The sequence below is a fragment of the Danio aesculapii genome, chromosome 3 (genome assembly GCF_903798145.1).
Source record: "Danio aesculapii chromosome 3, fDanAes4.1, whole genome shotgun sequence".
Taxonomy (NCBI): domain Eukaryota; kingdom Metazoa; phylum Chordata; class Actinopteri; order Cypriniformes; family Danionidae; genus Danio; species Danio aesculapii.
The window spans coordinates 30,562,895-30,634,983 of NC_079437.1; the positions used below are offsets into that span (position 1 = coordinate 30,562,895).

The 72,089-nt window shown below is 35.7% G+C and overlaps 1 protein-coding gene across 1 annotated transcript; it reads left to right on the top strand.

The window, feature by feature from the left end:
* Positions 1-5,416: 5,416 nt before the first annotated feature.
* On the top strand, positions 5,417-43,157 carry LOC130221243 (C1q-related factor). Its single transcript, XM_056453631.1, has 2 exons — positions 5,417-6,255; positions 39,594-43,157. Exons 1-2 carry the CDS (start codon positions 5,644-5,646, stop codon positions 39,771-39,773), a joined length of 792 nt encoding a protein of 263 aa, XP_056309606.1. The 5' UTR covers positions 5,417-5,643; the 3' UTR covers positions 39,774-43,157.
* The last annotated feature ends 28,932 nt before the right edge of the window (positions 43,158-72,089 follow it).

The following is a 72,089-nucleotide window of genomic DNA, read 5'->3' on the forward strand; positions in this document are numbered from 1 at the left end:
AATACTTTTATTCACCAAGCTTGAATTTAGCTGATAAAATCGACAGTTTATATAGATATAATTCAAAAGATTTCAGATAAATGCTGTTCACTGAAATATATTTCTTGAGCAAAGCAGCAAAACTTTTTCAGCACCAATAGTCTTGAGCACATTAAATACAAGAATGACCTCTGAAAGATCAGGTGACATTGAAGATTGAAAAAAATACTGAAAATTCAGCTTTGACATCACAGGTACAATTCATATTCTAAAATATATTCAAATAGGAAACAGTGTTTGGTTATTGGTTGAGCTGCTACAATACACTCACCGGCCACTTTATTAGGTACACATTACTAGTACCGGGTTGGACCCGCTTTTGCCTTCAGAACTGCCTTAATCTCTTTATGTATAGATTCAACAAGATACTGGAAATATTCCTCAGAGATTCTGGTCCATGTTGACATGACAGCATCACGCAGTTGCTGCAGATTTGTCGGCTGCACATCCATGATGTGAATCTCCTGTTTCACCACATTCCGAAAGTGCTCTATTGAATTCAAATCTGGTGACTGTGGAGGCCATTTGAGTACAGTGAACTCATTGTCATGTGCAAGAAACCTGTCTGAGATGATTCAAGCATTGACACGATGCTCAATTGGTACTAATGGGTCCAAAGGCATTTGCGCACACAGAACTACCGCTCACTGGATATTTTTTTTTTGTACCATTTTTCTGTAAACCCTAGAGATGGTTGTGCGTGAAAATCCCAGTAGATCAGCAGTTTCTGAAATACTCAGACCAGCCTGTCTGGCCTCAACCATGCCACGTTCAAAGTCACTTAAATCACCATTCTGATGCTCGGTTAGAACTGCAGCAGATCATCTTGACCACGTCTACATGCCTAAATGCATTGAGTTTCTGCCAGGTGAGTGGCTGATTAAAAATCTGTTAATTAGCAGTTGGACAGGTGTACCTAATAAAGTGGCTGGTGAGTGTATGTTGACTTTTAAATAAATTAGTATAGCAAGTTAATTAGTAGTACTGTATATATTCTCTAATGTTTAACCCTTTCCTTATAAGACTCGCTTATGCTTTCTGGATAAAATAATATGTAAATGCTAATATGCCATATAAATAAACGCAGAATACAATTTCTGGACAAAAATGTGACCTTGGACCACAAAACTGGGTTCAGTGTCAGTATTTTGAAATTGAGATTTATACAACACATGAAAGAATGGACAACTCATTGAGAATCTGGAATCATTCATTCATTCATTTTCTTTTCGGCGTATTCCCTTTATTAATCAGGGGTCGCCACAGTGGAATGAACCGCCAACTTATCCAGCATATGTTATTACGCAGCGGATGCCCTTCCAGCCGCAACCCAGCACTGGGAAACACTCATACACTGCTGCATTCACACACATACACTACGACCAATTTAGCTCATTCAGTTTACCTGTACTGCACGTCTTTGGATTGTGGGGGAAACAGGAGCACACGAAGGAAACCCACGCGAACATGGGGAAAACATGCAAACTCCACACAGAATGCCAACTGACCAAGCCGGGGCTCGAATCAGCGAACTTCTTGCTGTGAGGCAACAGTACTACCCACTGAGCTACCGTGCCACCCTAATCTGGAATATGAGGGTTCAAAAAGTAATTAAAAATGCCTTTAAATTTATTTAAATTACCTTTGTAGCTATGCATTTTATAAATCAGAAATTAAGTTTGATATTCTTACGGAAATTTATACAGTTTATTTATGGACTATTAATGACTTTTGGCATTAAATTAAAATTTATAATTTTGAAGAGACAGTTTCTTTGTCTTTCATTGATTTCTGTGTTGCATAATCAGGATTCAATAAACAGAGTGATTATTTGATCTCATTAATAGCTTTTTTGTTAGATTAAAAACATGTATTTACGAAAAAATATATATATATTTAGGATTAAAACCATGGTTTTTAATAATCTAGTTACTGGAAGAATAGGAAGATTGGACATAGGTGTCCAGTGAACTCCTGGAAAAGATCAATATGTGAAACTGAGCAGCACAAATGCTCACAGTTCCCTACCAATAAATGTCACCACACCTTCTTCTCTTCAATCACACTTCTTTTACTGAACCCATCAATGGCAATGAAAACATCATCAAGTCATATATTACCACAGTGCTTAGACCAGTGAGCATACAGTATCATCACTGCCTCCCTTTCTTGCCTTTCAGTAGCTTTTTCTATCTATTGACATCTCTATCTTTCATTGCTTCTTTATCGCTCGCTTCCTCTCGCTGTTTTCTCTCATAGCCTGAACGAGTCTATCTTCGGATAAAATAGTGAACGAATCAAAACACAGATGTTTCTTTCAAGATGATCAGATCAAAACACTTGGGAATCCTAACAAAACCTCATCTTTATCCACATCACACTCCTGTTGTAATTTAAGATCATACAATATGTCCAGAAACCTTCAGTTCTCTTTCCAGCTAGTAGCACTCTGGATAGAAATGTCAGCTGTCTAGTATGAGCCACAGAGATGGATTTCTTTTCCACACAGGACCCTTAATTCAATCAAAAGACCAGATCAATAGACACCATGCTCAAAAACGCAACAGGCCAATAACAAACCATTTCTGAGCAAGAGGAGGAGGAGGGAACTTTATTGGCACCCAAGGAAAAAAAGTAAGTGAAATACAATAAGACTCTATATGACAAACTCAAAGTCGAAGGCACATGCAATAAGGAATAGCAAGTGAGTTTGTACTTAAACGATCCTCTTATTATAATGCTATTAAAAATAATTACTACAGCATGACAGTTCAATAACAGCATGTCGATGTGTGCATGTGATTGGGTTTTCACTCCAAAATGAACAAGAAGGGTTTATTTTTTTCAAATATTCTATGTTTGCATTTCTATTAAATGGGTCACTATTACTATTACTACTACTACCAATAATAATAATAATAATAATAATAATAATAATAATAATAATAATAATAATAATAATAATAATAATAATAATAATTGTTATTATTATTATTATTATTATTATTGTTATTATTATTATTATTGTGCATCTTTTCTAAACTTATTAATATTAAATTATATTATATTGAATTATATTCAGCTGGCAGCAAGCTTTCTGCAACTCTCACATGGTCACCCATTGAAGCTAAGCAGGGCTGTGCCTGGTCAGTATCTGGATGGGAGACCACACGGGAAAGCTAGGTTGCTGCAGGAAGGGGTGTTAGTGAGGCCAGCAGGGGCACTCAACCTGTGGTCTGTGTGGGTCCTAACACCCCAATATAGGCCCCAGTGTCGAAAAAAGAGTCGGGGTTTAACCCCGACATCCTGGCCTAATTTTCCCACTAGCCTTCATCCATCATGGCCTCCTAACAATCCCCATATCATAAATCACTCTGTCTCCTCTCCACTAATCAGCTGCAGTGTGGTGTGCGGTCTGGTGCAATATGGCTGCCGTCGCATCATCCAGGTGGATGCCGCACACTGGTGGTGGATGAGGAGATTCCCCCCAATGGGTAAAGTGCTTTGAGTGTCTAGAAAAAGCGCTGTATAAATATAAGGAATTATTAGTATATTGATTGTGCCATGAATATGAATGTGACCGGTTCCTTCTTTAAATGTTCAGCATAAGGATTTGCAGAGCTGCACTAGCTGCTACACCCATCCAGCAAGGGCATAAGGTTTGATCTTATAATTCAACACAATGTTAATGGCAATTTGTGACTTTTCTACATTTTTGCAAACTGGTGGCTAATTCATATGAATTTGAAGCATCTCATTTGGGTTGAACAATCTGCTTATGCTCCAGTAATGGTTATGTTTCGAGCTGAGGTAGACCTTCATAATAACTGTGTCCGGAACATTTGTTTTGTACAAGCAAAATGGGTTTGTGTATTTGTGTGTGTGTGTATATATATATATATATATATATATATATATATATATATATATATATATATATATATATATATATATATATATATATATATATATATATATATATATATATATATATATATATATATATATATATATATATATATATTTGTATGTATATATATATATATATATTTGTATGTATATATATATATATATATATATATATATATGTATATGTATATATATATATATATATATATATATATATATATATATATATATATATATATATATATATATATATATATATATATATATATATATATATATATATATATATATGTATATGTATATATGTATATGTATATATATATATGTATATATTTTTTCCCCAATTTCTGTTTAACCGAAAGAAGATTTACTCAACACATTTCTAAACATAATAGTTTTAATAACTCATCTCTAATAACTGATTCATTTTATCTTTGCCATGATGACAGTAAATAATATTTGACCAGATATTTTTCAAATCACTTCTATACAGCTTAAAGTGACATTTAAAGGCTTAACTAGGTTAATTAGGTTAACTGGGCAAGTTAGAGCAATTAGGCAAGTTATTGTATAACGATGGTTTGTTCTGTAGACTATCGAAGAAAAATATTGGTTAAAGGGGGTAATAATTTTGACCTTAAAATGGGTTTTAAAAAATTAAAAGCTGCTTTTATTCTAGCCTAAATAAAACAAATAAGACTTTCTCCAGAACAAAAAATATTATCAGACATACTGTGAAAATTTCTTTGCCCTGTTAAACATCATTTGGGAAATATTTAAAAAAGAAAAACAATTTCAAATGGGGCTAATAATTTTGACTTCAATTGTATAAACACTATAGAAATAAATTAGTTTTTATTTAGGGGTCTTTTTAATAAAGCTTGCCAGACAGCAAATCAATGTTTACTTTGGACTTTTTTTGTGATGTATTTTATCTGTATCCTACTGTATTGTTTGCACCCATTTAAATGTTCCTGTTTCCTTCACTCCTCTTGGTTACTTTTTTCCCTTCCCCTGGCTGTATCACTGTGACACAGAGAGGGGGAGGAGAGGAGGAGGGGGCTCAGTATAAAACCCTCAGTCTGAGAAAACGCCTCTGCAAACATACCCTGTCTCTCCTCTATATCTGTACTCTCTCTCTTTCTCTTGCGTGCATGCTGTCCTTCACTCCCATGCACACACTTGCTCTCTTCATCCTCTCTTCCTTTTTGCTGCCTCTGCCATCCCTCATTCTCTTCATTACCGAGTGCAACTCTGTGCACCAGACAATGGGATTGACTTTTTGGGAGAGTGTGTGAGCGCGTCTGCATGCATGCGCTTGTGTGTGTGTGAGTGCGTATGTGTGTGAGTGAGTGAGAGTGAGATCGAGCGGATGTGGGATCTGTATGAAAGCTCTTTCCTGCCAGCCCAACGAATCCAGTGAATCAGCTTAGAAAAGCAGGCAAGTGTGGGTGAGCGTGTACATGTGGGTCTCTTTCACCCTCACACGCTCCTCCACAAGCTTGGGCTCCTAGGGCTTGGCGCCTGTCCCTCCTCGGGACCCCCTCACCCCTCTGTCTCTCTTTCTCTCTTTCTGCGGTCTCTTCTTCTCCAGCAGTCACCATTTCGGCTCCCGGCAGACCCACGCTGGCTGCCCAGCCACTCCCGCGCCTCAGCCTGGGCAGGAAGACCCTGGTGGCGGCTGCTGTAGGGGTCATGCTGGTGCTGGTGCTGGTGGTGCTTATCCCCGTGCTGGTCAGCTCCGTGAGCAATGACAACAGCCACTACGAGATGCTGGGCACCTGTCGAATGGTGTGCGATCCATACCAGAACAAGGGCACCACCACGGGCATCGCCAGCACCGGCTCTTCTGTACAGGCCGAGGCCGAGGCTCTGGCCGACCACAGCAACATGCCTCCACCCTCTACGCTCCTCCAGGGGCCACCGGGGAAGCCGGGCCGACCAGGCAAACCCGGACCTCCGGGGCCTCCAGGGGAGCCAGGGCCCCCGGGTCCAATGGGGCCCCCGGGGGACCGGGGGGACAGGGGCCGAAACGGGGTTTTGAGTCTGGGCAATGATGGAGCTATCAGCACAGTTACATACAACACGCATCCACGGGTGGCTTTCTACGCTGGACTCAAAAACCCACACGAGGGCTATGAGATCCTCAAGTTCGACGATGTGGTCACCAACCTCGGCAACAACTATGATGGCACTTCGGGCAAGTTCATCTGCAGCGTGCCGGGCACATACTTCTTTATCTACCACGTTTTGATGAGGGGAGGCGACGGAACCAGCATGTGGGCTGACCTGTGCAAGAACGGACAGGTGTGTTTCAAATTATTTCATTATTTCTACTGAACAAGAGTTGTTTGTGAACTCTACTGAAAGTGTATGTTTGCGTGTGTTTGCGTGTGTGTGTGTATATATATATATATATATATATATATATATATATATATATATATATATATATATATATATATATATATATATATATATATATATATATATATATATATATATATATATATTCTCAGTATGTTCGGTTGTGTACTTTGAGTGTACTTTTTCTAAGTTTTGATTTTTGCAAAGTGCATTTCTTCATCTTGTGTGCTGGCAGTATAGGTTTGAACTGGTATTCGCAAGGCAGATCTAAAATTAATTGAGCTGTTAATAATGACCCCGCAGAGGACAAACAAGACTGTCGTTTCTCTCTCCTCTGCTTTTTTTCTGCGTGAGACTGGTGGGAGACGCTGTAACATCTGCTGTGAGTTCCTCGTCCCCCCAGAGCATGCGGGTGAAGTTCGCACAGCTGCGGCGCCACATACCCGGCGACAAGACACGCGCAGAATGCGCTTAATGCGCGCTGACATTGTGCGTGTCCCCGTTAACAGAGGACAGAGATTCTCACTCCCTCTCTCTCTCTTCTGGAATTTGTACGACACTTGAAAGTCTGCCTATTCAAACTTTTATGAAAGTGTGCAATTCAATTAAAGCGTATAAAGTCCAGTTATTTAGGATGCTATTGGTAATATTTTGAATCTTGGGATCATATTTTATGTTGATGGAAGTATATAGCTTATAAACAGCAATGCAAACGTTACAATGGATGTTATTTTTTAATCATTTCATTGACATGATTACCAATTAAAAAGGCTGTTGCTCGAATCTGTTTACACAATAACATACTCGTTTACAGGATCTGAAGAAATGCTTCACCACAATGGTGGCTATTTTGTCCGTAAATACAGGATCTGTTGTTGTAAGGCTGGTTAATTAGGGGTCGTGAACGAAAATGCTACAGCATGACAAAATTCGCTAGAGCGTGCCAAATCGTCCAACTTCTTGAACATGTAATCACTGCCAAGAAGACAAGATTCAGCCACAATCATACCTTATTATCTCAGCTTGTCTCGGGAAACGACCATTTAATGGCCATTTACTCGCTTTTACTGTCCTTTACTTTGTGTTTGCATGGATGCTTTTTCCTCCGTTCGAAGCTTTAGTTTTTTGCGATTTTTAAATAAAAGGTTATGCGACTGTGCATGAAATATAGTGATATGTCAAAGCGCAGTCGTGAATAGACAGAAGTGGAACGTTCTTGAAAGATCTGAGACGCTTGGGAGTGTTATTAAAGTTTTCTTACCACAGTTGTAATTCTTGATGCAGTATTTATTATCAGACAGTTTTATATTTATTCTGAGCCGTTGGAGTCGTTTGGCACGCGAGACTAACTTTTAGGTGGGAGAAAAGCGCACGTGCAGCGTCATCCACAGAGTTTTGCCGCACGCGCGCAACAGGGGAGCTCGTGACAGATGGAATAGAATTATACAGTAGACTTTAGAGTCTCTTCGGGATCTGGTGAATTAGAACTAACATTTTCATATTCTAAATATTATATATATTTTCTGCCATTTAGGAAAAGTCCATAAGACCGAACTGACTTTCAAAATTAGCTTCTGCAAACAAAAGTACAAAAGTAATGCATTTGAAACACCTTCGGATGTGTAGCTATTACACTTACATGTTGCATATTAGTATCTGAAAGGTACTAGGCTAATATAGTGTCTAGTCTAATGAAGAGCTCATGTTGGTACTCAAATAATACATTTTATAATCCTTTATAGAGAGAAAACTTCTGCGATTTTTTGGATAGATTGTTTAGATCTGTTTCTGTAGCCCAATCACACACAGGCAGCATGCTTCACGCATTCAATCACTCATATAAATGTAAGCGCATTTGGGGTAGGGTATGCAGTGGGTATACTCCATGTGGGCGTATTTTATTAAACCTATACAAATCTTTTAATTAATAAAAGTTTGTCTGACGTTTTTGATGTACAATCTGCGTGTCCACATTCACAATCATTCAAGTGGGCAAATGATGTTTTTCAAATCTTTGTAGGCGCATGGCATGTGTCTGCAGTTAATATAGTGCATAAGCAACTTAAATGTCTCCAATTTGCCTCGGTAACACAGACAAAGCGACCTATAAAGTATATTTGTCAACATTTATTTTTAACCCTTCGCTAGAGTTGCACCTGCAATTGAAAACGGGGTGAGGAGAGCAGCACCTGGTGGGCGAGTGTGTTTTTAGTCTCTCCGTGGCCTGCAGGTCGGCGCGCGCGCAGGTCACAGTGTTACCGCAGCAACCGGAGCTTTCGCGACACCGCCAATATTTCAGTCAGATAAATACAATTACCGAGGGTTATCCGCCTGCCGCCTCTCGTGGAGGAAACGGTTCAACTCCCATAAAGAAATTGTGACATAGGAAAGACCACCAGACGTTTCAAAGATAGCCCAGAGGGTAAGCGGAAGAAATGAAAGATATAATAAAAGGAACTTAAACGGTCACTGTAATATCTGAAACTGAAATATGCTTTTCTTGTCCCTAACATGCCTCTCTCTCTATCCCTCCCTCCCTCCTTCTCTGCTCACGTTTCACTACCCCTCCTTTTTCTATCTCTTTCTAAACCTTATTTAAAGTTAATCATGTTTTTTATTAGATCAAACCAGGCAGCTAGCAGAAACAGAGTCCTTAAGCGCTGCCTGTCTTTTTATACTCCAGTTGCCATATTAATTTAACTCGTCTGGTCCCATGGTGCCATAACAATGTAGGCAGATCTCTTTCTCTTAATTGAGACGAACACTGCTTCTGTTACAAACACGTCTTTGATTTGATTAATCTCATCTTACTCCGAATCCAGTCCTACTAATCAACTACTCGAAAAGTCTATCAAACGCGGGAGACGTATTGCTAAACTTTGCTTGAAAAAAGTTAGTCTGCTAACTTGCAATCTTCCCAAGTGCTGTTTTAAGGTTTCTTTGTTTTGCCCGTGCCCTAACTAGATTGCCTAAGCAAAACCATAAAAGAAGTACACTAATGGCAAAGGCGAAAAACTGCTGGGAGCACAGTACAGCATTTATGGAGTGTGTGGAGGAAGAGCATTGGGGAACGAAGCATATGTTGTCGTAAAGCACCGTCTGTTGAACACAATGGGTCTTGATCTCCAGAGACCCTCCTCACAGACACTTTAGGCAGACATGGGCTATGAGTCTTCCTCCTGAGAGCAAGCTAATCTTTATAAAGTGGTTACCGCCTCACTAATTAAACCGCTATTCCAGATCAGAGAAATTGCAGCAGTGTGTGTGTGGGCAAAGAGGACCGCAGGCGAGCTGCTGTTGGATGTGCTGATTTTGGAGTCTCACATTGTTTAAAGGAAATTTTCACTATTTCACTTTGTTGTAAGCATCTTACATGTGAACGTATGCGAGCGCAGCGTTGTGTTTCTCAGTGGCAGTGATGGAGTGCTAACAGACTTTCAGCTAGTCTGCTGGATCCCTGTGGACTTGCTCTATTCTTCAAGCGGCCACTGACCATACCGCCACACAAACCCACACAGCTGCTGTGCAGGATGTATACAGTACGTGAGTGAATAAGGAAGAACATTTTCGTTTTGCAATCTGTGTGGGAAAACATTAGCACTGCCACACTTTTGTCTGTGTTTAATGGGTTTTATTCACAGGACGCATTTCTTTTCATCCATTTCCACTCCACTCCTTCTGTTTATTCCTTGCCATCTTGACTTTCTTTTCTTAATTTGCCAAATATTTTCTGGAAAAAAAACTCCAGTTTTGCCAGATGGACTTGTACAGATGCCTGTGCGTTCCTTTTTGAAACTCCATCGGCTTTACAAGGAATTCCACTTCAAATGTGATAAAGGAGGGGGGGACTGAAAGGCGGTGAAAAGAAAAAGCGTTTGCCGTGTGCCAGAGAGTCTTTTTAATCGTAATTAAAAACTTTGAACTGCATCCAGGATGCGCTGGCACCTGTCCTCGTGTTCCTTCTGTTGGTATTGTCATTAATCCACCCAAACCCATTCTGACTTCATTATAAGCAAATGCATCCAGGCACTCTTTGTGTTCCTCAAGAGGCTGCTTCGAGATAATCTTGCTGTCTCAGACCGCACTCACAAACACACTTACACATGCGCAGACTGTCTCGAATGGTCATCTGAAAATCACCTGTTTGGGTTTACAGCTGATCATTCACAATGTTTCGCAATGTGTTGCATTGATATATTTACCCTCCCCAAAAATCTAATTCAGTCATCATTTAATCACCCTTGTGCGTCTGTTTGACTATGTCTTTCACAAGAGAAGATATTAATCAACTGTTTTTGTCCATTTTACGAATGTCAGTAGGATCCACAAATGAGACACACTGACTTTAAATACACAGAATGAACAAACATATAAAGATCCCTCATTTGTATTGATTGTTCCATGATAAACCTTTTCACTGCTCCACCAAGAAAAATAATTGGATTGCATTTTCTTAACTCCTAATGTCGCTAGCTAACACAATCAATGCATTTTTTTTCAACACATCACATAATTTCTAAAATATCAACCTCTACCAAATGATTGATATGTCGGTTTATGGTAAAAGTCCCGGAATTAATACATACACTATGAAAAATCTGAAAGGAATATTAAGTGTAAGACCAATTTATTTAAAAACAATCAAAATAAAACATTTTTGAAAACTAATTCATCTTTACTTTTGAAGTATGCCATGAAATATTTCAGATTCTCATTTAACATTTTTTTTACAATAAAACAAAAATAAAGTGTAATAGTGCAATAGGATTATGATTGTATGATTTGTTTTGTAAACCAACAATGCTGTGTGTGTAAACCATTATTTAAAATAGTCAAATATGTTCAACCATTTGGTAGAGCATCAACCTTTCCACAAAAGTTTCTGCACATACTCATAAAAGTGTAAACATGTTCTTTAGATGATTAAAATATTCTTCCTTCTTAAAAACTGTTGATTTAAAGAAAAGGTTATTCTACATTAAGTGATAATTCTATGGCATTTTGCCCCCCAAAATGTTAAATTATTAAAATGTTTTTTACACAAAGAATAAAATGGTCTGGGGAACCAAAAGGGTTTTGGCATCACTGTAAAAACAGTGAATCTTTTGTTGGAATCTTCCTTTTTAAAGTCCTGAAGAAATCAAAACAAACAATATGATTTTGTTAGCTCACATTGCTAGTTTGGTGGTGATTTATCTGTGTCGTAAAAAAAATAGTTTGCCCTTCTGATCTTTAAATGAAATCTGTAAAAGTACTTCCTGTTTGTTTTCAATTTTATTCTCAGATTGCATGATTTTGAGGTAATGGGCATGGCTAATATACTTAACCCCACCGGTTCAACTGTCAGTTTTGACAACAAACAAAAGTGATGAGCAGGAGGAGTCTGTTAGGTTGTAATAACTCCTCTTAAACACCTTTCTCGATCTTTCAGAATGAAATGTGTTGTGCCGGGAGGCGCACCCCTGCCGTAAAATGCACCCCCTCTGAAATGTACATTTATTAACTGAAATTGATAAAACAAATACTTAATAATAAAGTTAGGATACAAACGAGAGTGACTGAGGTGAGTTTTATGAATGGAACCCTTTCCTTGCCGAAAATATATAAATAATAAATTAAATAGATTGACTTTAAATACAATACCGATGAGATTAAGTAAATTGTTTGATGTGTGGTTTTGTTTAAAACAGCAACAACAATTTTATGTGCTCCATGTAGCCTAAATGTCTGTTTAAAACCCACCAAAAAGTCAAATTTTAGGCTACACTACAGTCTATATTATTACTTTACATTTAATTGTAAATCTAGTGCGTTTTAAAATGCCTTTCACTTCTTGTCCTTGCTTTATCCATCAAAAAAATAATAACTTTGCGCTTTAATCAATTATGGCCTCTGATTTTTGTTTTAAATGTACAGTTAAAGTCAGAATTTTTAGCCCCCCTGTTTATTTTTCCCCTAATTTCTGTTTAACGGAGAGAATATGTTTTCACCACATTTCTAAACATAATAGTTTTAATAACTAATTTCTAATAACTGATTTATTTTATCTTTGCCATGATGACGGTAAATAATATTTGACTGGATATTTTTCAAGACAGCTTAGTGACATTTAAAGGCTTAACTAGGTTAATTAGGTTAACTAGGCAGGTTAGGGTAATTAGGCAAGTTATTGTATAAAAATGGTTTGTTCTGTAGACTATCGAAAAATAGTTTTTTAATGAAACTTTAAACATTAAATGAAAAACAATTAATAGAATGATAAAGAGAACCTATGCACTGATATGACTTTTTAATGATAAAATCAATATGGGGTTTAAAGGACAGTTCAGTATCGAGCCAAAGGCCTAGATATTTATATTTGCTCATTTAAAATTCTGTTTCTCTACGTCACAATACGGAAAAAGTAACCATCGCAGCTTCCAGTTTATCTGGACTTTAAGAGTACACAGCAAAATATGAATAATAATAATAATTGAAAAAAAATTAAGAATGCACTGCAACATGAGTACGAGAACACTGACCGCTTACTTGTCCACTTCCCTTGCGTTTTTATTGACTCACTCCACTTTAATGTCTTTGGACATACTGCATGCTTTAGGGCAATTGTGTTAACATGTATAACATTTGCAAATATAATTAATATGACTAAGCGCAATGTGTTCAATATAATAGACGTGTACAGTATGTGTGTGTATGGAGGGGGGGGGGGAGAACACCACCATCTGGAACAGCAAAAAAAAACATGTTTTTAATTACAGAGTTATTAGAGTCAAACAAATTACTCATGTTTAATTACACGCCGTACATAAATGCAAGTGTTGTTCAATGGTTTTTGGGCGAGGAGAGAGACAAGCAACACACTTCCACAGCGAAAACATCCCCCGGATCAATACTGTTTTTGCAGGAAACAAGAGAAAGGAACATACAGTATAGCGTGTGCGATCATTATTTCAGTTAAAGCATTCAAAATCTTTCACTTGTCTTTCTAGTCACCAAACTAACTTGTTATCCTAGAAATAATCTCCTGAAAACAAAAGAAAAAACAAAACTCCAGTATCTTTTAACAAGTCCAATAAGCGGTCCTCTTCAATAACAGCTTGTTAATTTGCATCAGTGTCGGTGGTGTACTTGTGATATAGTCAACACTCTTATCTTGCTCTCCACTCTTCTAATCAGCTGTTGAGGCGCAGGGGCGGCGCCTTTGCCCCTGATGTGATGTCTAATTGGACACTAAATTTGCCACCCAGTGGAGCAGAACATTAAAACCAGTCTAATTGGGTGCTGTAGGGTTATTAGCACTGGATTTGCCTGCGCACCAAAGAAATGCCACACGTGTCAGATGTGTCTGGGTGAGATGGAACAAAAGCTGCGGAGGAATCCATCATTTATTTATAGGCGACGGAACTACACTTTTAAAGCTGCATCCTTTCTGCACCTCAGCCCTATCAGTCAAATATCCAGCCCGGAGAGACTTCAGTGATAGTGTTGGGAGCGCGATTGTTGAATGCATGCACTAAAATAGCTGCGCCTCCTTGTGTGAGTGACTGTGGCCGGGATGGTGACTCAGGAGGGGGACCCTCTTTCTCTTTTAATGAGCACAAGTCAACACTGATACCCAAAGCCCTTCTCCATACACACACACAGTCATGCTCTCTCGGGGAATAACAACTTGCCCCTCGGCAAAGATCCTCTGTAAACATCTAGATGATGCTTTCAAACGACTCGTCTATGCACTCCCTCACTCTGCCCACTTACTCGGTCGAATTAGTCAGCGCCGTATATGTGCGTGTTTAACACCTCGATCACCTCGAAAAATAAACAACGGCTACTGTAAGATAACAGCTCTCCGCCCGCCGCCAAATGATGAATAGGGCAATTCATGAAAAATGTATGCTGCAGCAGAAATCATGCGTTTCTCCCTCACTCCCTCTCCTCATCTTTCTCTCCCTTCGCTCTCCCCCAAGACCAGAATTACTGCACTCTCCTCATTATAGAACTGAGAGGAGGTGAGGATACTCTATCAGCTGATATAATGCTTTATAATGCAGTGAGATGTTTCATTATGCAGTTGCGCTCTTCTTTGCGTAGAGGTCAGGTCACCGTGTCGCTTCAGAGGGCACTTCATCTTTAGAGGGATCCGCCAGCAGTGCTTTATGGGAAATTGGAAATATGGGAATAATTACTGGTTTAAGTGGGAGGCCACTATAGTTAGAGAATGATGTTTTTTTTTTTTAATAAGCCAATTAAAATGTATGTGTTTGTCAGTTATATCATAACTTTTAGTTTATGGCTTGTGTTTAGATGACTGTTTTCTAAAGAAAAGGAGTGCTCTCAATCAATCTTTTTTTGAGTATTCATTTTTTTAATTGGTAGAAATTTAGTTGAGAAGAGCTAAGTACTAAGTTTTCATACATGATGTGTAATAGTACAGTTGAAGTCAGAATTATTAGTCTCCCTTTGAATTTATTTATTTTTTTTTCATAATTTCCAAATGATGTTTAACAGAGTAAGGAAATGTTAACAGTATGCCTGATAATATTTTTCTTCTGGTGAAAGTCTTATTTGTTTTATTTCGGCTAGAATAAAAGCAGTTTGAAATTTAAATACCATTTTAAGGTCAAAATTATTAGCCCCTTTAAGCTATATATATTTTTTGATAGTCTACAGAACAAACCATCGTTATACAATAACTTGCCTAATTACCCTAACCTGCCTAGTTAACCTAACCTAGTTAAGCCTTTAAATGTCACTTTAAGCTGTTTAGACGCGTCTTGAAAAATATTTAGTAAAATATTATGTACTGTCATCATGGCAAAGATAAAATAAATCAGTTATTAGAAATTAACTATTACTATTATGTTTAGAAATGTGTTGAAAAAATCTTCTCTCCGTTAAATAGAAATTGGGGGAAAAAATAAACAGCGGGGCTAATAATTCAGGGGGTTTCATAATTTTGACTTCAACTGTAGGTAAATATTTGCACATATAGTAGACCATTTATAATATGTTAAAATAGTAATATGGGTTAAATAAGTGTCTAATTAAAATAATTTGTACAGTCATTGCAATCTAAAGGATCAAATATGTTGTATTACAAATATGTTGCTTCATTTTTTGCTCCATTTTATTTATTTGAAGACCAGCTTTTTATCGTTAACACCACGTAAACACACCAAACAACCTTTTGGTGTCAATCAATAATTTTTGACAAAAAAAAAAAAATCATTTATTTGCTTATTATTATTATTATTATTTATTTATTTTATTTTTTTATTATTAATTAATTTATTTTTTCTGATTTGGATTCATCAGAATGGCACAAAAAGACATGGACATATCTTGAAAGAAAAAAAGGGTCCTGAGAAAAAAAAAAGTAAACACGTGTGTTGACTGTGGTCAAAAATGATCATACAAATGGAAAATAATTTCAGTAGAAATGTTTGGAGCTCTAGCCAAACAAAATCTCATGGAAAACAAATAATTTGAGATATCATCCTCAAATTTGAAACAAAACGTTTAGATATATAGCTTTAATTTAAGTTTTCACAGTTTAGAGTAAAACAACTGATAGAAATTACGCTTGCTAAATTTGAAAAAAAGCGTTTTTTTTTATATTCTTTATAAAAAAAAAAAACCCAGACAATCCTTCTACAACATTTTTGATTAAACTTTTTTTTTTACCTTAGCAGCAATCTGCAAAGTATTTACTTTAAAGTACTTAAGATTTACTTTTTTAGGACAAATGATTAAAAGGTCATAAATTGATTATAACTAGAAAAACGTAGGTTAGTCCCAATAATTAGGAAGCAAAAAAAAAAATGTAATACTGTAATCTCAATAAAAGGTAAATTGTCTATAGAATTTTTCTATAGAAAAATTATGTTTTAAAAGAGAGAACGTATGGTGTAATTAAAATTTTTAAAATAATTTTTAATTAAATGACACTCTGTAAGTGATCTATATAAATTAAATTTATAGAGTACTACTCTAACTAAAATACTTAATGACAGTTTATCAACACTGCATTGTTTCCTGTTTAAGGCTCCAGTGTCATCCTACCTTCTTTAGCGACATTAGACGTTTGCTATACCCAGGAGTAAAACTAAACATCAAGAACTCTCCTTCATTCCTCATGCTCTAAAATTGTTGCATAGAAAACATATAACTTATAGTGCTTGATGTTTTTTAATTATTGTTTTCACTTTGTTTGTTTATCATGTTATATACAGGTATTTTTATATACAGGTATTTTTTATTAGTGAAATGCTGTTTTGAGTATGTTAGGCGCATTTCAGGGAATTGTGCTGCAATACCCTGTCCTGTCAAATTTTAAATAAACTAAAGTAATCTGTGACACATTTTGGTGCAACAGACACAACAAAAAAATCCTAAACGGAGTCTAAGATCACCAAAGCTTCACAGAGATTGACAATGGATGGGCTTATAATAGGCTACAAAAACATAGTTTAGTCCCAAAAATAGAAAGCACAAAAGATGTAATACTGAAATCTCAAAAACAAACTATTAATTTTCTACAGATCACGTACAGAAACCCATTTAAATAAAAATGAGTTTTTTTCTTTAATCTGTTACACATTTTGGTGCAACTGACACCGCAAAAACAGGTAACCCTTTTATTTGAACCATCCATTTGAGTATTAGTAGAATATCTGCTTAATATCTGTTGATATGCTCTTTCAACAGACATTTAACTGACTATAAGAAACGTTGCCAGTACATACAGTATAAACTAACGCTAACTCTAAACCCAACCCAAGTCTACTAACAATCTAATGAGAATTAGTTGGCATGCACTGTGGATGTAATGTAACCTAAATTCAACAAACGGACCATCAAAATAAAGTGTGACCCCCCAAAAAAAACCCCTAAAAAGAGTCTAAAATCACTAAAACTTAGAGAGACCCATAATAGATGGGCTTATACATGATAGGCTACTTCCTGGCTGTTTTGGCAAAGACTTTTATTACAAAAAATGATGCACAAATGTCTTATCCGAGCAGTTTAAAATTCTCAGAAAATCGTTTTTTTTCCCCCAGAAGTGTTTATGTTTTTGCGGGGGCTAGTTTGTCAACTGTCTCCCTCGACTTCGTCTACTTGAACTGTGCATGAATCAGCCTGCTTAAATTTCTTAGAGATGCATAAGTGTGAGTAACTGATGGAAAGCTGCTCTGGCATTAGCTGATGGCTGCTGGCATCCTCTTTTCTAGCCAGCTGGCCCTCGTCTATCATCATGGCCATCAGCAGACCACATTATTATTTAAACTTCTTCTCGGTAATAACTTAATTAGCAGCACTTCAGAAGTTCCCTCAAAATACTTCTCCCCCACCTTTACGTATCGTTCATTCTCAACAGCCCCAAATAAAACACCTCTGTCCCTTCTCCTCAAACAGTTTTAATCGTCATTTAAACATTATATTTGTGTTATTTAACTATTCCTGGAGTTCGCTGACAAGACAAAGAGCAGCTGGGCAGATTAATCTCTGCGACAGATGGAAATGAAAGTGTGGCACCTTCACTTTGTACTCCACAACTTATCTCCTCCTTAATCAGGTTTGCTTTGCTAATAAACCCAAGTGAAAAAGGAGCACACGGAGGTCTCTAATGTCCTCAGGAATTTCGCACGAGCGGAGAGCATCTGGCTGGCTTTCATCCACAGGGGGGATTTTTTTTTTTATCTGAGCTCCGTATCAAGTGCTTCTCTAAGCCTCAATCAGAAATGCAGCTCACGGTCCACCTTTTAGGTATAATTAGAGACAGGCGCTTGCTTTAATTCAACCACACTACCAATAACCCACTAAGAGCCTGTAATGGGGCTACAGAAGTCAACTGGTGTCAGTCACTACTCAAAAAAAAAAAGATAAAAAGCAAGAAAGATGGAAGGGACGAGGGGACATGGAGACGGCAGGATGTGTCCATCAGGATTAAGGTCACTTTTCATAGATGAAATGTTTGGTATCGTTCAGAGACAGATCAGTCTCCGGCTGGGAGACACTGCTGACATCTGTAAGAATATCCACTGGCTACTACTGCGTTTCAGTCATGGCGCGCTTAATCTCTCCATTGACTGTATTAAGAAACTGAGCCCGGAATTTCAAAGGACGATGTGTTGCCGTGGTTTGTTGCTGAAATATAAGGCTGTACTGTATGTTGGTTTTAAGGTTACTAACATTTTATAGTCAAACTATACAGAAGCATTGCGGTTCAGCTGGATTTAGCTTTATTGCTCAAATAACAATCTGGAGTTTGAGGACTATTAAAATAAAGTTGTATTGATGTGTTTTAGCACATATGTTTGATTTAAGGTTTAAATGTTGAACCGTGGAATCGTTATGTTTACTCACCCTTCACTTGTAACAAACCTGTTTGAGTTTCTTTTTTTTGTTGAGCACAAAAGACGCCATTTAGAGAAATGTTGGGAACCTGTAACCATTGACTTCCATAGTAGTTTGAGGGAGAGTAAATAGTGAAAAAATTTCGATTTAAAAAAAAATACTATATGATTAGCTTTAGGGATAGGTTTGGTATAAGTTGAGTTTCATGGAATGTTTTATATTATAATTTAAGTATATTATGCATAGATTACTATTATTACTACAAAACTATAAATGCATTTGTGAATACTGTAGTTGTAAATAAAAAATAGATATGTATTTAAATAATTGAAATATCTTAATATCACCCAGAATGCAGAATCTTAATTATTTAAATGGGGGAACAAACTCAATGTTACTTTGTCTTATAATTAGGGCCAGACATAATCTGCGGATATTTTTTAGCTATTTCTGCGCAGAATTTTGTTAAAAATCATGTTTATGTAAAAGGATTTTGGGAGTACCATTAAAAATAAATAAATAAATAAATAAAAAAATATATATAAACAATACCTTTTTAACTTTAATGTTTACAATGGAAATCCAATTAGATCCACTTATTTGGTAAGCAAAGCAAGTTTCTAATATATCAACCACAAAACAGAAAATATGACTTTATAAACTATTGTGAATAAATCATATGAACATTTTCATATTAGTAAGTAATATTACTGAAATTAATAAAAAAACGAATAAATATACAGTCACACACATTTAATTTTATTAAATAAATAGACTTGGATAGAATAGGCGTGCACACATTCTGTGTGGGCCTACTTATTATGTAGTATCTACATGTTTAGCATTTAGGTCAGTGATTAGTCACATACATCGTACAGATTTCAGAGAGAGAGGTCACGGTTTGAAAGTCACAAATCTCCTCCTTGATGAAGTTTATAAACACATGACATGTATGTGCTCTGAGCACACACCGACTGTTTTCCAAACAGGGACAAACAGATGTGTGTCAGAGCAGGGCCGGCGGTTTCTGTCTGTTTGAAATGCTAAATGCAGGCTGTTTGTCCCCCTAACCCAGCCCTACAGCCCAGCGATGTCTTTGGACTTACATTCTTTGACTTTGCCCAAGTTTACCGCCTCCCTCCCTCATCTGTTTCCCACAGACCTGTTTTCCAGCTATTTCACTCCATGTTGGAGGGATATTCTGGGTTAAATATTTTGTGTGTACTGTATATGATAGTATATGTGTTGTTATGCTGATTACCACAAAATCATTTACTCAGTCTGATAAATAATTATTGATATATATATAAATATATATATATATATATATATATATATATATATATATATATATATATATATATATATATATATATATATATATATATATATATATTTTTTTTTTATTTTTTTTTTTATTAAATGTTTAAAATGGCAGTAAATAAGATAATAAATATTTATTATATAATAAAGATTTTCTTAGTATTGTTGATTCAAAGTACAAAAATTAAATACTTGGTTAAAGGGATAGTTCACCCAAAAATGAATATTCTGCCATCATTTACTCATCTTTGATCAGTTTGACTATTTTTCTGTTGAATACAAAACAAGATATTTTGAATAAAGCTGAAAAACCTGTAAACATTGACTTACTGTATATAGTAGGAAAAACACATAATGTGGAAGTTAATGGTTACAGGTTTCCAACATTCTTCAAAACATTTTCTTTTGTGCTCAATAGAACATAAAACCCAAATTGGTTTTGTACGAGTAAGGAGTGAGCGTATGATGACAGAATTTTCAGTTTTGGGTGAACAATGGCTATAAATCAAGATACTGTACATTTACTTTTCTTCAGGGAAAGTGTTATATTTAAAATCTGCCATGAGGTATAAATAATTAATCTTTCTATTTTTCCCTAGAAAAAAAAGACATTATATCTGATGTCATTTTGCTTTTCAAGTAAGCATTTTTACCTTTTGTTTTACCAAAAAATAAACAGCACCCATAGTAAGAGACCAGAATATTCCTTTAAATCTCAATGTTTATTGCATCGACTGTCTTTGTTAATTATTTAGTTTAGGCTAACACAGATTCTCTGAGGGCATCATAAAGTGAGGATTTACTTTGGTCCTCTAAGAGGCAATTGATATATCCTTCATTCTATTTGATTTCTGTTTACACAGAGTTTGATATGCCTTGTGGTGTCTCCTCATTGCTTTGAATATCATTTGAATTCATGATGACTTTACCAGTGAAATGAGTTTTACAGTAATGTCAATCAGAACAGTTATTGTCAGTTTAAAAAAAGCTTTGATTTTGAACTCAGTTCAGTTGCATTTTAATTACCCTGAAATGATATCCAAACACAGCCAACAACGGAAGTCCAACCTCCCAGAGGAGACCAATAAGAAGAAAGAAAGAAAAAAAATTAAAACATGTTTCATGGAAATCCTCTCCAACAAATCCCACACGCTCCCAGGGCACTAAGAGCTCACCCTTTAATAAGGCTGCTGTGCAGGCTGTGTGTGCTAAAGGCGGATTATTTGATATTAATATGCACCGGACGATCGTCACCATGGATTCAGAATAGCAGACTCTGTTTGCACATCGATATTAGACTCACCAGATTTAATCAAGTAGGTAAACAATGAATAGAAAAAAGATAGAGAATAAAAAAGGCAGAGAGAGAGCAACACAGAGTCATCTGGGTTGAGTGATGGGCAAGTCCTCTTCCGTTTGACCGACAGAGGCTTTATACAACAACAAGACACCATAGAAGCTCCACAGCTGCTTTATTGCACTGAATGTGCTATCCAAAGCAAGCTTTACCTCTGAACACACACTTAATAACCTCATTTTCACAGCAGTGCAATAAAAGCAGCAATGTGGGTTCACTAAGAATCTAAAACCTGTTCATTTTTTTGTTTTGTTATTGTATTTAGTTAAATATCAGGCTTTTTTCCCCCATGATAATACCCAGTAAACAATGTAAGATTTTAGGGGATCTCAGATGAAAAATGACCAATCTGACACAACTGTGGTGACTCTTTTGTTCTCAGCTTACACTGTAAACAAATGTTTGGTTTCTTAATGTAAGATGTTTTCAATAAAATATCCAAAAGCCTTTCGAAGAATGTTGAAATACAGAGAAATAAGCAATTTTAACAAGTGACACAGACCATGTACTGTATCACCACCTAATGACATCACATATATTCGATTTCCAGTTTGGTTTTTTAGAAACCATGAAAACACCAAAGACCCTTTAATATGTTGTGTGTTTATTAGACTGCACAAAGCAGCATTATAACTTCAAATTGAATGACCTTTAAACTTTAAACTAACTTTAAAATGTATTTATGCAATGCACTCGGCCCATTGGTGTATTTTGCTGATGCACAATGTGCTTGATGAGGTATTTTCCCCGCCCCTTCTTAACTGTGATTGGACGACTTGATAAAAAGTGATAGCAAAAAGCAGTGCTTTTACACAACACTAACCTTTGGCAATCAGAATAAAAAGGCAATTACATAAGTGAAATATACCTGTATGGTCAGCACACATTGTTATACTGCTGCCATTCTGAAATATGGTTCCCTTTATGTATAGAACAATGCTAAATTTAGATCATAATGCTTTGATGGACACACAGGATAAAGAACCTTTCAAGTGCTGGAAAGTTTTCATGAATATTAACCAACTTTCATGGAAACATCAATGCCAATAGAGACTCTTTATTTTAAAATCTTTCACTGCCAATGGCAGACTGTTCCTTAATTTATGACGTTTTCTCGCCACTGACTGATTTTTCTGGCAATCTACATTTTTGCTGTTATGTGGTAGAGGGTGCTATAAAACACTGCATTATTATTATTATACAGAAGGAAAAGAGGCAGTTCTTACAAACATACTGTACCATGTATTCATCAAACATTCAGAAGCATATAAATCTATTAAATAGATTCAAATTAATTGTCAAAGACAAAATTGAGGCACAACATATGACTGTTTACTGTGACTCTATACGATTTTTGATCAAGTAAAAAAAAAACAAAAAAAGAAGCTTGAATTTAACGTTTTTTTTTTTTTTTTTTTTAAGCAAAGACTTTATTCAAATACTGGATTTGTACAAAAAATGTAATTCAAGAGAAAACTTTGTGAGATTGATTAAATATTAAGTTTTTATATGGATTAAAAACGATTACGATTAAGGGTTTAGGATACTCAATTTAAAGGTGATAGGTCACAAAAAGAAATGAAAATCCTGTCATCATTTACTCATACAGTATGTTTACTTGTATGTTTACTCATGTTTGCTAATATGCCAACGTATAATCATTAGCAGTTTTTTAGACTGTAATCACTGACTTCCATAATATTCACTTTATCTTCAATAGCTATGTTTCCATATAAAGACGTGAATTAAATTTATGTGCAAAACAGTAATATTGGATAAAAGACATGCGAATAAAGCAGCGTTTCCATCCGATGAGTGAAAGTGAACAAAATCGTCATCTAATCATCAGTCTAATCGTCAAAGTGAACAAGCGCATCTTGGTGTTTCTATCAACCGTTTTTATACGCATATCCAAAATGTGCAGCTAGTGAACGTCAATGATTACAGATTTTCAAAATAACTGATTTAATAATAAATTCTCATTTTTAAATTGTCATTTTTGAGTGAACTGTCTATTTAAAGGCTGACACAATATTATCTGAAAATATTTCTATTCCATATGACTTTTAAAGCACAGAGGCAATTTAAAGCAACAGCATTATAACAACTTTATTACCCAAAACACAACATGTAGTAAACACAAACTCAGAATACAAGCCTGTCTATTTCTTCATTCTGATTTAAACCTTTTAATTAAACTCTGTAGGTCAAAGCAAAATGTCACTCTTTTTACACTATTAATTATGGAATGTTGTTTGATGAATCTGCAAATTCCAACTATTCACCTTTATTTAAGATGAATTAAAAAAAAGTCATTTAAGAAAAATGTCATGCTGAATATTCATGCACATCTTCTCACTCTCATCTTCTAATTACACTTGATATACAGACTGGAAGAACAGCATATACTACAGTATACCATAAACAAGGCAATTCACAGCTTTAGGGTGGCAGACGAAACTAAAAGAATTATGTAATGTTAAGAAGATGCTGCTAATATTTTGAAACCTGTATGATGGCAGACGTCTAATGTAATTAACCTTTCTATATCAAGAAATATTGTAAAATGAATAAATATATTTAAAAAGATTATATTTAAAATACTCAGAAAGGATGAAAAGAAAAAAAATACTATAAAAATGATGCAAGCACAGTGTTGTTAGTGTCCTTTAGATGCTTTTGGCAGAAGAATTAATTCAATATTAATTATAAAGATAATTAATTTAATCAACAATGAAGGACTTAAAGGGGGATTTGGAGTGAACATAAATAATTAAAATAATAAAAAATACTAGGATGCTTCCAAGAAGTGAAATGTGGCAGTGAAGATGGTGGACAGATGGTCAGAGAGTCAATGTTTATTCGTCTCTCTCATGCCGTTCTCATCTACATCTCCACACGCTCCTCTAACCTGAGCTATTTATCGTCTGCTGTCGGACCTCAAGACATAGACAGGGATGGAAATAGAAATTAGAAAGAAAAAATATATTTATGAGGGGAAAATGAAAGAACCCAAAGTTCTATGAAAATTAATAAAACAAATCGAATGGAAGAATGTCAAGACACGCAAGTGGAGGAATTTAGAAAAGGGATGTAAAATATGATAAGAGAAACTCAAGTATATGAGAAAATCTTTCTTTGCTGAGAGAAAAGATACTAACCACACAGAATAGGCAGTACTTGCAAATGTTTTGGAAAGTTTAAGGACATTTAAATGTATGAATTCCCCTGGATTATATAACAAAATGCCAAAAAGAAGACCATTTAGAATGTGTTAACTTTATTTAGTTTCTTTTTTGTCTTAAGGGTAGGGGCACTGGACATTTTTTATTTCATATTATTAAAAAAGCATTTATATTATAGATAATCATCTGGTGCCTACATAACTAAAACAGGCGGTGAAAAATTTCATGAAGCAAAAAAGGACACAAGCAACATGCTGACAGATGGGACAGGGTATAAGTTATTTTGATAAAAAACAAAGTTCGGGGTTTCAAATTATGCAAGTTTTATTAAGAAAATTGTAGCACTTGCTTCAAGTGAATCTAAAGCACACTTGAAATGATAAAGAATAAAGTAAACATACACAAACATCCAATGGTATGTTAAACTCAAGGAAATGAATTATGTCTTTTCACTTAGTGTTTCAACTGTTGAGAGACCAATAATAAAAGCTTATAAAGATTAAGCCACTTTATTTACCTCAGGAGCCACTCAGTGTCCATAAACTATAAAAATATACTCTAGACAGAAGCATGTAGTGTTGGAATATCTAGCCAATTTCATGCGTGTTCAATAAAAAAGGTCAGAAGAGCATTTTCTTCAATGCCAAACATATTAGTAATACATTAGATACAAATGAATAATTCGATAACAGAGCTCTGGGTGACGTTACACCAATGCAATAGAAGAATTACATTCAGAAGGTTCGCAACAACTCTACATTTCCCTGACTCCAGTATTTTTACACAACTGATCTTAAAAAGGTGGAGTTATTCGTCACTTTTCAATCATTCTGCAGTCCTTTGGCGGTTGCACCCAAACATACTTCCTTTTTCTGCAACCCTTCTCTGCATATCAGAACTGAACAGTTAATGCGTATGTTTTGAGGCTCAATTGACCCCAATATAATTTCCATCTATAGTAAATCTTGCGGAAATTCAGGTCTTGGAGACTTTAGGTGCATTTCACTTGCCTACTCCACAGAAAGCCTTAAACAAGAAGAGGAAGTAATTTTTGTTGGCAGCTGCCTCTCCTTGTGCAAACATGCTTATGAAGCCTATCACACTGAGAAAAGAAATTTGGTTAATCTAAAGTTTAAGTCAGAATTATTAAATGCCCACTGACATTTTTTTTTCTTTTTTAAATATTTCCTAAATTATATTTAACAGGGCAAGGAAATTTTCACAGAATGTCTGATAATATTTTGTCTTCTGGAGAAAGTCTTATTTGTTTGATTTCGGCTAGAATAAAAGCACTTTTTTAATTTTTTAAAAAACATTTTAAGGTCAAATTATTAGCCCCTTAACGCTAATTAATTATTTAAATAATTAATTAAACCATTAATTAAACCATTGTTATACGATAACTTGCCTAACTACTCTAACCTGCCTAGTTAACCTAATTAACCTAGTTAAGCCTTTAAATGTCACTTTAAACTGTATAGAAGTGTTTTGAAAAATATCCAGTCAAATATTATTTACTGTCATCATGGCAAAGATAAAATAAATCAGTTATTAGAGATGAGTTATTAAAACTATTATGTTTAGAAATGTGTTGAAAAAGTCTTCTTCCAGGTTATAACATATAGGCAATACATATATTTAATATATGTAAAAGAGGCATAAAAGCAATAAAAAATTCCTTTTTCCCAACAGTAGCAAAACGAATTAATGATGTAATATATTCATTAAATTTACAGTTATGTAACTAATATTAATATTATTGTTATCACAATACGTTTTAATATAGAAATGTGTTATTAGTATTAATGTTTAATAAAAGGGCTCCCTGAGAATTTAGCAACATTCGTGTGTGTGTGTGTGTGTGTGTGTGTGTGTGTATATATGTGTGTGTGTTTGTTTAATTAACATGTAGTATCATGGGTGTGAGTCGCTTTGGACAAAAGTGTCTGCTAAATGCATAAATGTAGTAGATCAACGGCTGAATTTAGCTGAATAACAAATATGAATAATTATTCCCAGCAGGAATAATTCTCAAAAGTTGGCAACCTAAAATTAATTTGAGCTTTAAATATCTTGATCAACTTCAGAAAAAAAGGCACTATACAGTAAGTTAGATCCAGTTACAATACAGGAATTTAGAGCAAAAGAGTGAAGTTAAGTGAAGAGTAATCTACAATCACTGCATTCATCTTTGCTTTTCATGGCAGGTTAGGGTTATGAACCAGTTTTATGTCATGGGCTATACATTCCTTGAATTAAACGCAGCAGATGCACTCACAAGGAAGCTAAAGATCTCATCTATTAGAATCTATTGCAAGTACACCCTTTGAAATCAGGACAGTGTGGTTTACTCACACTTAACTCGTAACTAACTGGCTTAAGTTACACTAATGCCCCTAAGCCTCACTCCCATCTGGATCACGGCACCAATATAACATACAGTTATACTTGACACTAAAAAACAAACACACACTTTTTGTTTGTTTAAACAACTAATTCATTTTAAGCTAGATATACTAGTTGTGTAACAAACAGGTCCCGTGAAATTAAAAGAAAACATTTTACAAAATTCACGTTTAGAAAATATATAGTTGATATAAACATCCAAAACTTGGAGTTTGTGACTTCCATCTAAATGGATCAACAATTTTTTTTCACATCACCTCATCCTTCAGTTTCTCAACAAATCTTGACCAATCAAATGCTCTCTAGTATTTGACATGCCCCGCCCCCTTCAAGACACTTCTCATTTGCTTTTCATTTTGTGCACTTGCTCTCAACCACTCTCACTGGCAGAGCTGTCATAAAAACTAAATGTTATTGGCAGTAGTGTGTAAAGAGGAGGAGCTACTCTGTCCCTCACTATCCCTCACATTTTTCAGTTGAGATTACGTTAAACATCAAATACAAAATGCACATTTCAAAGCACTTCACGAGATCTTTAAGTTGAGATAGCAATGACTGCAAAAGAATTATCAGTTGTTTTATATTAAGCAATGGTTTTATTTATTTGTTAAACTATGTAAACAAGATTGCCTTTAAATGACCAAGCAGTAAAATAAAAGCTTCAATCATCCAGCTAGCAATAGCGTACATGCACATGTTAACATACTGTAACCAACAGAGGCACTATCAATCCACAAACATCTTTAGTTATTGCTTTTTAAAGTATACTGTATAGTCTTCTCTTCAGCCTAACCAGATGCTTTAGTCTTCAGCACAATGGTAACCTCCATAAAAATGCAGACATAACAGAAATCCTTTTAAAACTAATCATAAACGAACAACTTAAACTAACACTCAAATTAATTTTGTGCTAAAACACACAGAATAACACTCCTCAGAAGTAAATTATGGGAACTAGGAACTAGCTTGATAAAATGGTACATAAATAAATTTATCTAACCGAATGTTTTCCACATAAGAAAAACATACTGGAAATCATACTGTACAGCTTACTAGATCTTTACAGTTTTAAAAGTCTATTTGTTAGACTTTACAGTGACATGTTGCTGCAGTGTCCAAATATTTTTTGGGGGTCTCTGTGAATTTACAAGTTTGCCAGAGACTTGGTCCAAGACTCCTGGAGCTCTCTGATGTCTGTAGAACTGCCAGCTCTCGGTCATCTTCATGGTCCTGTCACATTTATAGCCATTCCTTCTCGCGCTGCACTCTGTCTATCATAATTAAAGAACACATTACAGTCTCTGCCTGACAAACCCACTGCCATTCGGCCCAAAATGAAAACTAATGAGAGGGCTCCGCTGTGTTTGCTGATCCCACCGCGTCCCTGAGGAGGACTGCTCCACCTTTCTGGATGATGGAAAGCTCTAGATCTCTCTCTGGCTCAGAAAGTGGACACTGAAAGAGGAGGGCGAATTTCGGGCAATGTCACTCACTCGGCGGAGCGCTCTTAAGCTGGCACATTGGGTAAACAATGCGCTCGATCAATGAGGAATGATTTTGGCAAGGGCTGCCTCAGCACAAAATAGAAAACACAGCAGAATCATTCGATTTGAAGCAATTGACAGCTCTTTTCAAGACAGCTTCATAATATTCTCCCCAATCTCTCTCTGTTTTTTATTATTATTATTGCATTTTCTTTAACCATTTGCTTTGTCACTAAAATCATAAGCTGATATGGTCCCCCAGAGATTTTAGAAGCTATCCCTGCTGAAATTCACAAAGAGCTGATTTGGTTAAATTGAATCAATCAATCCAATTCAACCTTTAGCAATTCTCACAGCACTGGCCTTGTATAAGTAGGTTTGCACACTGGATACTTAATATATAAATAAATAAAAATGAAATGATTGTAATTGCGTTAAAAGTATATAAGAACAAAAAATTATATTTTTATAAAACCTGGATATTCATCCATCCTAAAAATGCTGGGTTCCTTTAAACCAAATTTGGGTAAACTATAAATAACAGTTGTATAAAAAGGTTTACTTGAAAAAAATGTAACCCTGTGGATTGATTTGTTCATATTTTACCCAAATATGTCTAGACTTCTGAATATATTTCAGAGAACAGTTATGTTTGATAACACTTATATAATCATGTTGACTGTTTAAGTAACTTTGTAACTGCTGTATATATCGACTAACTCTTATTGGAGTATTAGCACACTGTTAAATTGATGGTTAAACTAGTTAAATGTTAGTTAATGTATTTACTACAATGAACTAAAAATAAAGCATACTTATGCAGCATTTATAACCATAACCATAACCATATACACTCACTGGGCACTTTATTAGGTACGCTTTAATGGTATAGGGTTGGACCCCCTTTTGCTTTCATAACTGCTTTAATTCTTCGTGGCATAGACTCAACAAGGTACTGGAAACATTTCTTAGAGATTTTGGTCCATATTGACATGATAGCATCACGCAGTTGCTGCATATTTGTCGGCAGCACATCCATGATATGAATCTCTTGTTCCACCACATCCCAAAGGTGCTCTAATGGATTAAGTTCTGGGGACTGTGGAGGCCATTTGAGTACAGTGAACTCATTGTCACATTCAAGAAACCTGTCTGAGATGGTTCACATTTTATGACATGGCGCCTTATCCTGCTGGAAGTAGTCATCAGAGGATGGGTACACTGTGGTCATAAAGTGATGAATATGGCCAGCTACAATACTCAGGTAGGCTGTGGCGTTGACATGATGCTCAGTTGGTACTAACGGACCCAAAGGCTGCATTTACACTGCAGATCTTGATGGTCAATTCTGATTTGTTTGATGACCTGCTTACATCATCTTTTAAAAGTGACTCGTATCCAATCGTCTGCATTTACACAGCACACGGTAAAGGCGCAATGACCAGGAAAAAAAAAAAAAAATAGCGGGCGCTGACTAACTGCTGATAATTAAAGAGTACTCTTTTCTCTATTCCTGTATGTAATTTGTTTGCAGCCTTTGACAAGCTGTTTTACTATAGTTTATGACAGAAATGTTCTCATTTGTCCATTTTCTTTTGATAGATAGGCTTTTTAAACCTTTAGGCATCTAAATGTAATGTCCATGGCGTGATTTATGCACGTGATGTATGCACTTGTTTTATATTAGTTTTATTGGTTACGTAGTGGACATTGCGCTCTCTCGCTCTCGTTAACATGCTTAAATTCCTGTGCTATATGACAATATGAAAGCTGTTGGAGTCCTCGTGTATGAGATTTAAGGTTTGGGACTCTGCTGTAGTCTGTTCTGAAAATAAAAAAAATGTCAGACTTGACGTCATTCGATGCAGTTTTTAATGACGCGCGACTCGCATTGACAGGTGAAAATCGGATCTAGGCTACCTGCTTACACTGCAGATACGAGAACACAGATCTGATTCGTATCGGATAAATTTCCACATACGAACAAAGCCTGAATCTGATTTGAGTAAATTGGAATCCATGTGATTTGTTCCTGCTTACACGTACATGGGCCATATCTTTGCCACATGGGAGAAAAATAAAAATAAAAATCGGAATTGGGTCACTTGAACAGTGCAGTGTAAGTGTGCCAAGAAATTATTCCCCACATCATTACACCACCACCAGCCTGAACTGTTGATACAAGGCAGGATGGATCCTTTGATGTTGCTGACACCAAATTCTGACCCTACCATCCGAATGTTGCAGCAGAAATTGAGACTCAGACCAGGCAACATTTTCTTCTATTGTCTAATTTTGGTCAGCCTGTATGAATTGCAGCCTCAGTTTCTTGTTCTTAGCTGACAGGAGTGTCATTCGGTGTGTTCTTTTGCTGCTGTAGCCCATCCGCATCAAGGTTTGACGTATTGTGCGTTCAGAGATGTTCTTCTGCATAACTCGGTTGTAACGAATGGTTATTTGAGTTACTGGTGCCTTTCTATCAGCTCAAACCAAGTCTGGCCATTCTGCTTTGACCTCTGGCATCAACAAGGCATGATGGATTACAACACTGTATATTTTCTCTTTTTCAGATCATTTTCTGTAAACCCTAGAGATGGTTTTGCGTGAAAATCAGAGTAGATCAGCAGTTTCTGAAATACTCAGACCAGCCCGTCTGGCACCAACAACCATGCCACCTTCAAAGTCACTTAAATCACCTTTCTTCTCCATTCTGATGTTTGGTTTGAACTGCAGCAGATCACCTTGACCATGTCTACATGTGTAAATGCATTGAGTTGCTGCCATGTGATTGGCTGATTAGAAATTTGTGTTAACGAGCATTTGGACAGGTGTACCTAATAAAGTGGCTGTTGAGTGTAGTTCAACATTAACCAGTGCATTATTAAAACCCAAAGTTGTGATTCTTAACATCAGTTAATGCATGGTGAGTTATCAACTAATAAATAAAAGGGGAATAAATACTGTAATAAATACATTTTTTATTGTTTGTTCATGTTAGTAAATTGATTATCTAACTTTAACTAATGGAACATTTTTGAAAAATGTTACAATTTCAGCCAAATATGGACAAATATTCATTCATTTGTTAAATTCAAAGAAAAAAAAAAACAACAACAACCCAACAGTTGGGTTTGTCCATATCTGACCAAAATTCGGGTCTTTTGTTAGTACTGAGGATTAGTAGAGTGTTTGGTTACATTTAGCAGACATAAAGCAGAGAGCCTAATACTCTAATGACTGCTAATTGACATGTAGTTCCCTGCAATTAACAGAGTATTCAAAGGGGGCCATCAAAACAAAGTGTTACTGTGTGCTTCAATATCTGCATTTACAATTGTGCTTGAATAAATTATATTTGGCAGCAGCTGGTCAAATTACCGCTATCCACTACACATCAACACTGAAACCTCATGTGTCCCTCTACAGCCACTGTACCTCAGCCCAAACATCCATATGGCCTTGACCTAAGGGAATCTTCACTGCCAGAGCATTTACAGGGTGTTTGTGTGGACCAACATAATTAGATAGCTACACACGCACATGCATACCCACAAACAGCAGCCAACATTTCAATGGGACAGGTGGTGATATGTGCCTGGCTAATCAATCCAGCCATTTACTCAAGGAACACAAACATACCAGCTCTGTTCCGAAACCTAGAGAGCTGCTTCAGAGTCACACTCTACACAAGCAGCTGCTTTCTGGGGCAGAATCTCATAGGTAGCAAATCCACACGTCACACAAACAGCATTACAAACAGATGATTCATGCACAGTTTGAGCAAAATCCATAATTGCTATGCATATAAATTATGGGTGAGCGAGAGAAACCTACCAACTTCTACTTTCAAACTCGCATTTAAAAATCTGCAAAAAAATAAAAAAATCTTGCAAAAACTATCATTTTTCATTCAAAATAGTGTCAAAACCCTCTCTAAATATTATGGTGAGAAAAAAAAGTTGCTAAAAGTGCTAAAAGTTGGTGATGAAACTGACTTCTAATGCCAGCTCTGATCCTAGGTTTTATGGATTTAGATTGTTCTCTTTTATTCAGCCATATTGCTTATTGCATTTCTCCCATAGGGTTGTTTCTCAATGGACAGAAGGTTTTAAGGATCTTTTTAGCATCCGTCATTCAGTCAATTTTTCACAAAACAAAACAAAAAATAAAACAAAAAGAAAAAAAAGAAAAGAAAATAATTAAAAAAATTATATAAATAATAATAATAATAATAATAATAAATAAAATAAAATATAAAATAAAATAAAAAAATAATAATGATAAATTAAAATAAATAAAAAATTAATTAAAGTAAAACAAAAATAAATAAATTAAAAAAATAATTAAAATAAAATAATATAAAAAAAATAAAAAAATAATAATAAATAAATGAAATAAAAAAAATGTATATATATATATATATATATATATATATATATATATATATATATATATATATATATATATAAATAAAACTAAATAAATAAAATTAAATAAAATTAAAATAATAAATAAATAAATAAAATAAAACTAAAATAAATTAAATAAAATGAAATAATGAAATAAATAAAATAAAATAGAAAAAGTAATACAAAATAAATTAAATAAAATAAAAAATAAAATAAATAAGTAAAATAAAATACAAATGATAAATAAATTAAATTAAATAAAACTAAAATAAATATAATATAATAAAACAAAAATAAAATAAAGTAAAAATAAATAAATAAATAAATAAAATATAATAAAACAAAAATAAATAAATAAAATGAAATGAAATAAAATAATTAAAATAAAATACAAAAACAGATCTTTCTCAGTTCACTATGTAAACAAGACATAAAAAATGGTTTTGGGTAATATTTTTTGTAAACTACTTGGAGACCACAGATGTATCCCTATCTGTACTGCACTAAAGTATCCTTCAGAGATTTAATAGTATTTGAGGGGCCAGGACAGCAGAAACATTTATGATACGGCCTTGCATACTTATCAGTTTGACTCATTCTTGTGTTAAATGCTGAGAAGTACTTTAGCCTTGAAGCCTCAGAAGGTCTAGTCTAGCAAAGATGCTCATCCTATTGAGCCCATTTGAGAAGCAGCCTCAGTCTCATTTTAAAGGCTGCACGCACACTTCAGATGTTGCATTTATGGCTAAACATCATCAGAAAAGCCATTGGATTTAAAAGGATAAAACCACAGTCGTTTATGCCACACAAGGAACAACAGTCAATTTTATGATGGTTTCTTTTCTGGAAACAGCATCAGTGATGTATACTGCATGTGGTTGACAAACAGCCTTTGGCAGACACAAACTTTAAAATGAGACAGCAACATTTACAGTAAAAAACATCTTGTTATATTTAGTGTCTGTTTTTTATGCATGTCAGAGCTGACAACACATTGCACAAATACTGTTTTGGTTTGAACTAATTAAGATTCAAATTCTTCATCTAAACTTGGAAATATTGATTGCGAAACAAAAAGTCTCGTCAAAGTATTTTCTGGAATTGCCTTTTTTGTGTAAAAGTGGTGATACTAAAAATGGCTCTGTAATTGGGTTTAAAAGTATTTGTAAAACCCATACACAACCTGACAAAAGTCTTGTTGTTGATCCAAGTTTTAAGAGCAAGAAATAATAACTTGACTTCTAGTTGATCATTTGGAAAAGTGGCAGAAGGTAGATTTTTCAGATGAATTATCAGTTCAACTGCATCCCAATCATCACAATTTTTGCAAAAGGCCTCCTGGAACCCGCATGGACCCAAGATTCTCACAGAAATCCGTCAAGTTTGATGAAGGAAAAATCATGGTTTGGGGTTACATTCAGTATGGGGCGTACGAGAGATCTCAAGGCATCAAGACATTTCTGCTTCCAAATACATTACAAACTACAGGAGAGGGCAAATTCTTAACACTCCTTCTCATACTTCAGCCTCCACATCAAAGTTCCTGAAAGCAAACAACGTCAAGGTGCTTCAGAATTGGCCACCCAGTCATGAACATTATTAAGCATGTCTGGGGTAAGATGAAGGAGGAGGCATTGAAGATGAATCTAAAGAACTCTGGGAGTGCTGCTAGAACATTTTCTTTGGCATTCCAGATGACTTTAAAAGTTATTTGAGTCATTGCAGAGAAGTATGGATGCAGTCATCATGCATGCAGCCAGGCTTATGGGGGGGTCATACACAATATTAATTTATTTTTCCAATGCACCATGACTTAATATTCTATACTGTACATTATTTCTGTTAAGTGACAAGACTTTTGTCAAAGCAAAGTCAGACCTTACTGTTTTAATTTAATAATAAAAAAAATTGACCATAGTTTATTCTGGTAAAATAAGTGTAATCTAGAGACCTTTGCCTTTCATATAAGCCACTTCTGATACCAAATGTACAACTAGAATTATTATTTGTGGTTCCTAAAACTTTGATAGGCGACAATACTTTTGTCAGGTAGTGTATATGACCTTATTTCTTCTGAGGAACACAAAAGGAGAAATTTATAAAAATATTTTATTTATTTATTTATTTATTTATTTATTTATTTACTTATTTATTTATTTAAGTTCCTAATATGAAAGTCAATGAGGTCCATTGTTGATCTGAATCCCGTTGAGTTCAGAATATCTTCTTTTGTGTTCCACAGAAAGACATTTAGATTGGCAGAACATAAAAGAGCAGAACAACTGTGGGTGGCCATGTAACATTTCCTTTCACACACAAGACACATTTGTTTGTCAGTATGCACAAATCCAACAAACTCTACAAAGTATTTAACTCAGGCAAATTCATTTCTGACCCTTCCCCTTCCAAAATCTTTACAGTGTATTTCTTACCAATTTTGCCAATGAGTGCAAGCCACATTGTGTGGGAGGGAGGGACACACACACACATATGTTGGTGTTGATTATAATAGTGTATCGGGGTTTGCTCTAACACCTCTGCCTACGGAGTCTCTCCCTCGAGTCTGAAAAAGCCCTTTCAAACAGAACTCCTAATTAGATGGAACAGAGGTCATCTAGAACCAGAACACAAGGACACACAAATACACACCCACACAAACACTTCCTTCCTTTCTTCTGTTTCTTTAATAAATTACACAGACATTAGCACTTATGTGAAGCTGAACTTTCTGTCTGATAATGAACTGGAGAAAAAAAGAGTCAGCCTGTCACGTTCATTGCTTTTAAAGCATGCTCGCATTTCACAGCTTGTTGTGAGCAAAATCCAAGCAGGCAGGCTGTACATATTCATGCCTTTACCAGCTCGAACTTTAATTCACCAGACAGATTACAGAAATCCTCAGCAATTTCCCGAACGCTGTTGTGCGCTACTCGAACAAATCCACGTATATTAAACCCATCCGTGTCTCAATCTTTCCCCGGGCCGCTCAGGTGAACGGTAACAGTTGTCATCAATTTTAAGCCAGTGTGAATGTGTGTCAATGCTTGCTTGTATTTAAGTGTCCCGGAGTCTTGTGTTGGTGGTTATCTGATAGTTCCTGTTTAATGAGGGAGATTTAACCTTCACAGAGGTTGCGGATTTTCAAGTATCAAAGGCAGAAAAGGAAATTGCCACTAAAATTCATTCATTACCTTGGTGTCAAGCGTTAAGCTGAATAGCTTGTACAATAACTCTCACTGCATGATTTATCATTAATAGACGGAGAAAGCTATCCATTAACATTCACATTCATCCCAATGGCAGTTACTGGCACACAATCTTCCTATTTTATCTAATCACCTCAGGTGCTACTTACATATATATATATATCTATTAAGTTGGGGTAGCTATAGACCATTTCAATGTGGTCATGTCATTGGCCCATTAACATTTCCTGCTTGTTATCAAACCATTTCATAACTGTAGCAATAGTTACTTTAACCATAACTTACAGTTAAAACAGCTTTCATAACATTATTTATTAATATGTGTCTCTTTTTGGATTCTCGGAAGCTATAGAAATTAAAAATGTAAAACAGCAAATACGTTGGGACCATTGTTGTTATTTACATCCCTCAAAATGGTCTACAGCGTACCAACTATATGTTGTTAAGCTCAAAGTATACAGTACTTTTAACCTGAGTAAAAGCAAATACAATACAGACAGTCACACACAAATATCTGAAAGTGTCTTATATCATATAATGCATGAGCATCCTTGTCCAGTTTTTACATTCTTCTTTCCAAAAGTTGAGCGATCAAAATGTTTTAGTTTTTTTTTTTTTTTTAAATATAAAGGATACTTCCAATCCCTCCAATGGACCATCCACGGACCAGATCAATTAAACACAAATATGTTACTTTATTCATTTACTAATGAAATAATAGATAGGCAGTGTTGGGGGTAACGTATTACAAGTAGGGTAAGTTACAGAATAATTTTACTTTTCTAAGTTATGAGTAAAGTAATGCCTTTTAAAAATTAAGTAATAATATTTGAGTTACTTTTTTGAAAATGTAAAGCGCATTACTTTTTAGTTTAATTAATAAATTAGTTAAAAAAAAATAAAAAGCAAAATAAAATGAAAGTAGTCACAATGAATCACGCAGTTAATGAGAGAATGTGTTCATTATTTTGAACGCATCGAAGAAAAGGAAAAGGGGATTATAGTCTCAACAGACAGTGATTTTACTTAAGACAAATAGTACAAAAGTAGCAAACACATTGCTTTAAACTTTCATTAATCTGTATATACGGCATGTAGAGATATGGAATCAGGAAGTTCTCAGATAACATCCTAAAATATATATTTTTATGTGTTTATAACGTAAATGCAGGCGTACAGCACGTATACAGTGTGTATACAGCGGTATACAACGTGTTGTTAATTGCAGAGCTCCTCTATTAAAAAAAGAAAAAAAAAACAAGTTGAAGCTGAAAGAGAAAACTAAGGAAAGAAAAAGTAAAACTAAAGTAACTCAAAAGTAACATAATGAATTACTTACCCTAAAAAGTAACTAAGTAATGCAACTAGTTACTTTTTTGGGGAGTAACTCAATATTGTAATGCATTATTTTCTAAAGTAACTGTCCCCAACACTGGATAGGCTCTATATTTTATTTAGTCCAATACAATAACTTGGCACAAATTTTGTTCAGTTTTAAAGTATTTTTTTTTTATTAGCATCAAAGGTAATTAAAATAGGTATCTAATAATAAAACAATAATTATTATGCAAAGGGATTGATCATGCAAAATTATCGATCATTCAACAAATGCAAAATTAAACAATGTTTTCGAGTCACGTCTGTTAATGTGGCATTAAATAAAATAAAATTATTACAAACCCATTAAAGACTATAAACATGAAATGAAACATTTATCAAGCTATATTTTATTAAAACACCAGCTCATGGGTGTAGAATGTTCTGGTATTTGAAAAGAATGCAGCCCATATCAGAAATCTCAAATGCGTCTAAGCTTATTAACGACAAAGTTAAAATTTCTTTCTCCAGCTCACACATCCACTGGGTTTAGGAATGAACTCAGCAGCAGAAAGAAGGCAGTATTTACCAGCTATTGAACACATGCATTCGCACATCAGAGAAATGAAGGCTCCGGCAACTGTCACTCATAGCAGTTGCTATGGTCACAATTAATGTTGGGGAGAAGTGCATTTATTTTGAACTGTGATCAAAACTGACTGGGACTACCTGTGCATTTTAATGAATTTAATGCACACCTTCCAGCCAATCAGGACCAAGAATTTCAACAGATCATGGAATAAAATCATTTAAAATAGAGTTGTTTATACATTTAATCATGTCACACAACTATATATCAGGAGGGGTGTCTATTGGTTTTGCTGTTTTCAGTAGTTTGTTGTTGTTCTTTTTTATTTCTTTTCTGACAGAGAAATGACAGTACAGTTCTTGTCTTGACACCTTGTGAACAAACAAAGTAGTTTATTTGCTTGTACTTGTAATTGCATGTACTTTATCTGTGTAAACAGTACAAATGCAAAAAAAATAAAAAATCTGAACTGTGATGAGGGCCTCGGACACAGGTCAGGTTCTCTTTTGGTGGCCTCGTATTTCGGACAATTCGAAATAAATGTGCTTTGTCCAAACAAGACCCGATAAAAAGTTAAATATTTTAAATAATCCTGGATACTCTGGTGCAATTGAGATTTTAGTGGATAAAGTAAGAGTTTGGTCCGCACAGTGGCTTAATGGCAAGAACTGTCGCCTCACAGCAAGAAGGTCGCTGGTTCGAGTCCCGGCTGGCCCAGTTGGCATTTCTGTATAAAGTTTGCACGTTTTCCTGTGTTCGCATGGGAATTCTCCAGGTGCTCGCATTTCCCCCCACAGATTTGGGTAAACAAAATTGGCCGTAGTGTATGAGTGTGTGTGTGAATGGGTGTTTCCTAGTACTGGGTTGTGGCTAGAAGGGTAGTTGTTGTGTAAAACATATGCTGGATAAGTTGGCGGTTGACTGTGGCAACCCAAATAAGGGACTATGCTGAAGGAGAATGAAAGAATAGTAAGAGTTTCTGATGTAATGAGGTTACAGTGATAATTACTGAAGGATCAAATGGCATTCTAGTTATGGTGTCTAGTTAAACAGTCTTGTAATTTTTTTTAAAGTAAAAGACAAAAAAGAAAAACCCATCAGATCCATCAGAGAAAGATGAGGTAAATGTTGCAGACAACACCAGTGAATCAAGGATCTGTTAGTCTATTGATTTAATTTGTATTTTCTTTTTTCAATCTTCTAATCACAGTTGAAACCCAAACTCAGAATTAACTTGTATACTTCAGACAGGTAATAATATACTGCAAGAAGTAAATACAGAAATGAGAGTCATTTCCAAATCAGTTAGCAGAACCAAAAATGTTCTTTACTGTGCACATACCAATTCTGTTTACATCTGGGTCTGGGTTGGAAATGAAAATAAATGCCATTCAGTTTATTGTGTATTTATCGGGTGTCTGAGGTTGGGTTTTTTTCCTTTTAGCCAACTTGGGAATGTTGGGCTTGAGTAAGAAGTGATTCAGGACCAGATTTTAGAACTCAAGAAGACCTTTCCTACACATACACTCCAATTAGCCATAGTAAACCTTGGGATTAACAAATCCTGCTAACCAGCTAAGCTTTTAATTATTTTCTATTGCGGAGCCTCCTTGTCAGTTTTCTCTCTCTCTTTCCGTCTCTCCTGTAGGTGCGAGCCAGCGCGATCGCTCAAGATGCTGATCAGAACTATGACTACGCCTCGAACAGTGTGATCCTGCATCTAGACGCTGGCGATGAAGTCTACATCAAACTGGATGGTGGCAAAGCCCACGGGGGCAACAACAACAAATACAGCACGTTCTCTGGCTTCATTCTGTACGCTGACTGAATATGTGAGCACAGAGGAAAAAGAGTAGGGGAAAGAAAGAGGAAAAGCGAAAGGAAAAGGAGCATTCATCAACCCAGCGCTTTATTTTTTATCAGGATCTCACCGTTGCTTCAGCACTTCTACTTCAGACTGTGGAACAAGGGTTCAGTAGCTTCTCTTTGAACCACCTCACAGATTGATATAAAACAAGGAAATAAAGTGATAAATAGGACATTATTTCTCTTTCAGTTTTGAAAGGGGGTTTCATTTAAGACTCCAAGAGTGACTTGCAGAGATCTTTAACCTCATCATGGTGTGCTTCTCCTCAGTAAAACTTTCTTGACCAACAAATATCTAATGTTAAACTATCCCTGTTGAAAATAAAGTGTTTCTTTGAAAGGATATATGATGACAAGTTCTGTATTCATAGAATTATAACGCTGGTGTCCGATTTCTCCTCACCTCTCCATTGGACACAGCGCCCCCTGTTGGCTATTGTTGGTAACTGGTTTTCATCTGCATTCTTTCCATACGTGTTGTTCTCTGTTGGGACTGCAGTAGCCAATGAGCATTGTGAATGAACGTTTTAGTTTTTTTTTTCCCTCAAAGGCACTTGATACTCAGTTTAGACAATTAATACTCTGCTGCTATTCCCTCCTCCCATGATCCTTTTCCTCCCCGTCAATTAGCACTCGACCCGAAACTCCCTCCTCTCGGTCTCCTCCTGCCCCTGCCAGTGACTGCAGATGAGTTTGTACCAGTCTGTTCTCTTTCATATAATCATAAATGACTGTATATGATGGCTTAAAGGATGTTTATGTGTATGCTTTAGTATTTGTTAATGTGGTGTGGGGAATGAATGCAGAGCCTGAATGTGACAGATGAAAGAAATCATCATAAAGGATTATTTTTCTGAAGCTAATTAAACAACAAATGTGAAGACAAAATGTGAAGAATAGCATTTAGAAAAGAAAAGGGTGGTGTTTTAAATTATAAAAACTTCATTAATACTGCTTTATAGGGATTATTCAGAATATGTCTACTTCCATACCATATACAGTAGGCGTACATGTGTGTAGTATGTCTGAAATCACAGTATGCATGAAAGTGCACATCCACTGGACACTTTTGACAAGGCAGATGTATTTTTTCATACTACACACGTTCAGTACAATATCCACCTTTTTCCTGAGCACAGAAATTCATCCTGCTTCTTATTTCCAGTCAAATTATTTCCAGTCAAATTTTTATACAATATTGATTGCTTTCTATACACTCTAAGAAATAAAGGTACAAAATCGGTCAATGTGGTTGTACCTTTTCAAAAGGTAAATTTTCGTTCCTAACATGTCCTTAAAGCTACATATTAATACCTAAAAATTACAAACGTGTACCTCACAGTACCTTAAAAGTACAAAAGTAAACCTGAAAGGTACAAAACTGCACTGTAAAACCCAACGGTCAACTTTATCAAATGAAATGAGTGTAGTTAACTCAAAATTTACAGAAAGTTAATTCTACTCATTTGAATAGAGTTTTGAACTCGGTGTTGAAGCTAATGAGTTAATTAAATATCTCGTTACTTCAACTTAAATGGAGTAAGTTCACAGCATTCATTAAGAATAGTTTTTTAACTCAAATGATTTGTAGCAATCGGTTTCCTCAAACGGTTTGAGTTGCCTTAACTTCTTGGGTATTACAGTACTCAGTTGGTTTGAGTTCTCTTCATTTATTGGGTTTTACTGAGCTATAATTGCTTCATGTCTTCAAATGAATTAAGTTCACTGTACTCATTAGGATTAGTTTTTGAACTTAAATGGTTTGTTGCAATCGTTTCCTCAAACGGTTTGAGTTACAGTACCTTAACTATTTGGGGTTTACAGTGTGTACTCTAAAGGTACTAATGTCCACCTGTATGGTACCACCTTAAAAAGGTACCACCCCAGTGACAAATAAAACCAATAATGAACCTATAATGAAAATAATGTTTTTTTCACTTAACAGTATTGCACTGACCATTTCTCAATGCATCAAAGTTTAATCAATGAGTAAATGACAAAAAACTGCTCTGAGGTTTCGAGAATGAAAATAGATGAACGATTTTATTCTACATCAAACTCAGGGTGAAATCTTTTGTTGTGAAAAGTATTAAAGCACACTTATACCTCTTTAGTTTAATATATTATAGTAGCGCTCAAATCAAGTTCTCAATTTTATTTCGGTTTATTTTTTAACATATTCCGTGCTCAGCATATACAAGTAAACCCCTCAAAAATCTATCTTGTAAATTCATATTTTTAATAGGAAGCTATAATATTATATTTGTACATACTGTATACATTAGATTAGTCAGTACTGAAGCCAAATCTGGAGCTTATCTAAGAAAATAACTAACGATAACGGTCCAAAAATGAATACACCCAAATTTATATGTTATTGAAAAATATTAAATACAAATTTTAAAGAGGAAAAATCAAGAGAAGCAAAAGAATTATTTGAATTTTTGTGGTTTGTATTTTTCATTTCTTGCAATATTTTACTTGAGCTTAATTGTATTATTTTTAAATTTCCAAATATGTTTGGTGACTAAAATATTATTTTAATAAATATATCTGTTTAATAAATCTGTTTTATTTAAATGCACCAAAGTACATTGCCTATATTCACTGAGAAATGGAGAAAAATAGTCATTTTCAAAATGTGATGTACTCAATTATGCTGAGCACTGTAGTTCTATAGAGACCAGCATTCAAATAAAAGTTAGAATCTATCACCTTTCATCGGTTACAAAGGAAAAAGGTGGACATTACACTTTTTTAAATGTCAAATCTACTATACAGCATGCAATTTCAGATAAAGCAGATATAACCTAAACACTAATCCTGAAATTCAGACGTCAAATGGGTTTTTATAAAATAAAAAATAAATAAAAAACAGTTTTTGAAGAGGCGTGGAGACGCATATTTGAGGTGCTCTTGAGGTTCTTCACTTGCCAATCAATCATTCCCAATAATAACAAATGCAACTACATGCAGAGAGAATATTAACGCAGCAGCAATTTATTCCCGGTGGGATGAATGAATGTGCGCAAATGAGGTTTATTTGTAAGCGTGCATGTGCATTTGTGTGTGTGTGTGGCTGGGTGTGTGTATGTGTGTGTCAGTACCAACACCAGAGCATGAACTATATTTTGTCTTTGCCACATCATTATTGGTTTGAGAAATGTTCATGCTTTAGCAGGTCAAAGATGTGATATAGAGCCAATGAGATTGCATCAGACACGTTTAGCTAAGCCTCTACAGAGAAGATATAAAAGAAACAATAAAGCTGTAAATTAAATGAATCTATGCTATGTTTGTCAGTCCTACTCTATCTTTTGAAAATGTTGAATAAATTTAAATAACAAATGGGAAATTTGGAGTCATTTGTGGTGTAATGTTTTTTGTTTTTATTCACTCCGACAGTGCAAGAAAACAGTTTTTGGGGAAACAGAAGCCCATTTGCATAAATCTTCCAATTTATCTACTACTTCACATTACAGGGCACTTAATAAATGCTCTAGTCGTTTGAAATTACATCAGAATAAATAGCACGTTCTAGTCTCTGCTTCTATTCCATCCATCCATGTACTTTTTTTCTCCTCCTGTCTCTCTATTTTTATCTTGTGCCTGTCACCTGGCCTGGCTCACAAAAGCACACAGGGAGAAACACAGCTGTAGACTTAACAAAAGCTTTCATTAAGTGTGCCGCATTGCTTGATTCACGTTGTCACCTGTGTTGCATCTCAGGACACTTTCTTCCAGAGGACACATTGGCTGTTCTGAGCAGTCACTTCCACTGAGACCCAGAGAAACACTGGCACAGATTTGCAAAACACATCACATTAACTGACATTCTTGGGAGACGGATTTAATGTGCAGTTCTGGCAGTATCTGTGACATGTATATATTTTTTTATTAATAAATAGGGGAACCATAAAAATTGATTATGATTTGTTTTTAAATTGCACATTCCTTTCAGCTTAGTCCCGTTATTAAACAGGGGTCGCCACAGTAGAATGAACTACCGACTTATCCAGCATATGTTTTACGCAGCGGATGCCCTTCCAGCCGCAACCCAACACTGGAAAACACCCATACACTCTTGTTTTCACACACATACACTATAGCCAATTTAGCTTATTCAATTCACCTGTACCGCATGTCTTTAGAAACTGGAGGACCCGGAGGAAACCCACGCCAACACGGGGAGAACATGCAAACTCAACACAGAAATGCCAACTGACCAGCCGAGGCTCGAACCAGCAACATTCTTGCTGTAAGGCGATCGTGCTATCCACTGCACCACCATGACAACCTTTTAAATTGCACAAGGCAACTGAATTTGAAGATACTGTCTTGTATAAAAGTATATGGGAAGTGGTCCTTGTTTTGTTCCGAGTAGTAATGAAGCTTACATTTTCTCCTGAAGTACTGGAGGAAGTTTGATCTTTTACTGTGTTGTGTATATTTTGGAGCAAACAATGCTCATGCAAAAAAATAACAAATAAACAAAATAAATAAATAATAATAATAATAATACATTGCTTTTTACACATTTCACATTGGTTTTATTTAAGTTACACCAGTGCTCTATTTTCTCACAAACTGATAAAAGTGACAGGGGCTATGATTTAGGGTTTGATGTTATGCATGTTTCACAAGCTTTAGAAATAAAAATCCATTGACCATTGAAATAAAAATCCATTGACTTTACTGTGTTTGAAAATAACATGCCAGCTACACTAAATTTTACCTCTAAATGCAATTGAAAAGCTGAAGGAAAAACATTTCCAGAAGCAACCATGACATTTTACCAGGCTTTGAGCCTTTTTGTAAAATAGTGTTCCATGATCTTTTAACTCTAAAATAAAAATTTTGAACTTAACCTAATTAATAATAATATTTCAAAATTATAATAGATTTAAAGTATAACAAATGTGACCCTGGACCACAGAACACTTATATTGCACAAGCATATTGTTTGGGTCAATTGAATTGAATTGAATTAATTCATCTTTTTTTCTATAATACTTTTACAATGTAGATTGTGTCAAAGTAGCTTAACATAGAAGTTCTTGTAAATTGAAACTGTGTCAGTCCAGTTTACTGAGGTGAAGTTCAGTTTAGTTCAGGTCAGTGCGGTTTAAATTTCACTGTTGAAGGTCCAAACACTTGCTTCCAAAAGTCCCAAAACCAAGCAAGCCAGTGGCAAGAAACAAACTTCACCAATTGATGAAAGTGAAAGAAAAATAAAACCTTTAGAGAAACCAGGCTCAATTGGGCATGGCCATTTCCCCTCTGGCCAAAGTTCTTGCACAGAGCTGCAGTCTAGGCACTGGAAGCTGGAGAACATCGATCATAGAGACACTGTGGTCAACATTAATGATTTTTAGTAAAGATCATGTTCCATGAGGACATTTTCAAAACTTCCTAAAATAAATACACCAAATCTTCAATTGTTATTAATAATATGCATTGCTAAGAAATTAATCTGGACAACTTTAATGCCAATTTTTCTCTATATTTTGATTGTTTTGAACACTCAAATCAAAAATAGTTGTATTTCAGCCAAATATTGTCCAATCCTAATAAACCATATCAATGAATAGCTTAATTATTCACTTTTCTTGTGAAAAAAAAAGACTGGTTTTGTGGTCACAAACGGCTGATTATTATTATCATTATTATTATTATTATTATTATTATTATTATTATTATTATTATTATTATTATTATTATTATTATTATACATATTTTATTTAATATAAATCATGCCATGGCACTGCAATTCAGAGGGTAAAGACCAGAGATTAACTCATGTCTTGAATGTGTGTGTGTGAATTGCTACTACTTCTAATAATGAATGCGGAATGCAAATGGGAGTGAGGAGGTTGGCTTATGTCAACATTTCCCTTTGATTAAATCATTACTGTGATTTTTGGAAATAACGTTGTACACAAAGTCACGGTTGCTTTACTTCTTTCTCTGTTATCCACACTCTGGTCCTCTGGTGTGCTGCGAGTCTTTTCTCATTCTGAACGCTCTTTACTGAACATCAGCACCGACGCCTGACAATATCATGGGTCAGAAGACCCTTTTATTCTCTCTTCATTTCTCTCTCTCTCTCTCTGCGCTATTCACACACAGCATGTAGTTGAGCATCTCTAGGGAGGCACTGGAAAACAAGATAAAACATCCAACAGACATCCTGTGCTCCTCTCTTCCTCCACGAGCTCTAACCTTCCAGAGCTTCCACACCTCCAGACTATTGTCCTGGGATCTGTCCTGCTCCAAAACGCCATCAAAGAGCCTCTGAGTTTAGTGCGATCACAGAGCAGTTTAAAGACTGTCAGACACACAGCTATCAGCTCGGAGGAATTCAGCACACCTGCCTGACAAGAACTGAAGCATTCACTGATTCACACACACAGTCTGCTGCTGCTCCATCCAAAAAAGTTAATATGTGAATATAAATGAAATTAATATCATATTCATTTATTATATTAATAATAAATGTATTATATTAACATGTGAGCTGACAGACAAGCAGAACGAAGGACAGAACAACAGACATATAAAACAATAGATCAATGGACAGATAAAGTGGTAGAAGGATAGAACAGCAGACAGACAGACAGACAGACAGACATATAGACCAATAGACAGATAGAGTGGTAGAATGATAAAACAACACAGACAGACAGACGTATGAAACAATAGACCAATAGACAGATAAAGTGATAGAAGAATAGAATGACAGACAGACATATAGACCAATAGACAGAGTGGTAGAACGATAAAACAACAGACAGACAGACGTATAAAACAATAGACCAATAGACAGATAGAGTGGTAGAACCATAAAACAACAGACAGACATATAGACCAATAGACAGAGTGGTAGAACGATAAAACAACAGACAGACAGACAGATATACATACAAACATATATATAAAACAATAGACAGATAAAGTGGTAGCACGATATAACAACAGACAGACAGACAGACAGACAGACCAATAGACAGATAGCGTGGTAGAACGATAAAACAACAGACAGACAGACAGACAGACATATAGACCAATAGACAGATAGCATAGTAGAACGATAAAACAACAGACAGACAGACAGACATATAGACCAATAGGCAGAAAGAGTGGTAGAATGATAAAACAACAGACAGACAGACAGACAGACAGACAGACAGACAGACAGACAGACCAATAGGCAGATAGAGTGGTAGAATGATAAAACAACAGACAGACAGACAGACAGACAGACAGACAGACAGACAGACATATAGACCAATAGACAGATAGCGTAGTAGAACGATAAAACAACAGACAGACAGACAGACATATAGACCAATAGACAGATAGCGTAGTAGAACGATAAAACAACAGACAGACAGACAGATACATAGACCAATAGGCAGAAAGAGTGGTAGAATGATAAAACAACAGACAGACAGACAGACAGACATATAGACCAATAGACAGATAGCGTAGTAGAACGATAAAACAACAGACAGACAGACAGACAGACAGACATATAGACCAATAGGCAGAAAGAGTGGTAGAATGATAAAACAACAGATAGACAGACAGACAGACATATAGATCAATAGACAGATAGTGTTAGAACAATAGAACAATAGACAGACAGAAATACATATAGACCAATAGCCAGATAGAGTAGTAGAACGATAGAACAGACAGACAGACAGACATATAGACCAATAGGCAGATAGAGTGGTAGAACGATAAAACAACAGACAGACAGACAGACATATAGACCAATAGGCAGATAGAGTGGTAGAATGATAAAACGACAGACAGACAGACAGACAGACAGACAGACAGACAGACAGACAGACAGACCAATAGGCAGATAGAGTGGTAGAATGATAAAACAACAGACAGACAGACAGACAGACAGACATATAGACCAATAGGCAGATAGTGTTAGAACAATAGAACAACAGACAGACAGACATATGGACAGACAGACAGAGACAGACATACAGACAGATAGACATATAAAACAATAGACAGATAAACAGACAAAACAATAGAGAGATGGAACAATAGATAGTTAGACAGACAGACAGACAGACAGACAGACAGACAGACAGACAGACAGACCATAACAAATTAATCTGATCTGCAATGAAGCGACTCAAATTGAGAAGCATGGAACATTCACAAGTGGCCCTTGATTTAAAAAAGCAAAACAAAAACAATCCTAGAGGGAACTTCTAATCCAACACTCACTCTCACAGTGCCAATCTTCAAGCATGCCTTATGAACAGATGGAGGTTCATCACTGGACTGACGAGGCAGACAAAAGGGGAAAAGATAATTGCGTGTGCACATGTGTGAAGAGAAAGGTGTTGTCATGTCTGCGTGTGTGTATGTTTTACTGAAAGGCCATCGCATCACTGAGGGAGATTCACACAGCCATCTGCACCAATTAGACAATGGCTCCACCATACACACTTCTTGAATTACCACACTCATCTCATACAACACACACACACATATTCCCATACACACACATGCAGGGTCAACAGCAGAGGGAACAGTAGCCACAAATATAGGTGTGTGTACACCAGCTAACGCACACACAAACCAAACTCAGAGTGGGTGACCTTCTTCAGAGTTTCTCTGACTCAAAGGTCAAAGTCACACAAGTGGAAGGCTCCTAATGTTGAGAAGTCACCGCTTTCCATGATGATGGCTGAAGTTTGGTCATCAATTTCTGCCAGCTGAAAAGGCCACAGTGTCCCGACATGCTGGTTAGTTAAAGATTTACTCAATCCTTCTTAATAAATGTGTCTCTCTCTCTCTCTCTCTCTCTCTCTCTCTGTGTGTGTGTGTGTATGAGTGTGTGTGTGTGTGTGTGTGTGTGTGTGTTGTCTGGTATAAAAAAGCCTAAAATACTTTAAGAAAATGAGAACGATTTTAGCTCCTCAAATTAAATGCTGTTAATATTCTCAAGAAATTGGCACCTCGAAAGTTCAGCGTATTTTTATACTAAAGAAACTTTCCAACTGCAGGCAAAGGTAAATATTAATGCAATATTTGTGTAATATTAAGATTATGTATTTATAGAGCTTTGATATTAACTGACATTTCAGAAGAGAGAATCTCATGACAATAAACAGCTGATTAGTCAAGAGTCTCATTTCATCACACTTTCCCTAAACTTCCATAGGCTCAACAAGGCAGCATCTGTTTGATCAAAAATACAGTCAAAGCAGTGATAATGCTGTATATATTAAAAAATGTACAGTTACAGAAGTGACCTAAACTGTAATTTACATTTACAATAAATCCAAAAATTCTAAAGTCACATACGGTCATGTCTGAGGATCATCTGTTCTTTGCTCATTAAGAATCAGAAATAGTAGACTTGTGAATTTAATGAATTGTTTACTGGAGAAGTGCTCCAATCAGATTTTTACCAGTGAAGCATTAACCGAAGACTCAGATCAGATCAAATCAAATGAATGATTGAATTGTTAATGGGACACTTGCCCTTATTGGATCATTTCAATTAACCAATCACAGTTTAAATCAGTGAAAAGTGACTGTTAAATCAGCTACTAGTAGACTCACCAGATTATGTGAATAATGAATCATTAGCTGGAGATTTGCTCTGACTGGATCACTGTGAGCAGATCATTTGATTCAGTTAATTGTTAACTAACGACGGATTGTTAACTAACAACGGATCATTTAAATAAGTGAATCATAAACTACGAACTTACTGTGACCAGATGATCTGAATCACTGAATCGTTAACTGGACATCATCAAAGTCCCTTAAAGGCAAGTCATTTCACTCGGCGATCATCTTTAAAACACCTCTCAGGCATTCTGGCTGAATGGGGAAACATTAAAGTCTCCAAAACTGTTAGCTAAGCTTTCGATTATATACCATGTTTGGAATCACCAATAAAATCAAACAACATCTGTTTCATAAATTTCGTTTCTAAACCAACAAATCAAACAAAATCTGCATTTGTTCAGTTTTCCCGAGCTATTGTGCATGCACACTCAAAAAAAACGAGATCACAACACCAACTGGCCGTTCTGCACATTATCATGCTTCGTCTGATCACGCTGGTCTTCCGATGTAATCTACAACTTGGTCTTGATGGTGAATCTCCTCCAGAAATGAAAGTGACTCTTTGTTTACAAGTTTGTGGGGCGTTTGAGTAGTTCGTGCTGTCATGTGATGTGCGTTTGACAGAACGGACTGTACCTCACGTTCGTTTCATACAGATTACAAAACCAGAAAACTTTTGTTTTTAAGTGTAGTTAGTTCATTTACAAGTACATATTTCAAGTTTTATGTGGATATATTTCTTATGTCTGTGAAGCAAATGTTCACTGAGATTCCAGTGTGTTTGTTGACCACATAAACTGTCGTAAAAGCACCCGTCTGGTCCAAGCTTCTCCCCCGGAGAATCATCAGTCTATAGCGATTGATGATTGGCTCCTGTAGTAGGGAGGGCTTCATTCGCCATATTGACCGTTACACTTTCCCCTATTCAAAATAAGACAACGACATGTCATGTCATTTTCATCTGCTTATCCGGGGCCGTGTTGCAGGGCCAGCGGTCTTAGGAGAGAACTCCAGACTTCCCTCTCCCCAGACACTTTCTCCAGCTCCTCCGGAGGGATCCCGAGGCGTTCCTAGGCCCGCCCAGAGGCATAGTCCCGCCAGCGTGTCCTGGATCTTCCCCGAGGTCTCCTCCCGGTGGGACATGCCTAGAACACCTCCCTAGTTAGGCGTCCTGGAGGCATCCTAAACAAATTCCCGAGCCACCTCAGCTGACTTCTCTCGATGTGTAGGAGCAGCAGCTCTACTCCAAGCTCCTCCCGGGTGACAGAGCGCCTCACCCTGTCTATAAGGGTGCGCCCTGCCACCCAGTGAAGGAAACTCATTTCGGCCCCTTGTATCCGAGATCTTGTCCTTTCGGTCATGACCCCAAGCTCATGACCATAGGTGAGAGTATGAACACAGATTGAACGCTAAATCGAAAGCTTTGCCTTTCTGCTCAGCTCCATTTCTTGTGTATTCTATAGTCTTTGACACCATTTATGACTAGATCATTTAAACCAGTAAATTGCTAACTGAAAGCTCTTCTTCTACTTTGACCAGATCAACCAACTGTTAATTGGAAACTCACTTTAACTAGATCATTAAAATCAACAAATTGATAATTGAAGAATTGCTATGACCAAATAATCAAAATCACTGAATCATTAACTGAAGACTCTCTGAGGCCAGATAATCTGAATGAGTGAATGATTAGTCAAAGACTTAAGCTGCGGTTACATTAGAGTTTGAGCTTGTAGTACAGCACTGTGAAATGGGGCAGGATTAAACAAGATGATTAGAAATTTAAAAAAGCAAGCGACTGGTCCAGATTTTAAATTTCTGTCCAGAGAGGTCATGTTTTGATCCTCAATTGATATCGTGCAGTCAAATGATGAGAAAAGTCCAGTGTGACAGCAGCTTTATGGGGACTGAATAATCTGAATCACTGAATCATTAGCTGAAGACTCACAATGACCAGATAATCTGAATCACCTACTCATTAACTAGATACTCACTGTCACGAGACAATATGAACAAATTAATCATTAACTGGAGACTCATCATTCCCAGACAATCTGAATCTGTGAATCTTTAAGACTCACTGTGACTAGATAATTGGAATCATCTAATATTTAACTGGAAACATTAAATGGAGACTTACTGTGATCAGATAATCTGAAACACTGAATGATTAGCTGAAGATTTAAGATTGGGTCACACTGGAGTTTGATAATGCGAACTTCTGTCAATCGGCGCTGCGAAAAGGGGCGGGATTAAACAAGATTAATAGACAATAAAAAGCGAGCGATTGCTCCATGGTTTAAATTTCTGTCCAGAAAGGTCATGTTTTGATCCTCGATTGGTCCCACACAGTCAAGTAATGCGATTTCGCAGGTCAGAGTTCACCAAGTTTGAACTTTGCATCGCAGCAACCTGCGAAACTTGACGCATGACCTTGTGTTTCCGGTCTGACGCATTTGCGTGCGTATGAATGGAAGTCTATGGGGAGAAAAGTCCAGTGTGACCGCATCTTTATGGCGACCAAATAATCTGAATCGCTGAATCATTAGCTGAAGACTCACAATGACCAGATAATCTGAATCCTCTACTCATTAACTAGATACTCACTGTGACCAGACAATATGAATAAATTAATCATTAACTGGAGACTCATCGTCACCAGACAATCTGAATCAGTGAATCATTAAGACTCTCTGTGACTAGATAATTGGAATCATCTAATCATTAACTGGAGACTCGCTGTGACCAGATAATCTAAACCACTGAATCATTAACTGTGACCAGATCATCTGAATCAATGAATCATTAACTGAAGACTTGTGATGACCAGATGATCTTAATCACCTAACAATTAACTAGAGACTCACTTTGACTAAATGATCATTTGAATCAGTGAATTGCTAACTGGAGACTTGCTGTGACAAGATTATCTGAATCAATGAATCATTAGCTGGAGACTCATTTTGACTGAATCATTTAAATCAGTGAATCACTAACTGGAGACTCCCCATGACAAGATCATTTGAATCAATTAATTAACTGGAAACTCGCTCTGACTGGATCATTTAAATCAGATAATCGCTAACTGAAGACTAGATATAGAGTGGGTGTAGGGAAGAGTGTAAACAGAAACAGAGTGATGAATACTTTTATGATGCACTCCATGGAAAACTAAACAAAAAACAGAAAGATGCACACAAAGAGAGAGATAGAAAGAAAGAGATCTGGTGCTATGAATGTCATTCATCCACTACACACCTCCTGAACCCAATGTGATTATGGCACATCCCTCAGCAAACACAAATACTGATAACCACACAAAGAAGTGTTTGCCTCTGGTGTCCTGGAAGACGGGTCATCACAAAAGCATTTGTCTGGATTTGGGCACCACAGAGTAAAGCACATGAATCATGATTTAACTGCAAAAAAAAAAAAAAAGAAATATATATATATATATATATATATATATATATATATATATATATATATATATATAGGGACAGGGACAGGGACAATTAACACTTTTCTCTATTGGTAGTTAGAGGTGTTGACTATGCATTTTTTCTTAGCAGAGTGTTTAATCTCAAATGTTTTTATTAAGCTAATCTAGACCTAATGCATCCATTTATTGTTATTTACTAAAAAAACTGAACTGTGAGGTGCCGTTGACTTGAAATTTTCACCAGATGTTGGTAACAATCAAAGAAATCTATACATGCAAAGAAAACAAGATTAATTACTTAACACATTAAGTTAAGTGTAATAAAAGGAAATGACACAGGAAAAAAGTATTGAACACATGAAGAAAGGGAGCTGTAGAAAGGCAGTGATAGCCCAGACAGCAACTGAAATCTCTCAGTAGATCTTCAGCAACCCTCTGCCCTTTGTTATTGTAAATTAATATCAGCTGCTTCAGTCCAACATCGACATTAGCAGGATGATGCAGATTTCAGCAAGACAATGATCCAAAGCACTGGCAAGGAAACTCTCAAATGCTTTCAGATAAAGAAAATCAAGCGGTAGAATGGCCCAGCCAATCACCTGACTTGAATCCAATAGAAAATACAAAATAAAGATCAGATTCCATAGATTTTTTTCTGGTTTTATATATTTTTATGTTTGTATTGTTTGGGTTTTTACCAAAATCTGGTTCAATTCCACGTCAACAGCTCCTTCAGAATATTTTTCCCAGAAAAAAGCACGTTGTGTTGAATACTTTCCCCCCACTGTATTTCAATTCTAAATATTTCCCCACAGAAAAGTGGCACATTTCTAAATTAACATCCACATTTTTTGTGGATGTTACAAAAAACATCCCCCACAAGAAGAAGAAAATTAAATAGAATGAATAAAAGGAAGAAAAAGTAAAAAAGAAAAAGATGCAGAAAACAAAGCAATGAGAAGAATAATAAGAGGAAAAAACAATATTACAATAATAATGATAATATACGAAGAATAAGAAAACAAACTAAAAATAATAGTAATAAAAATAACAAGGGAAAAACATTACAACAACAACCACAATAATAATAATAATAATAATAATGAATTATTATTATTATTACTAATATCATTGTTCATTTATATCTGACCATTTCTGTCTCTTCTTCTAGAAATATTTCATATTCTAATTTTCCCCTTATTCATATCATAATTAAGCTTTTTTTTACTTGCAACTGTTACTTTATATTTTAAATTCCAGAATTTTCTCCTAAAACATATTGCTCAATTCTGACTATCACAATAAAAATTCAGAATTGCCTGATGAACCTCATAAGGATGCACTATATGCCAGAAACAAGCTTTCATAAGATCCATTGTAAAGCCAGAATCCAGCAGAGCTTTGTTATGATCCAATATATGAGCCAGCACTCCAAAAGCTCAATCCACTTCCCCATAATCAACTGCTGATTTCCTTCATTGCCTTTTTTGTGTTTCATCAGCATGAGAGAACAGAAACCCAGCATGGCGGCATAATATTCAGCTTGACCCTGGTTAGATTTGATTTGACATTACCAGAGTGTAAGCAATTACGTGCATTTGCCTGTTTGCGGCGTTTAGTTGGCTGCAAAGGGACAGGCGTGATGTCTTTACCCCGACGCTCATAATGGAGGTCAACATCAAATCCGGCCTCTCAGCATCCGTGCCTAATGAAAACAAGTGTGTGCGCGAGTGTTTGAAGTGCGCGAGAGCCCTATCGCACGCCATAATCCAAACACATCCTGAATACCGCATGCACTGTCAACAGACTTAAGCAGAGTGCACACATTCCACTCAAGGAGAAAAGGGCAGCCGCTGACTTTGATAAAGGCCAGCTTTATCTCGCTCTCTTCTTCACTTTCTCATTCACGTTTGTACATGTTGACCTTAATCTTGCTGTTACACAATGACATCTCTAGACCCATATGATTATGCATGATGGCAGGGTAAAGCCAAGGACATTTCTTGTGCAAAAACAAGTGTGTGAACTTGTTCTAAAGGGTTGTGTATCAAGTTATATCACAACCCTGAAGATTTCAAAATGAGCAACTAAAATAGTTTGATTTTTTTAAATGGGGAAAAGAGGTTATGATAATCTAATTAAAATTAGAAGTAAAATGAGAAGTCTATTCTAAATATCACAAAAGAAAACAAATGTTTTATCATAATGTTAATTATTATATTGTTTTAATTGTTTTGTTGCATGTACAAAAACTATTTTGACACTCCAGTGATTCAGAAATGTTTAAACAGTAAAGTTTTTATTTTATTTAATTATTTAGATAAGCTTTATATTTCATTTCATTTACTTGGCAGTTTTATTTTTGTATCTTGAAATGATTTATTTTGTTCCAAATCATACTGTCGTTCATTTCCTTTTCCTGTTTAGAATATAACTGAGGCTTTAATTGTCATTTATAAGAGATTCAGATTAGCTCAAAAAGCTTTGGGAAAACCTGTTAATATAGCATTAATTAACATACTGTATAACTAATACTACATGTCTACAAAAAATGCGTAAATGTTCATTTGAATGGTTCTTTATGATCTTAAAAACTACCAACTACTAATAAATAACTGATTTGTAAATAATACTTAACTTGAATAATAAATAATATTAATTTAGTAATGAACAATAATTATTAACAAAGCATGACAATACAAACATTAAGCACATTATACATGTGCTTATACAGTAAGAATACAGCATTTATTGCTGTTTCTATAAACTGCTTACTAATATCTATTAATGTAAAGTTAATGCTTAAGAAATAATAAACTATTTGCAAATGCTTAACAAGTGATTTAAGTGTGCAGTTATTAAAAGTGTTGCCAACTTGTATTTTGTATACTAACATGTGCTACACTGTTAACAATTTTTGTAAAATACCCAGTATTTAACTCTAAAATGAACTGAATTTTACTGTAGGACAATTATGCAGTATATTACTGTATATTAAAGTTGCATTGTGAAAATTACAGTGTATTTTACAGTAAACCTATACAATACTGTAAATACATTTACAACAATACAAATGGTGCTGTAATTGATTTACAGTACGTTACATGAACTGATTTTTACAGTAGGATCATTATGTAGTAGGTTATTGTATTTTAAAGATGCATTGACAAAATGACTGTATATTTTCCAGTTAAGATATACAATACTGTAAATAAATATACAGCAAGTTAAACGGTGCACTAAATACTAATACAGTATTTTTGCTGTAATTGATTTCCAGTACTGGCAATATAAACTATAATATAAATAGATTTTTGCTGTAGGATCGTCATGCAGTATGTTATTGTATTTTAAAGGCATATTGACAAAATGACTATATTTTCCAGTAAAGATATACAATACTGTAAATAAATATACAGTAATGTAAATAATTCTGTAAATACTAATTCAGTATTTTTTGTTGTAATTGATTTACAACATGTTACCGGAGATCTTTACTGTAATATAAACAGATTTTTACTGTAGGATCATTATGCAGTAGGTTGTTGTATTTTAAATATGCATTGATAAAATGACAGTATATTTTTCGAACATATATCGTACAATACTGTAAATACCTATACAGCAATATAAATGGTGCTGTAACTATTATTACAGTATTTTTTACTGTAAATGATTTACAGTACATTACTGGTGATATGAACTGTAATATGAACTGATTTACACTGCAGGACATTTATGCAGCATGTTACTGTATTTTAAAGTTGCATTGTGAAAATTACTACATATTTTACAGTAAACACATACAATACTGTAAATGCATATACAGCAATATTAACTGTGCTGTAACTATTAATACAGTATTTTGCTGTAACTGATTTACAGTATGTTACTGGAAATATGAACTGTAATATGAATTGATTTTTACTATAGAACTATTATGCAGTATGTTACTGTATTTTAAAGATGCATTGATAAAATGACTTAATATTTTACGAACATATACAATAGTCTAAATACATACACGGCAAGAAAAAAGGTGCTATAAATGTAAATACAGTATTTTTGCTGTACTTTATTTACAGTAAGTTACTGGCAAATAACTTTTTTTCAGGAAATTGTTAACAGTGTATGGTTATTTACTACAACCTGAGAACATACCTACAATGATCGCATGAGAAGGGTCCCCTTAATTTAATGAGTGTGAGAGTGTGAGAACACACTATGCATGTCAATGGCTGTGGACTCGTGTGTGTTGTTGACCTCCACTAAGATCGTTTTCCTGTCCATCCCCTCTGTGCTGGTTTTAGCCTCAGGATAAGGCTAAATCACATTAGTGTTCGCCAGCAGAAATGCTGAGTTGGGTGTTTGACTGACCCACTGCCTGACTTCCACAAAACACACACATAAACACACAACACAACCCCCCTGATAGATAACAAGCACGCGCACACACAAAGCTGCTGTCAGATTCTGCACAATGACCTTTGTAGTGTGGTTTGTCGAGGAATCCTAACATAGTGTGCTTTGGAATCAATGCATGACTCTTCAGCCGGACACTAAAAATTGCTCTGCTACTTTCTTCTTACCGGCCTTTGTACTGGTGCACAAAGGCCAAGGACGTGTCTTAGAAAGGTCAGTGCTTCAATCCCAGTCAGGACATCATAACTTATTCATCTGGAACTGCAGAAGTCTATAGCATATCGATACAGCCGGACTAACTACTAGTTCAGCTTAGTTTACAAAAAGTAGGCTGTTAGAAACTCAGATTTTCATGTGTGTTTATCTGTAGTGAAAGAATAATAATAACAACAGCATTGCAGACTTGCAGGTTTTCAGCACCGCGGACAGCGACAAAACTGAACTCCTCACTACAGTATATGTCTAACACAGAATCCATCCATCACACAAAGCCCAGGAAAGAAGACATCATGTACAGTTAGAGTCAGGGAACAGCAGCAGCTCTGTGGCTGTGTGTTTCTTTGCGCTCATTAAAAGCAGCGAGGAGCTCCTCATGCATCAGTGTCCAGACCAAAAGTGAGAGAGTCAGTCAGTCCGTCCGAGTATAGCACAGCTATTTTCGTGCATTTTTCTTATGTAAATCGCAATGCCATAAACACACACTGCACATGGCTACACATACACACAAACACACTTATAGTAAGACCATCATCATCAACATATTTGGACTGTGTATTTAACATGTTGGTGTGTGGGTTATGTATAGGTCCACACGGAATCTATCAGATTTCGGCAGATTTCTATCCCATCGAGTCTATTTATTTACTTGTGTAAATGTGTGTAAATTTATATTAATTCAGTTTTGAAGTCATTTTCAGTAATATTATTGACTAATATAAAAACGTTCGTATGATTTTTTTTACAATACAGTTTGTGAAGTAATATTTTTTGTCTATTAGTTGATATATTATATGAGAGACTTGCTTTATTTACCAAATAAGTGGATAGCATTGGATTTACATTGTAAACATTAAATAAAAGTTGAAAAAGGTATTATTTGTTTTAATTTAATTTATTACATTTTTAGTTATAATACTCCCAAAAATCATTCCACAAAAATCCTCAGATTCTTTACAAAATTCTGTGCAGAAATAGTAAAAAATGTCCACAAATTCTGTCTGTCCCTACTTATGTGCACTGATAAAAATAATTCTGTGGTTATTTTCAAGTCCTTGTGAGATCAAAATTTACAAAAAGTTTATTTCGCTAACTCTCATTATAACTGAAGACTCATGATGACCAGATGATCTCAATCACCTAACAATTAAGACTCACTTTGACAAAATGACATTGATCATTTGAATCAGTGTATCGCTATCTTGAGACTTGCTGTGACAAGATCATCTGAGTCAATGAATCATTAACTGGAGACTCATTTTGACTGGATCATTTAAATCAGTGAATCTGGAGACTCCCCGTGACAAGATTTATCCATGAAAGTTAATTCACTTTTTTATTTTGTCGTTGTTGTTGCTGATTTGGAAGTCTTTAATCAAACTCTAACCATTTGCTTCCATGTTTTGGAGTGGTGGTCATTCTGTTGATGTCTGTTTTGATTTTTCTGGATTGTAACAAGTCTACTGTATTGTTTACTGAAATGCTTTTAAATAATGCATACACATGGTGATCATGATTCATTTAAAGAGGCTTAATAGGGTATATGACGAGCTAGGGTTGTTCCCATACTGATAAACTTCCTGTGACCTGTTATTGTGAATTTTTTTCTATTTTACACGATTCTTTTTACAGCATCGATCTTGTAATGCAATTACAATACAATCAGTTAAATAGACTTTGGCATTCATTTAGTTGCTCAAGCGTAAAATGAGACAAAAGCCGTTTACTCGCACACACCTGTCAGAATTTGCAGGCTAGCGCAGAAGCTCCATTGAATATATTGGGGTAAAATAAATGTTTATATTATAAACACATGGCGGGGAAAAATGTAATTTAATGCAGTGCTTCTTGTACAATCTGAGACTTTATATCAGATATCACTCAGCCAGTGGAGATCGCAGATTATTAAAGAAAACAGACCTTAAACGCGCCGATTTTGCATTTGCATACAGTTTACCGGAAGCGCTTAACCCAGGTTACTGGCAAATTAAAAGTCCTATGCTTCGGAAAATACCCTATTCAGTGCTACACAGTTTTTGTAAGACTTCAAATAAAAGTGCAAAAAGCATTTCAAGTTGGGCACACAGTAAAATAGTTTACCAAATTGGTCACATTTTATTTTAATGGTCCGTTTGTGTTGAATTTAAGTTACATTGCATCTACATGCCAACTAATTTTTATTAGATTATAAGTAGACTGTTAGGTTGGGGTTGGGGTTATGGTTAGTGTAAGTTGACATGTACTTGCAAAGTTTCTTATAGTCAGTTAAATGTGTATTGAAGGAGCGTATCAACTACTAATACTCAAATGGACAGTCTACTAATACTCAAATGGACCATCAAAATAAAGTGTTACCTTAAAATCCAATAATAGTTTTAAAAACATTTTCAAAAATGTTAGAGACTACAAATGTAAGGACAAAACAATCCTTGATTTCACCATTTTGCTCCTAAAGAATGTGGCCATGAGGTGACAAAGACTGCACACCACACACCAACGGATTCCCTAATTTAAGCACAGGAAATCTTGCAAAATCTCTCATTATGAGAATAAGCATGGTGGACGAATAAGCAAATAAACATTTGTGCTGTTGCCACAATTCGACAAGCTAAGCCTCTTTCTCTGCTGTCCAACATCTATTCAACATATTGAATATTTACAATTCGTGATCAGAGCACCTCCAATGTTCTTCCGAGCAGATTAATTCACACTTAACACACCTCACACCGCAGGGAATTTAATTAGATAATTTTTAGAACCACCACGATAATTGGGGCATTACTTAGGATTGTCCAAACTATGGGGAGAAACGGGCTCAAAATCAGCCTTTAAAGATTTGCAAAATATATATATTTTAAAAAAAAAGTAAAAATTACAACAACAAAATAAGAATGACATACTTTTTTAGTTTTTAGTAATTTGTTAGACAAATTTGACATCATTTTGTACATGGCATTTACTTTAATAAGAAACTGCACGCAAAACTTTCCAAAAATTAAATAAATAAACAAATGTACACTACCGGTCAAAAGTTTAGGGTCATTAGGATTTTTAAATGTTTTAAAATAAGCTTCTCCTGCTCACCAAAGCTGCATTTATTTCATCAAAAATACAGTACAAATTGTAAAATTGTGAAATGTTTTTGCACGATAAAATAACTTTTCAAAAGTAGTTTATAAATTAATTTAATAATTTATTCCAGTGATTTTAAAGATGAGTTTTCAACTTCAATGCTCCAATCTTCAGTCACGTGATCCTTCAGATATCACTCTAATATTAATTATTATTATTGCTATTACTATTATTAATATTAGGTAGCACGGTGGCACAGTGGGTAGCACAATCACCTCACAGCAAGAAGGTCGCTGGTTCGAGCCCCGGCTGGGTCAGTTGGAGTTTCTGTGTGCAGTTTGCAAGTTTTCCCTGTGTTTGCGTGGGTTTCCCCCACAAGTCCAAAGACATGGGGTACAGGTGAATTGGGTAGGCTAAATTGTCCATAGCATATGTGTGTGAATGAGTGTGTATGGATGTTGCCAGTGATGGGTTGCAGCTGGAAGGAATGCGTATAACACATGCTGGATAAGTTGGTCGTTTATTCCGCTGTGGTGACCCCAGATTATTAAAGGGACTAAGCCAAAAAGAAAATTAATGAAAGAATTATTAATATTATTATTCATGGTAATAGTAATAAAAGCAATAATAACTGGAGTTTCATGTGAAACTACATACAATAAGAAAGCAGTTATTTAAAATTTTAATAAATATTTAATAAATGCCACCTTGATGAACAAAAGATTTTTCCTCCAAAAAAATAAAAAATAAAAACAGAAAAAAATGTATAAATAAAACTGACACTAAAACTGACCGGTAGTATATGGAGTAGTATATATATATATTCACTGTGTGCCCCAGTTATTCCATGTAAATCCATGTAACTCATCCTACAATCAAATCACTTTACAGAACTTTCTCATTCACTGTTCCTTTGACCTCATTCAAAATGCTGAATCCTGTCAATTTTGATGAGACAGCAGAAAAATGTTCTTTTTCGGGGGAGAAAAAAAAACCCTTTACAGTATCACTTTTTTTCTTAATCCCTCCTTGAGTCTTGTCTGAAACTGTATAATGAGTATTTCTCATGATTATTTACCTCTTTATGACGCATTCCTCATTTGTAAGTCACTTTGGATGGCATAGCATCTTCTGAATGAATAAACATAAATTAAATATGCACAATTGCCAGAAACTCGCAACCTAAATCCAAAATGAGTTCAAGAACCTCTCAAATTTCCCCTCTATATAAACCCTTTTACATTTTTAGATTCGCATGAGGACATTTCTTTCGATGTCTATTAATCCAACATTTTTATCCCCACAATATAGGCACAAACTGACCTACACACACACACAGACCGAGGCTAAGATGCATGTCTGGTCTATAACAAGATTCTGAATTTCTGATCCTACTGAGATCTGAGACCCAAGGCAAGCCATCTTATAATTATGCACATTTTAATCAGTCATATCCCCTTTCCGGCAGTAAAGCGTTGTGTATATGTGACTTTATGTGTGTGCGTAACATGGAGAAGGGATTGAAAAATGGAACAGGACCATGAACACACTTGGGGTACAAAAAAAAGTAAGTGCATCTGTGTGTGTGTGTGTGTGTGTGTGTGTGTGTGTGTGTGTGTGTGTAACAAAGTCAAGGGTAAAAAACTATTAAACTAAAGTGGACCTCGGGCCCCTGTACGACTTAATGGCTTTTTCCCCCTGCTTTCTCTCCCTCACTATAGCTGTGGGTCTCATTCCTCTCCTCTAATCCCACATGCTCAGACGTAGCAGGTAAATTGACTTTTCAGTGACAGACACAGGGGCTTTTCTTTAGAGCTTGACGACAGTAGCCGCGTTCCTCACCTGTGACAGAGCATGTCTCCGGCTCACATCACCGCTCCTTTCTCTGAGCTGCTGCCATTAGCTCCAGATCACTGCTGCCATTAAAGCAACCTCCGGCTAAAACAGCACTCCAACCGTCGTCAGCCCCTGCACACACACACACACACACACACACACACAAAATCCATCACTACCGCAAACAGAGGCAACGATCACCACACTCTTAGGACACTCATCTGTACACCGTTCCCTACAACGTGCCTTTGAAACAGCACAGAACACACTTGAGCAAACTGTTAAATGTTAAATAAAACAGGAAAACTGTGATTGTCAATGGGAGAAAAGGTGTCAATGTTTTATATCAGAATACATAACAGCTCGTCTTGATTTCCTGATGTACAAGTGTTTTTTATTTTTCATACTTTTATAATTGCTGTTGATGATGATTGCTGTTGATCCCATTTAACAAAAATAAAAAGGCTTGTTTTGTGTCGTATTTCATTTTATTGTCCATATACTCTATGTTCACTGTTCATATAGAACAGTTTTTGCAGTAAATTTGCAAATTGTACTAAATTTTACGAATGAGATCGTACGAATTCATATGAATTAGCCGCTAAATCAAAAAGTTACGAATTGCCTTGAGATTGTGTTGGTATAGCCATAAAAGTTATAAAAATGTGCAATTTCTATTCATTGCAGTACATGACAGATGAAATATCAAGATTTTGAGACACAGTACTACATTTTCATTTATAACATTGTAAATACTGAAATTAACTATTTTAATCAAGATTATTGTCTTTTTATTTTGACCACAAAAAAAAAAAAAATCGGAGGTTTGGTACCTAAACACTGATTTATGTTTTTACATACATTTTTCATATGCTTTACACTGTGTAAAAAACAGCAATTTACAAAAAAAAAAAAAACCTTTAGCTAGGTTTTCAAAAAGAAAGTCACGCAAATTTACTTTTTTCTTTGTTTTTATTTTATTGTTACTATACAATTAGGATAACCGTAGTGGCCAGGGCACTATAAAGTGGCATTATAAAGTAAACTGCCTTGTATCTTATGTTATCTTGTGTTCTTTTACCCTTGCTAGTTTGTACTCCCAATTCAAACTAATAATAAGTATACAAATCAAAACTTTGCGTACATTCTATTGAAAATCACTTAAGACATTTATAACCCCACACCTACAGTAGTTAGATCATGCATGTTGTTTGTTACTGAAAGCACATATAATACCAGTTCACCTGCTGGCTACGAGACCACAGAACTGCAGAAGCAACACAAGACACTTGCTACTATATTCTGCTTTCTGTTAGAAGGCAATCGAAGACCCCCTGTATCCTGCTGAGCGTCAGCTGTATTTCAGACAAGCATGAAAATACCCACACATGTGCACGTACTACTATGTAAGTAGTTTTCTCCTGCGGATGAGCTCGAACCAGCTTCACAGTTTATTACTTCACCACACAGGTCTCTGAAAACAACAAGCGCCTGTGTGTGTGTGTCCTCATATCAAGCATCTATTCTCCCCTCTAATTGCACAGGATTAGAACAAGTTTGCCCAATTTAAGCAACAAGGAATGGCTGTTTAATCATTTGCCTAATTGCTGCCAACTCGCTTCCTGAATGTCTCCATAGGCTGCATGTGCTCTGTGGGTGACTAAGTGTGTGTGTGTGGGTTTGAGGAGATATATGTTCATCCACGGCTGTGTTCTACCAGGAGTTTTCCCTGCATTAATTTGTGCCTATACTGTAGGTGTTCACTAAAGCTGGTTCCCCTGATCATGCAGCTTTCTTCTCCTGCTCCTCTATACCAGCAGCTGTAATGTAAGACTCGTACAGTAATTTAGACAGTAGACAAATCTGTTGTGCTTTCCTAGCATAAACAGTGTCAATAGAGCCATGTGGTGTTGGCTGGTAACGAATGGACCTGCAGATGAAGTCATCAGAACGGCTGCAGACCAAAGTGGGCAAAACCCTCAGAGGGACCAATTGGAATAAGCTGCTATTTGCTGCACTTTGCCTTATGTGCTAATTGTACAGCTACATGTGAGAAACGACTCTCAAAAACAAAGCATACACCATTAGGCATTTCCTTAGATGGTTGGAACTTATTTTGCGAATTAGACTTTTTATTTCAGGCTTTAAATGTGTATTAGTTTGCACTAACAAAGCAGTTTGGAACTTATACGCTGTTATGTGTATACACTGTGCTTTAGTTAGAGCAAACAATGTAATGTAATGACATGTATTGTAATGGAATGGAATGTGTATTTATATAACGCATTTATTGTGTATGGCCATACACCCAAAGTGCTTCACAATCATGAGGGAGGGTCTCTCCACACCACCACCAGTGTGCACGCCATACTGAATGTAACCCCAAATCATGATCTTCCCAAACTTGACTGTTTTCTGTGAGAATCTTGGGTCCATGCGAGTTCCAATAGGTCTTCTGCAGTTTTTGTGATGATTGGGATGCAGTTCAACAGATGAATCATTGGAAAAATGCCACTTTTATAAATGATCAACTAGAATTCAAGGTATTATTTGTAGAACTGGGATCAACACCAAGACTTTTGTAAGGTAGTATATATATATATATATATATATATATATATATATATATATATATATATATATATATATATATATATATATATATATATATATTTGGCCAGGACACCGGGGTTACACCCCTACTCTTTACGAGAAGTGTTGTGGGATTTTTTTAATGACCACCAGTGTTGCCAGAGATAGCTGACTTTTTCCAGCCCAAAAGTTGTCCAAAACCTGCCCAAACACATAAAAAAAAATGTCCAAAATATTAGAATAATATTTAATTTAATTTAAATTTATTTAAATTGAAATTAACCTAGTTACTTTAACGGTTATATACTTTAACCATACAGCAACCAACACCCGCAGTCACAGAACCACACCATAACCGGATCACATCGAAACACTGCTCCCCTCCCAACCAACACACTGCACTTGTTGTGTAGATTACACAACCTATTAGAGTATATTTTCCTTTTGAAATGGGGTATAAATTCATCCTATTTAGCGTTTTAAATTCTTTGAACATAATTAGGTTCTGCTTGCCAATCAGACGACGCTTCTATGTTTGTTCTTGCTGTTAATTGCAGAAAAAATTATCGATAAAAAGTGTCATGATAACCCGCTGTGAGTTTAACTGCAGGTGCTGCACGATGCGTGCGCATGCGAAAGGAGACAGGAGTCAGATTTTGACACAACTTTCCTTCACCTCTTGTGGTTGGGTCTGCGCAGTTCGCACTATGCCCTGGTCACTACTAACTGAATGGAGCACACAGTTATGTTTTGTTAAAGAAGTTGCATATAAAATTTACATTTCAACAGCGCCCAAATTTTGTCAACACGTCAATGCCATTTTTTACCCACACAATCAAATTCAAAACCACCCAATTGGGTGAGAAATCACCCAATCTGGCAACACTGATGACCACAGAGTGTTAGAACCTCAGTTCAAAGTCTCATCCGAAAGACGCGCTCGCTGACAGTATAGTGTCTCCTTAACTTTAGTGGGGCATTAAATCTCACGCAGAAGGTTGAGTGCCCCCTGCTGGCCTCACTAACACCACTTTCAACAGCAACGTAGTTTTCCCCATTGTGTTCTACCATCCAGGTACTAGCCAGGCTCAGCCCTGCTTAGCTTCAGTGAGTAACCGGTCTTGGGCTGCAGGGTGATATGACTAGGGCCATAACAACACAATTCTGGCTTGGTAAATTTCCAAATAGCATAACAATAATTTAGTTATAATTTAATTCTGAAAAGGGCTGCTTGTAGCAACTCAGCACCTCATAAATAACCCAGAAATCTCAAAAAGTTGTTCCCAGGTGGACTCATAGATGCACTAAAATTGGAGTTTGGCAGATTGAGAAAGTCCTAGCCAGTTTTGTAAGCACTGTGCATCAGACAGACAGTGTCATCATTACATACTGAGAGAAACTAACTTCTTACATCCACTAAAAACCTGTTGGTTATAAATGAAGACAGAAATAGCTCAGAAAAGTGAGTGAGTTTTGAGGACAGTTACCATCACATGTCTGTAAATGCCAATTCAGTTAAAATCTTACGGCTGTGTATGTAATTTAATTGCACTAAGTGTGACTTCAGGGATCAAATACTTCAGTATTCTTCAGTATAAATGTGACGGTCAGCAAATCCATTTCTCCATCCTCTATTTGTGTTTCTCACTTCTCAACTGAACTCCATCTTTTTGTCTGTTTGTTTGTCAGCATGTCTCCACTGACATGCTTTCATGCTTCAGCTTTCATGCGATTTTATCACACAGCACCAGCGAAAAAGTCCTGGTTGCTCAAATCTCTGACACACACACACACACACACACACACACACACACACACACACACACAAACCAATGCACGCTCAGATTGATGTGAACATTCGGAGCTGTTGGTGTCTCTCATGCTGTATGTGATTCAGGATGATAAGTAGAAAATCAGAGTCGGCACCGTATTAACATAAAGGTCATGTAAGGAATCATTCCTCATCTTCCTGCCAATCCTTTTTCTTTCAGTCTGTCTCTTTTTCAAAACATAAATCAGATGTCTCCCACTTTCCAAGACTCCAGCATTCATACTCGGTGACACCATTAGGATGGACATATATTTGAAGATGAAAGAACATGAAGTCCTTTTCACAACCAAATGCTGGAAATCCAAAACAAACATCTGGTCAGTGATTCTCAGTCACATGGACATTCACATTGGTACACCGGAAAAAAAAAAACTGGGAAAAATTGGATTATCACTTTGTTAGGCTCTATTTTAACAATCTGTGTGCAAAGTCCAAAGTGCAGGGCACAAAAGCATTAAGGGCATGTCCGAATCCACTTTACGCTATTTTAAGGACGGAAAAATCCGCTCTAACAGGGTTGAGCTTATTCTCTTAATGAGTTATAGGTGTTTTGAGAATAAACCAATCAGAGTCTCATCTCCCATTCCCTTTAAGAGTCAGATGCGTCACGCCATGGCGCATTTGTTATTTACAAGGCAGACTTTGTAAGTGGAAAAACTGAACTCTTCACTAGCGAGAAAACAGTTAAACAGACCATCTGTAGCGCGAGAATGAGGGAATGAGCCTCCTTATTGTTTACTTTCACTTTCACTCTCTTTCCTGGGAAAACTTGTTGTACGCACAGACATCCATTAGCCTATAAATAATTAATTTCGTTTGTTAAGAGCAAAGATTTGTTTCAAAACTGTTTCTAAATTCAGTTCTAATTTCCAGCAAATGAATAAATGAACAATAATAACGAAGTGTGGTCAAAAAACTGTGTTATATCCAAATACACATGCAATGCCCCATATGGTCCAAAACCTGACAGGTGGGCAAATCTAAGCCTGTTTTTAATAAAACAAACATAAATATGCATATAATCAATAATACTACTAATAATAATAACATTATACAAAAGCAAATTGTCATGAATAAACTGAAAAAGCCTCCCGAGATGGAGGCATGGAGGCAGTGGTTTTTATATTTATGTAGAAAATAGTCATTTTTGTAATATTTTATTCCATTAATTCTTGCTCATTTGTAAAAATAATTGTGTATTGCTGTACATCCTGTGTGTATTAAGCAATGTGTAAGCGAGGCACACAACTAACACGCTCTGAGCTGGACTTTGGACCTGCTCTCAGCTGGTCTATTGTGCAGTCTATTTTAGTTCCTCAAAATAGCAACGCACCAACAATGCGCCTTACACGCCTCTTATCTAGACCGAAACACCCACGAGTCCACCAAGTGGCAGAAATGGATTTGCTATTTAAACAACGTGGCGGAAAACGGGAAAATTATGATCTGAAAATGCAACACGTCATAGAAACACGTCTTGCGCCGGTGTATGATAGGGCCCTAAAACTTTTTATTTAAACTAATAGTGTTTTTAAAAGCTAACAAAACAGAAAAGTCCATAGCAGCCATGCATTTCTACCTTGATTTCACATTGCTTTTAATCAACCCAGGCTCATTCTGAAAACGTAGCCCTATATACTTTTCTGGAGAGCACCAAATACGTCAAGGAGGTGCGTTTTTTGCAGTCCACCACAGGCTGCTGTGTACACTTTTTGAGATCTCAAATTTCTCTCAAAGTGCCAGACCGATATAACCCCCTTCCCTAAACCCAACCAATAATGTTTTAAAAACTTCCCTAAACTAAACTGACAGTGTTTTGAAAAGCCATCCAAAAAACAGCCCCCTGATATTTTACCACGTTTTCAGATTTTACCACATTCTCACCCTGTTATTTCCTGGTTTATTATTTTTTGGCTTTTGTTTTTGTCTTACCTGCTTTCTGGAACCGTTCTTTGTTGGACTCAAACCCTGTCATTGTGGTCAACTCCTCCCTGTGTCTCAAGTCCGCCGACATACGCTGCAAGCCACTGGACAAACTGGTAACAGCGGTAAAGCAGTTGACACGGAGGTAAGCAGTCAGTTATTGCAAAAAGGAATGCCATCATACTGGCCCTTGGCATCCGTTTTAAAGACGAAATGCACCCATACGTATTTCTGGCCACAATTCTTCAGAAATGTCTATAGAGCTACATTTTCAGAATGGGCCTATGTTGCTTTAATTTCTTTTGTATACTCGTGCTTCACTGGACTCAAATTCAGCAATGTGTATTGCAGGCACAGCACTACAAGATGAGCTGCCGAGCAAACTGACCACACTAGAAAAATTATCCACTTTTTCTTGTGAGGCAAATATACTGTGTTTAATTACAAATCATAAACATTGTAAGTTGTTTTGTGCCATTTATTTGGTGTTATACAAAGAACTGAACAAAAAGTCATCTGTGATTTGTTGATAATGTGATCCTGTAAATATCATAAGTGTGAAAAGGAACAAAAGTTCTGGGCATTATACTGCATACCTGTTAATGTTGGCATGCGAAAATAGGGGATAAAATAAGAGATTTTACTTAGAAACTGCAGTTAAATGTATGTTAAAAAAACGTTTTCAGAGTCTCACAAAAATGTATATATACATATACACACACCTTTGACTGTCAAAGTTACCATATTATATAGCAAACACATGCTAGTTTGAAAACTCTTGCCTGATATAACAGTGGTAAGTGGTTTCTAAATCGGTTTATGAATCTCTTCATGCATGTTGATTAATTAGTCTATTTGTTTGTTTCCTTTCTGAATATCTCTTTATCCTATTAGAGTCCCTGTTCTCCTCCTCTGTCAGCGGCAGTTCAATTAACTGCTCAGGCATTAGCTCACAGACACTTCGGCTGGCTGTTAATTTAAATCAGCCGTCACATTATACTTGCCTCATATTCATCACCTTCTCATAACCTTGTCATTCCTCTGACAAACTTCCTTCCCCTACATCTCTGCCTCTCTATTTTAGTCTCCATCACGGCCACTAAGACTTGCAGGCAGTGTTTAACACTGTGCTAACATTAAAGAGCTCATGAGGGATGTTTGAGAGCGAGAAGCATCTTTCATGATGCAGTGATGTGGAGAGACATTAATCCAGACACAGATGTGTGAAGAGGATACGGAGAATGACAGCAGAGGCCTGCCAGAGAAGGCACTTCTCAAACATACATTCAGAATGCCTAAAATTATTAAATTAACAACTGCTTGATAATTTTTTACTAAAATGCATGCATAATTATGCCAACGCTTATAAATGCTTACAATTACTGTAACAAAAGACTAAGTTGTGTTCACACTTCTACTTTGATTGTCTTGTTCATCTCATCCAAAAAATAAAAACAGATTAAACTTTATTTTAAAGGTGTTACAGTTTAATTATCATTTAACTACTGAGGAACAGTAATTAACTAAATGTACTGTACTTCTATGTGGTTTGGTTTACAGGTTAGGTTTTTGGTTAATTGCATAAAACTGTTTATTATAAAATGTAATTGCTATATTAAAATAAAGCGTTACCAAAAATGACACATTTAGTCTGGGTTAAGATGGTGTTCATGGTTCACACTCTCATTTTTAACACCTAAACCTAAAGCTAAAAAAGCTTTATGTGACATTTTGCGATGGAACATTTAAAACAAAGGACTGGTTGCATAGTTATGGCTTAGACTTTAAGCCGGAATTAGTTAATAGCTCATTAAAGAACATTTATGTATTTTCTTTTACAAATGTGACTTAGCAAAAAACATATTGAGCATCTATATTGACAAAACAAAGGTGCTGATATATTTCAAGATCAGTAAATGCAGGTTTCTCTCAGTTGAAACAGCTCAGACATTTTAATCAGTGACATGGCTTAAGCCTTGTGAAATCAGGGGATAGTAGATTAGCATATTACTACAACCATATTACTATTCTCTATTGGCAGAGAGCATCACTGTTCACCTCACTGTTTTATGCGTTTCTGCTGTGTCAGTTGCATTTGTTTTTTAAATATTTGTAAGTTTTAACTTTTACTTGAAAGGATAGTTCACCCAAAAATTTGTTGAGATTGAAAAATGAGAATGATCTGTAACTTCGTTGTCTTGTTCCAAACCAGAATTAGTTTGTTTTAGTTTTTTGTTTACAACAGAAAATATTTTGAAGAATGTTGCAAACCTGTAATCATTGACTTGCATACTATTTGATTTTCTTACTATGGATGTGAATAGTTACATGTTTCTATCTCTTTTTTAAAATATCTTCTTTTAGCTTCAGCCATGCAAAAAAAAAACTTAAAGGTTTGAAACCACTTGACGGTGAGCAATTTTTCCATTTGTGTGAACTAACCTTTTAATATGTTCTCTTTAAAATGTATGGCCTATTCTGATAGGATAATATCCCTGCTATTATAATTCACATATTTTGTTTACTAATTGAGCAACATCTATTTCAAATACTGCAAAAAATTTGAACAGTTTTTATAAAGTGTTTTTAAATCATTACGCGTTCAAAAATGCATACTGTGCATACCTTACGAAGCAGAAATCTTTATTCAGATTTTAGTCAGTTGTTATCACAAAATAAATTCTGGATGACCCAAAAGCCATATTCCACACTGGGGTCCTGATCACACTGTTAAGGATTATTCTGTGATAACAGCAGGCTGGATGCACATTATCCTTTCCTTACTGATAAGTCTTGCTTTGGTGACACAGTTGATAAGATAGTATTAAATTATGCATAATACTGAAAAGTCACTCAGAAGTTACAATTCAGTGATCATTCACATATGTCTTTCCTAACCTTTATGACTTTCTTTAGGTGGAACATTAGTATCAGCCTCAGATTTAAAGCACAAAAAATGGAAAACACTGTTGGTGTTTTGAAGTCAAGATCTCATATATTGAATTCTACAGAATTTCTTGGACACATACAGTATTTGTCATGTTCTTAATGGTTCATATTTTTTAATGGATCATCTATTTGTCATGTTTTTTAATAGTTTTTAAATGGAAGCAACTCCACTGTGATGCAAAATTCTTTCGTTTAAATAATAAAAAAAATGTCAGTTTTTTAAAGCTCTGACAATGAGCTCTTGTGTAGTTCATGGCATTGACACCTGGGGAATGAACACAATCATCTTGAATAAGTGATTTATTGGCTGCATGCCAGTTTGATACTGTAGGAAGATCGACTTTACATGTTTCTGCTCCTAACACGCTGCTGAACAAAAA

Coding starts and splice junctions, on each gene's coding strand:
- LOC130221243 (XM_056453631.1), top strand. CDS start 5,644: ATGCTGGTGCTGGTGCTGGTGGTGCTTATCCCCGTGCTGGTCAGCTCC. Junction 6,256..39,593: donor ACCTGTGCAAGAACGGACAG/GTGTGTTTCAAA, acceptor TCTCTCCTGTAG/GTGCGAGCCAGCGCGATCGC.